This window comes from Juglans regia, chromosome 11, assembly GCF_001411555.2.
Source record: "Juglans regia cultivar Chandler chromosome 11, Walnut 2.0, whole genome shotgun sequence".
Lineage (NCBI taxonomy): Eukaryota > Viridiplantae > Streptophyta > Magnoliopsida > Fagales > Juglandaceae > Juglans > Juglans regia.
Genome location: NC_049911.1, coordinates 15998536 through 16059483, shown reverse-complemented (window position 1 = coordinate 16059483; position 60948 = coordinate 15998536). Strand labels below are relative to the sequence as shown.

Below are 60948 nucleotides of genomic sequence, written 5' to 3'. Positions count from 1 at the left end.
AACAAGAAATCCATCTCATCCTTTATAGCCAGCTTCCACTTGCTAGAATTTTCATCTTGCAAAGTTTCTTTGTAGCTCTGCAGTTCTCAACCATCTATCAATAGAATGTAATTCCAAGTAATTGAGAAACGCTGTGGGGGATGAATAGTCCTAACAGACCTGGAACTGTAGTTGTAGGTGTGGACGACTCTAGATCTAACTACGGAACCATAGGAATGGGTGCATTGGGCCCACTCTCTCCATCACTCACATCTCTGCACTGCACTGAAGCCTCTGGTCGCACAAACTCAGACTCTTGAGGAACTGTTTTAGCAATTGTACTGGACTTGTCCTTGTACATAATCTTCTCATTGAATATCACATTCCTGCTCCTTATAATCTTCTGACCCTGTTCATCCCATAAATGATAGCCAAATGACTCGTCTCCACAGCCAATGAAATAACATTTATTTGACTTAGTCTCAAGTTTTTTACGAGAATCAAAATCAACAAGAACATAAGAACGACAGCCAAAAGTTTTAAGGTGAGAAAATTCGACTCTTTCTCGCTCCAAGATTCCTTAGGCAATTCACAATCTAACAGAACTGATGGCTCTCTATTTAACAGGTAGACAGCAGTGCTGACTGTGTCTACCCAAAAAGTAGGTGGTAATCCATCATGCAACCTCATGCTTCTAGCACGCTCATTAATGGTTCTGTTCATATGTTCAACAACTCCATTTTGCTATGGTGTCCCAGGAATGGTCTGCTCCATTCTGATACCATGAGTTGCACAGTACTTCTTGAACTCTTCATCAATATATTCTCCACCATTATCAGACCTCAAACATTTCAGCTTTAAGTATGTCTCTGTCTCAACCAGGGCCTTCCAATTTATGAACACATTAAATACATTAGATTTATGCTTCAAAAAATAAACCCATACCTTCTTGCTGTGGTAGTCAATGAATATGACGTAGTACCGAGAACCTCCAAGAGATGCCACTGGAGAAGGTCCCCACATGTCTGTGTGCACAAGATCCAGCTTTCCTATTTTCAGTGTTCTGCCACTCTTCAAGAAACTAACATTTTTCTGCTTCCCCAGAACACAACTCTCACACATACTGAGATCAACTGACTTCAATTGTGGTAGCTTGCCTTTAGATAGTAGTTCTTTCATGCCTTTTTGACTCATATGGCCAAGCCTACAGTGCCACAAATCTGTTGTACTCTTTGCAGCTGTAGTAGCAACAGTGTTATTCAAACTAGTAGTCATATATAGAGTACTAGTTTTCTTACCCTGAGCTAGTACCAATGCCCCTTTATTAACCTTCCAGGTGCTATTTGAGAATAGTACTGAATGGCCACAACATCTAGCTGCCCAATAGAGATGAGGTTCTTATTTAACGCAAGAATGTGTCTGACCTTTTGTAAGGTCCACTTGTTCTTGTTAGGGAGTGCAATATCAATGTCTCCCATTCCCACTACGTTCAACACCTCTCAGTCGGCCAGGTAAACCTTCCCAAAATCACTAGCAACATAGTTTTGCATTATCTCTCGATGGGAAGATAGGTGAAAAGAAGCCCCTCAATCCAATATCCAGTCATCAACTGGACTATGAACTGCAAGTAATAGTACATCATGTACTTCTTTAGTTACCATATTAGCACTATCATTTTACATCATTTTTGGATTTCTACAGTTCTTCTTTATGTGACCAGCCTTGCCATAGTTCCAACAAGTTGTCTGCTGCCCAGGCTTTGACTTGCTCTTGCCCCTGTTCTTTGATTTTGATTTGCCTCTGTTTGAGTTCATGTCTTATGATCTCACCTGAGAATCAACATTCAGTGCTAAACTCGAACCTGAGGTCTCACCTGAATCCTTCCTGCGCACCTCCTCAGCCAAAATAAAATTGCATATGTCATCATATTTCAGTTTAGTTTCCCAATAGAATTACTGGCAGCCATTCTCATGGCTTCCCAACTATTTGGCAGTGAGGCCAATAGTATGAATGCAAGTATCTCATTATTAAACTCAATTTCAACAAACGAGAATTGATTTGTGATAGTATTAAAATCATTCAAATGTTGTGCAACAGACGTACCTTCTATCATCTTCAAATTGAATAACTTTTTCATCAAGTGTACCTTGTTATTTGCTTACAGCTTTTCATACATACCCTACAAAGCCGCTGTGAGATCCGCAAGCGTCTTCTCCTAGATGATGTTGTGTGCAATAGATCTCGATAGGGTTAGCCAAATAACCCCCAGAACCTGTCTATCTAACAGGTTTCAATCAACAGCCACCATGTTGTCTGGCTTCTTCCCCAACAATAGAAGATGAAGTCTCTTCTCATAGAGGTAGTCCTCAATCTGCATCCTCCAGTAACCATATTTTGTGTCATCGAACTTCTCAATTCTCGATACTTTCACTTCTTCTCCAACCATCGTTTTTCCTCAGACCTGAACCTTGACTCTTGATACCAATTGTTGTGAAAAAATGATGACAAAAATTGAAAGTAAATGTGAAACGAACAATCAAACAATCACACGACACAAGATTTATGTGGTAAGGAAACTTGTCTACGTCCACGGGAGCTTAAGATGATTTTTATTACTTGAGGAATCACAATATAATAGTTGGGCGACTACTATGCATACATTGTACGACCACAGAACCACAAAACACAAATATAGAGGGGACACGACAGAAACCCTAATATTTCAACAAAAGCAATGTTCGCTCGAGTGGCATGTCGAGCGCGCCTCTAGCGATCCTGTTTCCCGTCTACTGCTCGAGCCATGTGTCGAGCAACTCATGAGCAAACTTTCTGACTTGAACTCTGCTTGAGCGATATGTCAAGTGAGGTTGAGCGAACTCTCTGTCTCCCATCCGTTCGAGCTCACTGTCGATCAGGTCTTGAGCGAAGTCTCTGTGACGCCTCCGCTCGAGCAACTAGAGACTCCACTCGAGCGGTGTGGATCAAACTCCACAGTACTCAACATTGCGAGGTCAAGTGTATTAAAAAATTGCACAAAGAACTTAACCCAAATTTCTCATAGTGTAAGAGAAAAGGATATAAAGATAAAAGATGTATCCATCAACTGAATCCAAAAGCAATCATTCTATACATAAAAGTAGACCACAATCTTCCAAAGACAGCCGAAAGTTCAAAAAAATAATCAAGGCACCGTCTTGCTAGTTATATTTATGATTGGAAAGATGCTACATTGTGAAAAATACTTGTCGCATGTGATGTATGAGGGGAAGTAGTTTTTGCTAACAACTTCTCCATATAAGATCCAGCTGCTCGCATTTCAGCTTCCAATCAAAAGGCATAGAAAGCAGGTAAGCAATTGGTCAACAAAACAGAGGCCTATTAAAGATTATGCATGAGAATTAATTGTTTCTGAACCAAACTGTTACAGCAGAACAGCATGACCAAAAGTAACATTTGAAGGAACCAATAAGCTAGTAAGCAAATCATGACACGATAACAACATTGAACAAGAGAGAAACAAGCTTATGCTAATTAGCATCAGGAATCCTGGTCAATATGGAAGATTGGAAAATTATATATCAAGAATCTGAACTGTATGTGGAATGCACAGTGTGCAGACCATAACTATTTACAGTTTACCCTGATTATACTAGTCAGCAAAAGCTGAACTTTCAGCATGTTAAGCAGGTTGAGGTAACTTTCAACATTCATGGTATGACTTTTAATCCTTAGTTATTTCCCCCTTTGTTCAAGCAAGTAATCAATGTGTGAGATCAGGTTTGAAATTCAACTGAGAAATTTAGATATATACTTCCAATTTAAGATCCATTACATACTCTCTCTACCTCTTTAAAAGCACCTCAGTATATTTGTCACACGTATCGGGTTTAGGGGTCGGGCTAATCATGGGCCAAGGACACAGGAAGTTCGGACCAGATGTAAGGGAAGCATATAGATGGGCTTAAGTCCAGTTATTTACATTTAGGCCTTAAACTGCATACTATGTTGTCATTTACTGTTTTACCATTTTTATGTTTGTTATTCAGACTCTTGTTTGATTGGTTAAAGGCTTTGTCAAAGCCGTTAGCAGTAGTGGGCACTATAAGTTACAGAGGCGTGTAATAGCTGGGTATCGAATATTCTAACAGAAATACATTCTCTGAGATTTCCCTTCCCCTTCGTCTACTTTTCTCTCTCAAGTTTCTGGAGGATTCTCACCCTCTAAGTGAGCTCAAAAAACCATTTACAGTTCTTATTACATTGTGAGTGTTACAATCTGGTATTAGAGATTTCGGTCTCACTGTGCTTACAAGAAATAAATAGCAGATGGTACAAGGTTGAGTCAATTGCAAGAAGGTCTGACGAACCTCAACAAATCCACTGATTTCGAGTTTAAGACAGTAGAAACCAATATGTTGACCTTGAAGCGTCAATATGATGCTATTATGCAGCAACTGGCAGCCATGAACGTTGAGCTACAAAAGTTGTCTCACAACTCTGGTCACCCAGAGTCTTCAAACCATCACCACCACCACCATCGCCATGAGGATCACCAAGAATCTGGAGGAGAAATGATACCAAGGTCAGTACGTATTGATTTTCCAAGTTTCAAGGGGGAGGACCCCACTGGCTGGCTTTATAAGCGCAACCATTTCTTTAATTTTTACAATACATTACCACAACACAAGTTGAGACTGGCCTCTTTTCATATGGAAGGACAAGCCCTCATCTAGTTTCAGGATTTAGAGAAATCGGGTGGTTTGGATCATTGGGAGGGATTCACCCAAGCATTACTACCTAGGTTTAGTCCTAGTTCATATGATGATCCCCTGGAATTATTGACCCGTTTGAAGCAAGTAGGAACTGTTGAGGATTATAAATCCATATTTGAAGCCTTATCTAATAGGTTGGGTGGCCTATCTGAGTCTTACAAACTCAGTTGTTTTTTGAGTGACTTGAGGGATGATATAAGGTTGTCTATGAAAATGTTCAAACCAGATAAACTGCTTATTGCCTATGGCCTAACAAGGATACAGGAGGAACTGTTGGGAGCCATAAGTAAGAATTCTAAAGGATTATTGCCCTTACCCTAACCCATAATCCCCAAATACCCCTATCATAGCCCATCCACAGCACCAAAAGGACCTCCTAAAGCTCTAGTTCTTGTCCAAAAAATAAACCAGACCCAAATGAAGCATCACAGGGATAAAGGACTATGTTATTACTGTGACTCAAAATGGAACCCAAACCACAAATGCTCCAACCCAAAACTATTCCTTATTGAGGAGACAAAGGAGGACTCGGGGGAGGAAATGGGGGAAGAAGAACCCTTAGAGAGCCCAACACCCAACACACAACTAGAAATTTCCCTACATGCCTTGTTAGGATCCCAAAACCCGAAAACAATGAGATTGAGAGGTAGGGTGGGAGATCAGGAGGTGGTCATACTTGTTGACTCAGGGAGTACCCATAGCTTCCTAGACCCCTTAGTAGTAAGAAAAGGGAATTTGGCAGTTAAAGGGGAGGAAAGGGTTAATGTAAAAGTAGCTAATGGTGAGTTGCTCACTAGTGAAGGAAGATGTCCTGAACTAAGGTTTGGAGTGCAGGGAAATAGCTTTTCCACAGAAGTTCAAGTGTTGGTATTGGCGGGTTGCATGGTGTTAGGCGTGCAATGGCTAAGGGAATTGGGGCCAATACTCGAAACTTTGTTGAGCTGACCATGGAATTCCAGCAACATGGTAAGTCCATCAATTTGAAGGGCTTAAGCCCTACCAACAGAATTGTGTTGGGGGGATTAAATAAACATCATAAATTGGAAAAAATGGGCTTATTATTGCAGTTAATGGAAAATGTTTTAGTCTCAAAAGGGGAAAAAGTTCCTGAGCAAATACAAGACTTATTAAATCAATTTAATGATGTGTTTGGGGAACCACAAGGGCTGCCACCTAACAGGACCATGACCACTCTATTACCCTACTACCAAACACCACACATGTTTCAGTCAGACCATATAGATACCCCTATTTTCAAAAAGAGGAGATAGAGAAGATTATTAGGGAATTGCTTAGTAATGGGGTAATTCAACCCTCCCAAAGTCCCTATTCATCCCCTGTTTTACTTGTGGGGAGGGCCAATGGTTCATGGAGGATGTGTGTCGATTATAGGACACTCAATAAGGCCACTGTCAAGGACAAATTTCCCATACCAGTAGTAGAGGAGCTGCTGGATGAGTTGTGTGGGGCCTAGGTTTTCTCAAAGCTGGATTTACGATCTGGTTATCACCAGATCAGAGTAAGAGAAGAAGACATTCCTAAAAATGCCTTTAGAACACATGAGGGCCATTACGAATTTTTAGTTATGCCTTTTGGGTTAACTAATGCCCCATCTACATTCCAAAGTCTCATGAATGACGAATTCAGGCCATACTTAAGGAAATTTATCCTAGTGTTCTTTGATGATATCTTAGTCTATAGTAAGACAGCAAAAGAGCATGTGCAGCACTTAAAGCTGACCCTAGAGACTTTAAAGAGGGCATAGCTTATTTGCTAAACCATCAAAGTGTTATTTTTCTTGTTCTTAAGTGGCTTATTTAGGGCACCTAATTTCGGCAGAAGGGGTGAGGGCAGATCCTGAAAAAATCAGAGCAATGGAAGAGTGGCCTTTTCCCACTACACTCAAGGCCTTGAGGGGCTTCCTTGGCCTTACAGGCTACTATAGAAGATTTATAAAGGGATATGGTGGTATTGCTGGTCCCCTAACTAGTTTGTTGAAGAAAAATCAATTTTGTTGGACAGCAGAAGCGGAGGAGGCTTTTATTAAGCTAAAAACAATAGTGACCAAACCCCCGGTACTGGCCCTACCAGATTTCACACTACCCTTTGTTATTGAGTGTGATGCCTCTGGAAAGGCCATTGGAGCTGTACTGATGCAAAGGAACTGACACATTGCTTATTTTAGTCAAGCCCTTGAAGGAAGAATTTTGGCTTGGTCAACATATGAGAAGGAATTGTATGCCTTGGTGGCTGCTATACAAAAATGGAGACCTTATTTAATTGGACAGATTTTTACGGTAAAAACAGATCACCAAAGTCTCAAATTCCTCCTAGAACAAAAGATAGGGACTCCAATGCAACAACAATGGGTCTAAAAAATTTTGGGGTATGACATAAAAGTGAAGTACAAAAAGGGGACTGAAAATATGGTGGCTGATGCATTGTCTAGAAGGGATGAGGGCATTAAACAGGAGCTAGAAACCAGTATTTCTGCCATGTCAGTACCTATTGCCGAATGGTGGGAAGAAATTAAGGATGGGTACACTAAGGATCCTTTCACTGAAAACTTACTGAGTTTAAACCAGAAAAAGCAATTACCTATGAACTTTACAGCAAGGGAAGGCCTGCTTTATTACAAACAGAGGTTATGTGTGGCAAACCATGGGGATTCTAGACTGAAGATACTGCAAACACTCCATAGTGGGCCCTTGGGGGGACATTCTGGTTATGACAAGACTCTACAGAGGATAAAAGGGGAATTTTATTGGCCCGAGCTCATAACTGATCTTAAGAAGTTTATTAGGGAGTGTGAGGTTTGTCAAGAGGTTAAGGTTGATTAGTCCAAGCCCAGTGGACTATTGCAACCCCTTCCAATTCCCTCAACCATAGGTCCACATAACCATGGATTTTGTGGAGGGACTACCAAGTTCACAGGGTTTCAACAGTGTGTGAGTGGTGGTGGATAGACTCACTAAGTACTCCCATTTTGTTCCTCTGAAACACGCCTTCTCTACCAAGACAATGGCACAATTGTTTGTTAAACATGTCTTTAAACTACATGGGATGCCCCAATCCATTGTCTCGGATAGAGGAAGTATTTTTCAAGTATGTTTTGGCAAGAACTCTTCAAGATCCAAGGCATCCAACTAGCCTTCAGTACCTCATATCACCCTCAAACTGACAGCCAGAGAGGCCGTCAACAAATGCCTAGAAAACTACCTCAGGTGTTTTGTGGGTGACCAACTGAAAACATGGGCACACTGGGTTCCCCTAGCCGAATGGTGGTATAATACCAACCACCACGCCTCTACCCGTACCACTCCTTTTGAGGCCCTCTACGGGTATCCACCACCCAAACTTATCCAATACATCCCTGGAACAACAAAGCTAGAGGCCGTGGACGAAGATCTCAGATCAAGGGAAATTTTTTTACAACTACTCAAGCACAATTTGCACAGAGCACAGAGTCGGATGAAAAAGTACGCAGATTTAAAAAGAAAGGAACGAAATTTCAAAGTAGGAGAATGGGTCTACCTTCGGCTTCAACCTTATCGGCAGATGTCTTTGGTGCAGAGGCAAAGTTTGAAGCTTTCTCCTAGGTTTTGCAGGCCTTATCAGGTAGTGCAGAGGGTCGGCGAGGTAGCCTACAGACTGAATCTTCCACCCTCATCTTCGATTCACCCGGTATTTCACATATCCCAACTCAAAAGGAAGCTAGGGCAACAGGCAATAGCAGTTCCGGTCTTACCTCCTGTGGATGTTGACGGCGTGATTAAACCAGAACCAATCGAGGTGTTGGCCAGAAGGATGCAGAAAGCAAGGAACCAGGCGGTCGTAGACTTGCTGGTCTGTTGGCAGGGGCAGAACCGTGAGGATGAATCGTGGGAGCCCTTCCATGAAGTGAAGCACACCTTGTGGGAAAGGTGTTCTAAGGAAGGGGGCTTTGTCACACGTATCGGGTTTAGGGGCCGGGCTAATTGTGGGCCAAGGACACGGGAAGTTTGTACCAGATGTAAGGGAAGCATGTAGATGGGCTTGAGTCCAATTATTTACATTTAGACCTTAAACGGCATACTATGTTGTCATTTATTGTTTTACCCTTTTTATGTTTGTTATTCAAACTCTTGTTTAATTGGTTAAAGGCTTTGTCAAAGCCGTTAGCAGTAGTGGGCACTATAAGTTACAGAGGCGTGTAATAGCTGGGTATCGAATATTCTAACAGAAATACATTCTTTGAGATTTCCCTTCTCCTTCTTCTACATTTCTCTCTCAAGTTTCTAGAGGATTCTCACCCTCTAAGTGAGCTCCAAAAACCATTTACAGTTCTTATTTCATTGTGAGTGTTACAATATTCTTCACCATCGTATTCTGTGTAATGGGCAATTTCGTATAGCATTAATATGTCGAGTTTCAGGCTCATCTTGGTAAACTTATCTTTTAAATCTCCTTTTTTCTATTCAATAGAAGTTGCTAAGAGTTAAACATAATAAATGGTTACAAATAGCAATTAAACAAGTCTGAAATCATGATTTTCCGCCTAAAAATGACAATATGCCAAAAAAGTATGAATAATCACAAATACATTATGCATGCTAATCAAGTTTGTCTTGAGTAAAACAAGTTACATAAACCAGGAAACTAGAAGCCATAATAATAAACTTACAATTAGTAGTTATCGAAGATATATTACAATCATTAAGACATCAAAAGCTTACCTGGCAGTCCGTTCGATGGATGGCCCAATCTAACTTTTATGGTCGTATTCTCTTTAGTCGTGTCAAGGAACATGGTATGAGCTTTGGTTCATTTTCTAATTTTTTTACTTTTCTTTTCATGCACTTAATTGTTTTTGTGGTGTCTCTTGCCTAAGGGCTTTTGCATTTAGAATACTCCATTACTAATAATATCATTATTATTATTATTTCATCTACTTTTTAATATTATTCACTATTATTCAATATTCTATAATAAATTTTTTTTATTAATTTTTCACTATTATTCACAGAATATCTGTGATTACCTCAGTACTCAAACACAACTTAAGAGAAATGTATTAGTTACAAAAGGATTCTACAAAAATACCCTACCCCCTATTGTATTACTCAATTTAGTTGACTCTACAATTAATATGTAAATAACATGTCCTTAGCAAGTTATTAAAATCCATATGCTCAGGAGGTTTGGAAAAAAATTTGGAAGTTGGACGTCACACCAGGAGACAAAACCTTTCTATGGAGAGCCTGCCAGGAGGCTCTTCCCACTCAGTCCAACCTGTTTAAAAAGAAAGTGGTGAGTGATCCATTATGCCCAATCTGCAATAGGGAAGAGGAAAGTGTGCAACATGTGCTGTGGAGCTGTGAAGCAGCAAAGGATGTGTGGAGTCAGTGCTCCAAAAAACTACAGAAATGCTCCATTTCTAGCTTCTCAATGATAACATTTTTTGAGACATTGACTGAGGCATTGAATCAAGAGGAACTACAAGAGTTTGTGATTACAGCAAGGAGGATCTGGTGGAGAAGGAACTCTTTCATTTTCAAGAAAGGATTTACACATCCAAACCATATTGTTAGAGAGGCAAGAGCTACTCTAAACATGATGGCAGAAAAGAACCCAGACCAGTGCAATACACAAGCCTCTCCCACGGTGAATCATTGGAAAGCTCCTCCAGTGGACTGGTACAAAGTTAACTGGGATGGGGCAATGGACAAAATTAAGGGGCTGATTGGTATAGGAGTGGTGATAAGAGACAGGTCGGGGCAGGTTATTGCAACATTGAGGCAGAAAGAAAAGCTCTACCCTGACCCTCTACTAGCTGAATCATACGGTGCTCTCCAAGCTGTGAAACTGGCTAGGGAGATTGGTCTGCATCAGGTCATACTCGAAGGTGATTCACTGCAAGTCACAAAAGCCTTGGTTGAAGACAGAGAAACATTGAGTAGCTCAAGCATGTTTTGTAGTGAAGCTAGACATTTCCTCAAGCTGTTTGAAAAATGGGAAGTCACTCATGTTAGAAGGAATGGCAATCACATAGCCCATTTACTTGCAAAAAATGCTCTTAGCATTACTGATCAAATTGTAACTATGGAGGATACTCCATCTTGTATTGCTAACTTTATTTAATGGAATGGTTTAAGGTTTTACTCAAAAAAAAAAAAAAAAAATCCATATGCTCATGAAACTTCAAAAAGAATATTAAATAATGTAAGTGAAGTGTAATTCAATCTAATCAGAATAATGATATTTTATCACAGCCAATATGGTCATATGCCTCAATCCTTACACCTAACCTCAAAGGATATATAATAATGATAAGTTTGCACTTGCACAAGTTTAAAATCCCCCATAAGCATTACTAGGGGAAGGAAAAAAAAAGTTCAAAATTAGAAATTGTGGAGCGATAATTCTTTTCCAACTTTTTTTACAATTCTCTTAAATAAATGGCATTTTTCTAAAATAATGATATTTCTAAAATTCTAAAATAATTATACAAATCTTAATTAAGAGGTTAAACAATGCTAACTTTATTTCTTTCAATTGCTCAAGGTATCAAGCACTCGCTGGTATTGTCTACTGAGCTTAGAACAGAGTATTTGGAATTTAGAAACACATTTTTATTTCGACCATAGATTGTCTAGTACTAAAGGTATGGCTTTTGCCCTCCCATATTCTTATTGATAGTCCAATTTGATTGGTTTAGAGGCAGCTGGGGGGACAAAAATACAGATTTGAACTAAGTTCTACTGCACTCAATAATACCAAGCTACCCATGAAACAAGAGACGTGGTGCTTTAATGCAAAACAACCGACATAGCATCTAAGAATAGCGGCGAGGTGAACCTGCAAAAGTGTGGCAATTTCTCGATTTTCACAATTTTACAACACATTAATTGTCACAAATTTCTCAAAATTTTCAACTAATTATTGCATTCTACTCGATTTGTTTATATTCACAAACATTATTGATGAATCAGCTATTATGAATTTAAGGCAATGATGAAAACAGAGTAGGACTGGAAAATGGAATCTCTAGATTTGGATAATGAGATGATAATTTTTGATTTTATATGAAAGTTTAAAATATTATTTTTTAATATTATTATTATTTTAAAATTAAAAAAGTTAAATTGAGATTTGAAAAAATAGAATTGTTTATTATATTTTATGTGAAAATTTAAAAAAATTATAATGATGAGATGAGATGAAAATTTTGTATCTCATCTTGGTTGCCAAACAGTGATCTTGCTAGAATTTTTTGTTGTGACAACATAAGAAACCTTGAGAAGGCTTAGATAGAAGAACTCCTTGCATTTTCATCTCTTGAAATGAACTCCTTTGAAACGGAAGAGCTTGTTGAGATCTCCAATACTTTTCGTGGATTTTTCAGTTGTAGGCTACATGTTTGAATATCTTTAAAATTGTTGGTGAAATATATAATAATATAATAAAAATTACAACGAAATTAACATTTAAATAAAATCAGTTTGGACTGAGGCACTAAAATCTCGCTTTCTTTAAAGAGATTCAAGCCATTTACAATATACAAAGTCTCAAATTTAAGTGATTGAGCACAAAACTCCACTAAAAAAATACCTCGAAAGTCTTTCAAAAATATATACACACCTAACTTTGTCTTTTTTCTTTTTTTTTTCTCTTTTTTTACCCCGCAAAAAATACACTGTTTCGTCTGATAAAGAAAAAATAACATCACACTTCAACAAAACCACACTATGTACGCCAACCTCAATTTAATATAAAAAAAGTAGCCGTTCCACAAGGATTCAAAACTGGGCAATAAAAAGAACAAAAATGCTAGAGTCATGAATGTTGGGTTCTGACAATTTTTTTTTTTTTTTTATTACTTAGTAGTTAAGGGAGTATTTTTTAGTGTTGTAAAATTTTTTTAAAAAAAAGTTTAAGGATATATTAAAAAAATCATGAATGAAAAAAAAAAACAAAAAAACAAATACATTTTTATCCTTATCAGGACAGATCTAGTGCTACATCCACGGACATCTTCGGTGGATGTAGCACTGTTCTAAAACACGCAAATTAATATATAAAAAAGGCTTCCACCAATTAGAAATATTAACACATGTAGTACAGTCTAATGTCAATGCTGTAAGCTCTTGCAAATGAATGACTTTAGACCTATCAGTCTCTGCAATGTGATGTATAAAGTCATTGCAAAGTCTCTTGCTAACAGATTGAAGAGAGTGCTAGGTGAGTTATCTCGAGAAACCAAAGTGCCTTTGTCCCTAAAAGGCTTATTACTGATAACATTATAGCTGCATATGAAGTCTTGTACTCTATGAAAACAAGGCAAAAGGATAAGGTGGGAAGTATGGCCCTAAAGCTAGATATTTCCAAGGCATATGATAAAGTAGAGTGGTCTTTTCTCAGGAAGGTTATGAGGAAGTTGGGTTTCTGTGAGAAATGGGTGACAATGATTATGGATTGTGTGTCTACTGTTTCCTATGCCGTTTTGACAAATGGCAGCCCTGGTGCTTTGATCAAGCCTTCAAGGGGTCTGAGGCAGGGAGATCCTCTCTCTCCCTATCTCTTTTTGTTGTGTGCTGAGGGGTTGAGTGCTATGCTTAATCGGGCAGAGGAACAGAAGGTGTTAAAGGGTGTGGTTGTGGCTAGGGGTGGTACAAGGGTGACTCACCTGTTGTTTGTAGACAACTGCATTATTTTTGGTAAAGCTAGCTAGTCTGAATGGTGAAAGATAATGAGTATCCTGGAGTTATATGAGATGGCCTCAGGTCAAAGTCTGAATAAGTAGAAGACCACTGTTTTTTTCAGTCCAAATGCAAAGTCAGTTGTGCGGGAAGGTGTGTTAAGGGAACTTGGGGCAAAACTGATTACAAATTGTGAAAAGTATTTAGGCTTGCCAATTATAATGGGCAGGTCACGATACAATTCTTTTAGAGGTATAAAGGATAGGGTGTGGCAGAAGGTGAATAACTGGAAGAACAAGTTTTTGTCTCCTGCGGGAAAAGAGGTACTATTGAAAGCAGTCATCCATGCTGTTCCTAATTACTATATGAATGTTTTCAGGTTACCTAGAAAGCTTTGTAAGGAAGTTGCAGCTGTTATGGCAAAATTCTGGTGGGGTTTTAAGGAGAGTGACAAAAAAATTCAATGGAGAAGCTGGTCAAAAATGGGTGTATCAAAGGCTGAGGGGGGGCTGGGGTTTAGAGAGCTAGAAAGCTTTAATACTGCTCTGCTAGCCAAACAATGTTGGAGGTTGTTCACAAATCCTCAGTCATTGGCAGCTTTGGTTCCTAAAGATAAGTATTTCAGACACTCTAAATTATTGCATGCAAAGTTAAGCCACATACCTTCTCTGATCTGGAAGAGTTTATGGAGCTCTTTGGAACTTCTTAATGCAGGTTTGGTATGGAGAGTTGGCACTGGACAAAATATAAAGGTGTGGGGTGATAAATGGATTCCAACCCTTTTAACTAATTGTATTCAATATCCTGTTGCTGTTCTTAGCAGAGAGGCGAGAGTAAGTGAATTTATTGACTCCAGTTGTGGGGAATGGAAGGAAGTACTGATAAGGGAGGTTCTTAATGAGGATGAGGCCATGGTTGTGTGTAGCCTGCCTTTGAGTAAATCGGGTATGCCTGATAAACAGATTTGGGGATCTACAAAAGATGGGTTGTTCAGTGTGAGAAGTGCCTATTATTTAGAGGTGGGAAGGAAGAGGAGGGATAAAAGGGAGCAGTCAAAAGGGGCAAAGTTTGATTGGAAGATGATTTGGAGTTTAAATGTGCCGGGAGTAGTTAAAGTTTTTCTTTGGAAAGCTTTAAATGATTGTCTACCTACTAGAAGGAATTTGTTCAAGAGGAAAGTGGTGGACAACCCTTGCTACCCTGTGTGTGAATCAGAGATGGAATCTGTAACTCATGCTGTTTGGAGTTGTCGTGGGGCTATGGATGTCTGGGCTGAACAGAAGAGTCCCCTGCATAAATGGTCGAGTGAGGAGGTGCAGCTTACTGAGTTGTGGGATATGTGGTTTAAAAAGTTACTAAAAGGGGAGCTGGAGTTGGTGGCAGTTGTAATGAGGGGGGTATGGCTGAGAAGGAATAATTTCATCTTTGAAAAAAAGTTTGCTAGTCCTGGTGCAATTCTTGAGCAAGCTGTAGCAACACTAGGAGAGTTCCAGATGGCTCAGGTATCTGTGAAGGGAATGGACGTGGTTTCTGCAGTAGGAAGAAGAGGTAGAAAATGGAAGGCCCCAAGCTGTGATCAAGTGAAAGTAAACTGGGATGCTGGCTTGAATCAAAAGGAAGGCAAAATGGGGACTGGTATTGTTGCAAGGAATGACAAGGGGGAGGTTATGGTATCCCTCTGCAGCTCGAAGAGAGGTTACTACAGTCCAGTAGTTGCTGAGATTAAAGCTTTATGGAGAGTAATGAAACTATGTGCAGATTTGCATATGGATCAAGTTATTTTTGAGGGAGATGCCTTAAATGTTGTGAAGGCAGTAAATAGTGAAGAGGAAAGTTGGGAATGTTTTGGTCAAATGGTTGAAGATGTGAAGGGAGCGCTAAAGAACAGACCAAGTTGGAAAGTACAGCATACATTTAGGGATTGTAATAAAGTTGCACATAAGCTTGCAAAGATGTCTCTTTCTATAGTTGAGGAAGAAATCTGGATGGAGAGTGTTCCATCAGAAATCCAAAGCATTGTTTCACAGGATAGTTTGTATACAGTTATCTCATAAGTAATACAAAGGAGGTTTAATTTCAAAAAAAAAAAAAATGCTCTTGTAATGAAGTGTCTATTCCTGACTTTAAAAATGTAATGGCTGAGGGCCATAGTGTTGTTTGATGAATGAAATTTGAAGTTTTCAAAAAAAAAAAAATATTAACACATGAATAGGTAAGAACAATTAAAATCCAAACAGCTTGACTGAAAGAAACGGACAAAAAAGGGCAATTAAAATTGAGCAACGTTCAGGCACTTAAAACATATTGAGCAACTGAAATATTAAACTATTAACGGATTCAGAATAAAACCATTAATGACCATTCTCAATTTCAAATAGGCATGGGCAGTGGGGGTCCACATTGCTTAAGTTTGACAATTGTATTGCCTTGACCTCCTATATAATTATTGGCCTACGAAGTTAAAACAATCCACAATACAACTCTAATGAGTTTATTTTTATTTTTTTTTAAATGTATAAATTTCAATTTATAATTTAAATTATATTATAATTTGGGTAAAAAATAAATTTAGACCAAAAATATTTTTTGACCCGACGTGTCATGGAGTTGAGCGGGGGGTGGAGCATGGTGCAGTTTCAACCCCACCCCTGGTACGGGCAGGGGGCCCCGCCCTCACCACTCGAGGGCTGGAGGTAGGGTAGGAAACCCTCTCCCTAGCATGGTGCCCCGCCCCGCACCAAGTGGGTTGCACCCCTAATTTCAAATGCCATCATAATAACATTTAAAAACATTATAAAAATTCTATTTATTAAAAAAATACCAACACTTTCATTAGTAAATAAAAAGATTATTAATTTTATTAAATAAGTTTCCACTTGTTACATTATTTGAATTTGATATAAGTATTTTATTAAGTTGTAAACTATAAGTATTTAATATTTTTTTTTAAACACTTTAAGCCGAATATATGATACAAGTCCTTGATGGTTTTAAATTAGATATGATTAAGAATATTTTATGATTAAGTGAAAATTGGTACAAAGTTAATTGGGATGTAGCTTTTGATGAGATGAAGAGGATAATTGGTACGAAGTTCTCTGTTAACTTGCTGAGATTTGAATTTAAATCTCACTATAATAGTCCCAACTACCATTCTCCCTAGAATGGTAAACCATGTGTCAAGATCAGGAGGCGCACCAGAGGATGACCGACGGGAGACAGTCAATTTGATGACAATGGCACAACACAGAGCTCATAGCCTCTTGCTGTATCAAAACTTATCACGTAATATGCTTCGTTAAAATACATAGTTTGCATTTTAAGTTGTAACACCCCCTTCCCGTAGGCTAGGTGTGTCACGTATTTTTCATGAAAATAAATCCGGCAAGCGATTCTCTAATTTCATAATTGAAAAATAAACTGAAGTAATTTATTATGAAATAAAAGGTCTAATAAAAATGTCTTTCCAAAAACATTAAAGGAATAAACTGAATAAATCCGTCATAAAAGACACATTTTATTTTAGAAAGTCTGAACAAAACAAAAATGTTCCTTCTACTCCTGGCCTGCCTGCTCGTAATCATCATCTTCACCTGGGTAATTAAAAACATGAAATAAACTAAAATGAGTCGATGACTCAGTAAGAAATCTATCATAACGAAAACGTAATAAACATAAAATTTTCATAAGAACTTTCATGCTAAACTTAAAATTTATGACTGTTCATGCTAATGCTTATGCTATGTATGACTGAATTATCTGAACTAACTGACTGATTTATCTTACTTATCTGACTGGCCAACACACTTAACCCTGTGTGCAAGATTGTGCACCAGCCCCACATCCTGCTGCAGCAAGGGGAACTGCTGATAGTATTCTAGCATACTATGGTGGACCACGACTGAGTTCGTGGCTTGCACACCACCCTGAAACTGAACTGCATTGGTACCATGCATCTGAATGGCCATCTTATTAACTGATCTGAACTTATCTTACACTTGAAATTAAGATGGCTTATGTGTCTTATACACATGAGATGCATGACATAATACATACATAACTATAATTTCTGAAACTGAAACATGATGCGGAATGACATGATCATATGCTATGCTGGATGACATGCTTGTACATGAGCGGTTCATAAATAATGGCTATCAAAGAACTGGCTTGAATAATACATACATATAAGCTAACTGTGATGATCCTAATTTATGATCAAATTTACTTACCTCGATGCGTTTCTTCTTGAATAATACTTCGTAACTTGAGACCTATATTCAATAAATAACTATCACTAAATTGTTTGGAACTAAAATAAATGCTAATATCTTACTTAGCTAAATTCAGAATTCTAAAACATAGTCAAACCAATATTTGTTTAACACTAAAATCAATAATTCATAGTATTTAAATTACTTAAAATACTAATTTATAATTTAGTAGAAATACTCGAGCTATTTTTAAATAATTCACAAAAACTTAAATTCTTAAACTAAGTTTCATTTCTCAACATAATTATTAAATCTTATAAGAAACTTAATAAATTCCATTAAATTCTTAACATAGTAATTTTATTAAAATCTTACTAAATTGTCAAGGGAAATATTAACTCAAATATTAGACTTAAAATTATACTTTAAAACATATTTCCAATTCTTTAAACATTTATTAAAAAGAACCTTTAACTAATATATTTATTTAATTAAAAACTAACCTTTAAAATAGTAAGCCCAATAAAATTACTAAAACCGTTGTTAAAAATAAGATTAAATCTAATTTAAAATCCCCTTTCAAATTCTTTAACTATTTATATAAAATGAGCTCATGACTAATAAATTATTTAATAACAAAAATTACTCAACCAAAATATTAAAATCACTAGAACAATTATTGAAGTAAAATGAGATCAAGTCTAACTTAAAATATAAGCTCAAATAAATATCACTATAATCTGTAAAAAGGGTTAAAAACTCTGGCCCATGAAAATAACATTATTACAGGAGCCCAAACCAAATAAATAAACCCATCCCAACCTCATACGGGCCTAAGGCCCAAGGCCCATCAAAAGAAACCCACGGGTTCTTCAAGAACCCGAGTACTCGGCAATCAAAATAACAGAGTAGAGAGAAAGGGTCTGCGATGGTGGAACTCACCGAGAGAGGGTAGAGGGCGACGGCGGCGCTGAGTGGTTGGAGTGACTGGCGACGCGACGGGGTCTCTGGGAAGGGTGGTGCGACGCCGTGACACACACACACAGAGAGAGAGAGAGAGAGAGAGAACCGTTAGTCCGAAAACATCCCGAAAACTACCGAGAAAGTGGCGGCGGTCGTGGGCTTACCGGAAGGGAGTGGGTGCGACGGGACTAGGACGACCGGCAGTTTCTGTGGTGGCTGGTCGGTGGTTCGACGTCCCTCTAGGTGGCTACCGTTGAAGCGAAACAGAGGCTTCGGCCTTCACGTTCGTGGCTGCTGCGGCGTGTCCTCGCGGCTGGGGATGGTCCGGTGTCTTCTAAGGTGGCCGGTGGTGGCGTCGACGTGTTCTGGGCAGCTTGGAGTCGCCGTGGTTGATGGTGGTTCGCGGCACGACACATTGGGTGCTCTGTTTCGTGAGAGAGAAACAGAGTCATTCTTGTTCTGTCATTCCATGCAACGTTGGTTTCCGTTGGGTCTACGGCACTGCAGGTAGCGGGGCTGAGCATGGGCTGGGCAAGGCTCGAAGTGGTTCTTGGTCTGCGGCGTGAGGTTTTCTTTAAGCAGAAGATCCAGCGTATAAACATATATATATAGGTGGTAGAGAACACCCTAAAAATAAAACCCTAAGGAAAGAGACGTGCATGCATAGGAGAGGAGACGTGCGGGGCGGAGAGGAGGGAAAACGTGGAACTTAAAATATGAGAGTAGTTATCCTAATAACAATAAAATCTTAAATAATAAATAATAATAATAATAACCTAATTATCAAACCTAATAAAATATCCGTGTAATTGTCTCTAATGATATAGGATCGGGATGTTACATAAGTGAAACTAAAATGCCGAATCAACATGCCATGTTAGAAAATCTTTAAAAAAAATCAATTAACATAAAATAAAATATAAGTAATATTTGAAATTAAGAAAATCAAACTAAAGTTGAAAAGAAAGCCTAATATTATACAAATGTTTTTAAGTTTTTAACACAAAATACATTGAATGAAAAAAAAAATAGCACAAAAATAACTTGTAAGCTATTTACCAAATAACTTTCTTAACATAAACACGGTCGGATATTTACCAAATATAAATTTTATGCCTATTTCCCAATACGTACATTTTGCAGAAACCTAAATTTAAGTTGAAGAATAAAATCTTCTAATATAATGACGTTTGCCAAACAATAGATCAACTGGAAGTTTGGACTTGTGATCATGCTGTGGAAGGCGTGATTGGAAGTGGAAGACCCGCGGCCAAGACCATTAATGTTCATCAATTGTCCAAGTCAACTGATCTCAAATTTTCTTCCGTCTTGATCTAGGCTGAAATTAACATCAACCCATGATCAAGCTAGCCTGATTCCAACTAATGGAGATGTTTGTTAATTAATTGTTTGATAGTTTGGAAGCAAGGGAGTCTTTCCTAGATATATCTCTAGCTAGCCTGTTAGTACTGCTAGCTCTTCTAATAATTCTCTTCAAGTTATCCCCAAATTACTAACAAACATTTCTTTAAACAAGGTTATTTTTTTTTCAAGTGTCCAATGGTTCCCCTAAGCATTCAAAGAGCCTCATCATTAGCACCACCATCTTCTTCCACTTCTCCAAGACCTCGATGGATACATGATGTTTTCCTCAATTTCCATGGCAAACACACCCGCAAGAGTTTTACAGACCATTTATACACTGCTTTAGAAAAGAAAGGCATTATCGCCTTAAGATGACGAGAAACTTGAATGAGGAAAGTATATTTCTCAAGAGCTCTTGATAGCAATACGTGAATCCATGGGTTACGGGTGCTAGAATGGTCTGAATATCCTTCAAAATCCTTGTCAAATAGCTTTCAAGCAGACAATCTTATTGAACATAGATTTCCATGCAGACACATCAAGCAACTATGGAAGGGAATTAGTGTAAGGTGTTTTCTTCTTGTTCTTCTTTCTACTAACGGTACTAAGCTCGTTAATTTTTATTTTTTTTTGTTCAATATTTATTGTTTTATAAGAGAGTTTTGGGAGCTTGAAATGCTTTGATCTTAGCAGCTCTCAAAACTTGTTGGAGACACCAGACTTCACCAGAGTCCCAAGTCTTGAGACACTAGACCTTGAAGGTTGTACAAGTTTATCTAAGGTCCAGAAATCTATTGGTGTTCTCAAACGGCTTAGACAATTGAATCTACATGCTTGCAAACGCCTTAAATACATGATTGCTAATGCCTTAAAAGCTTTCCAAATGAGATTAGATTGGAGTCTCTCAAACATTTTTATCTTTCTAATTGTTCAATATTTGAGAAGTTCCCAGACATTGTTGGAAACATGACTTCAATGTGGTTACTTTATTTGGATGGTGCTGGCATAAAGGAACTACCCCCATCATTTAAGAGTTTATGCAGCCTTTTCATATTGTCTTTACATAACTGCAAAAAGCTCTTAATTTTTCCGAGTGTTATTTGTAGTTTGTCATCTCTTAAAATTCTGGATGTATCTGATTGCCTAGCACTTGGTGGAATTCAAGACATGAATGGTGAGGGGTATCTAGAACAATTGTATAAAGGTGGAACTGCTACCAAATTCACTAAGTTTCCCGCAGTGCCAGAGCTTGGCTCAAATGATGCTTGCTCTATGCAAGAAATATTTATGACCAATGAAAACTCTATTGGGGCCTTCTATATTGGTTTTTATAAAGTCTACTATATAAGAAGCTTGAATCATGAAGAAAGTAATTTGCAAACAAAAGGCTATGACGTTGTGAGTCTCTTTGATCTCTTCTTTTGTTTATTTATTTATTTATTTATTTTGAAATGAAACTGGATTTCATTGATAACAGAAGACATTACATCAAATCACCAATTACAGTAAATTGAATACATAATGGAATTTCTTCCAATGTATACTTGTCTTCTACAAAATCTAACCCAACTCATGCCAAAATATGTGCTGCCATATTTGTTTGTCTATTTGTATGAATAGCAGATTATGAACTGAGTGCTGTTAGTACTCCTTTGCCATCTGCAATTAGTAGACAAACTAAACTAAAATATGTTTCAACCTTGTTTGCCAACGAAACAACTTGCATAGCATCCCCCTCAAATGTAGCCTTGGAAAGCCCCATCTCTTTGGAGAAAATTGCAGCTAACAGAAAACCATAAACTTCTATAGTAAAAGAATCACAGTTTTTTGATTTGGGAGCTTGTAATGTGCCAATCACCTGCCCTTGGGAATCTCTAGCAATTACTCCAATGCCAATCGTTTCTTCTGAAAATTTTGTAGTAGTATCCCAGTTTACTTTATAAACTCCCTCATTTGGTTTCTGTCATGATCTCTTCTTAAGATGTTTTGTGGGAGTGGTTATTTAATATACTCCAATAACATCTTTCTATTTTTGTTTTTACTTCACGTGCAGGAAAATAATTGTTTTAATCCCAAGTTAATGTGTGGCTCTTCCCTGGGAACTGAAATTCCGGAGTGGTTCAATATGAGAAGTTTTGGTTCTCATGTAACACTTCAAATCCATCCAAACTTAGATAATAATAGTAAGTGGAAGGGATATTTTCATTTTACTTTTTATGAAGTTGATGATGAGGTAGAGAATTCAGATCCAAGGATTTTCAAAGGCAGTCATCCTAATCTAGGCCAGTTTGTTGAGTTTGGTTATCATTTTGAGACTAATGAAGGTCGCCCCCGAAGATCACCCTTTTGTGGGTCCATTTGGGTTTGGGCTGTATCTACCAACCGAGTGGTTTTTGGAGTAGTCAAATAATTTGGATGGATGGAGCTACATTGGAGCATCAGTTAAAACAAGTAGCTCAAACGTGAAGGGTGAAAGAGTGCAGGGTGATCAACATCCTCATTCTGAATTATATAATACCTTTTATTCCTTATATTGGTTTAAAATTAGAAATTATGCGTCATCTTTGTTGTTGTTTGGAAATGGGTAGTAATATTGTTGCACCTTATCGTTTCTAACACATAATAAGGAATTAAAATATGTGTGGGGGGTCAGTACTCCAGGACAAGTTGTGTAAATGGATGCAATTCATGTATATATTGAGGCTTTCATCAATTATTAATGCTAGCTATTGGACAAGACGTTTGAGAATGCAGAAGTGTGAGATTTGCAGTGCTCTATACCAGTTGTACATCAATTATGAGATACAACTCTTCTTTCAGGTTGTACAAAAGAGATCAGCTAAGAAATTCCAAATTTAATTCAGGTAAAATTTCCCTTGGGTTAACATCGACTGACTTTAGCATTGTTCCTTTACATTTTTTCCACAAATTTCTAATATAACGATATCGACCGCTTTCCTTAATATATGTGTGTAAAAGAGTTTATAATATATTTCTAATATTACGTACAGAACCAAAGTTTTAAAATTTTATAAAAATCTATCATATATCATTTACAATTCATTAGGGTTTCCTTTATTTCAACCCCTCTGATCTCAATCTTTTATCTGTAAAAATGGTTTTTATACTCTCCAATCACACATCACCAGTACGTCGTGATTTCATTAATTACTTTACATTAAACTAAATCAATAAATCCAAAAATATGAGCCCTAAACTATTATAAATTCTAATTTTATAATAATTATTCTTATCATTCCATACACCACACACCATATCTCTTTTATTTTATTTTTTTCTCTTTTTGATACAAAGTATGTGATGTATGAATGATGGGAAGAACAACTTAATTAGTTTAGTAAAAATAAAATTAATTAAAATCTAATACATATAAAATGTACTGTGTGAGAAGATTTTTAGCATCTCTCCTAATTTTAATTTTAAGAGGCTTTGCAGTCACTATTCGAACTGCCACTTCGAGAGATCGTCCAAATCTCACGGCCATTTAGGCGTATTAAAAGAAGAGCAGTGATATTCTGCCGCTCAGAGTAACCCGCTGCAACTTACCTCGAGGCCAAAATCACATTTTTATTTTTTTCAATTTTTTTATTCATATTTTCTTATCATTTTAAAATATTTTTAAAAAATATATCAATATACTAATAGTCACTTCCTTAACTATTAAGTAAAGAAAAAAATTTAAAACAAAATAAAATACCTGAGTTGTCAAAATGAGGGGGCAAATTGAGTGGGTAAAGTAACATTTTTCTTAAATGAATGTGCCAACTTTTTCCGCCATTAATATTTAGGAAGTTAGCAATCAGTATATTGGTCCCATCTAGATCAAAGTTGACCAGCCAATCTTATTAAGATATTGTTATTTTATTTTAGGATAATGTTAGGCGACACCAAATGTACTTCTCAAATATTCTCACTAATGTAAATGATTCTTTTAAAGTATTTTTTAAACATCCTTAATCATTTAAAAAAAATACAAATTCACTAATAATCATTTTCTTAATCACATCTCAAGAACATACTTAGATTGAGATAAAACTACACCTAGGAGTTCCAGGTGACTTGAATGCCTAAAAAATAGTGTATGAGAACCAGATCTTTCATAGCAACCTGTTGACTAACAATAGTAGTGAAGGCATTAAAATGTGAGGGGTTTGAACCAGTGAGAAGAATATCATCTACATATAAGAGTAAAAAAATAGTGTCTAGAGGTGAGTGATATATGAAAAGTGAAGAGTTAGCAGAGCTATACTGAAAACCATAGGCAATAAGGAAAGTACTAAACTTATCAAGCCAGATGCGAGAGATATGTTTTAAGCCATATAAGGCCTTGTTTAACTTGCAAACATAAGAAGAAAAAGTGGGATTGATAAAACCTAGAGATTGGCAAATAAACATGTCCTCCTGGAGATCAATATAGAGGAAGACATTCTTGACATCTAGTTGGCGAATATCCCAATGGCGAGCAAGGGCAATACTGAGAATGATCCGGATAGTGCCGAGCTTGATTATAATTGACACCATCAGTTTGGTGGAAGTCCTTGATAACAAGGTGAGCTTTTGACCGATTGACAGTACCGTCGGCATTGATTTTGGTCTTGACGACCCACTTGCAACCAATAACATCCATGTGAGGGGAACGAGGCACGAGTGTCCAAGTGTTGTTGTCTTCGAGAGCTTGGATCTCATCTTGCAGTGCTTTATTCCAGCCAGCATGGTTAAGGGCAGAGCGTATTCTCTTTGGTTCCTTGGGAAAGTCAACAACAGTGTGATAGTGGGCATACTTCAAGTTGGGTTTGCGGATCCCAGCCTGAGTGCAGGTTACCATGTTGTGGCAAGGAGGATTCAAAACGAGTGGATCAATGGGCGGGAAGGGGGCTTGGCAAAGGGGGGAAGGTCATCATGTTGGGCACTTGGAGGCTCGACTCCAAGGTGAAGCCGGAGGAGACAGCTCTACGTGGGGTCCGCTAGTGGAAGAAGTACCTGAACAGAAGAGACACTAGAGACACTTGTTGGGTTAGAAAGTGTAGTGCTTGGTGAATGCCAATCCATAAATGTTGATAAACTTTGGTCAGAAGTGGAAGGGAGGTGGAGATTCCTAGGCTGTTTGTAAAGGAAGGTGGATTCATAAAAAACAACATGTTAGGAGATGAAGGTTCGATGAGGTGGGGTGGTAGCATTTATACTCTTGGTGTTTGTCACTATAGTCCATAAAAATACATGGGAGACTTTTTGGATCAAATTTGTTGTGCTTATTGTCCCAAGTATATGGGTAGCATTTAGACCCCAAAGAATTGAAGAGATGTGTAGTCGGGCTAATGACCATGAAGAAGGGAAAATGGTGAGTTAAGATCTAATGTAGTGGAAGGAAGACAATTTATTAAGAAAACAGTAGTTGAAAAAACTTCGACCCAAAAATGTTTTGGAACACAACTTTCAAAAAGTAAGGTCATACCAAATTCACAAATTGTTTGATGTCGTTGTTCCACCGAGCCATTCTATTTGGGGGTATGAGGACATGATTATTGATGGAGAATACCTTGTTGTTGAAGGTGAAGATTGAGTTGTGTTGGTGAACTCAACACCACCATCGGTTTGAAAGATTTTGATTTTTTTGTTGAATTGACGTTCAAGAAAATTTTCAAATAAAATAAAGACAATAAAAAATAGTTTTTTTTCGTAAAGGAATAAACCACATATATTTAAAAAAAGCATCAACAAGACATGCATAATATTGAAATTTTCCAACATATAAAACTAGGGCGGATCCCCATAAATCACAATAAACTTTATCAAATACATTTAAACTAATAGTAGAAGAGGGTAAAAATGTAAATTTGCTCATTTTGTCTAACTGACAACTCTCACAATGAGATTTTTTTTTTATTTTAGAACAGAAATAAAGCCTTGAGAACGAAGAACACTAAGTGTAGATGCTTGGGGATGTCTCAACCGTTGATGCTACACTTCTTCAGAAACAGTTCGAAATCAAGTGCAGGAGTGTGCTTCAAGTGGTAGGGACAGTACATATAAGTTACCCTTTCGTTGTCCGTTCAACAATGCGCAATTATTCGTCATTTCCTTAATAGAGAAACCAACACCGTAAAATTCACAATTGTAAGGATAATCAATTGTTAATTGGCTAATTGATAAAAAAAAACATTGACAAATAAAGATAAAGTAAAATATCTTTTAATTTAGAGCATCATCATCCGGTTCCCTATAAAATTTCCTAAATTTTAACTAAAATACACCATTCCTTAAATTTTATCCTAAATTTTACCTATCTTTAAAAACCCTCATATATCTCATTCTCTATATTTTCCTTATTCTATTAAAATAATTTTTTCCTATTATTTCTTTATTACTTTTTTTTCTCACTTCCATTTATATTCTTAACTACTAACTTTTTTGTCTTTTTCCTCTTGTTTTCAAAAATACATTCTACTATATTTTGTAAACACTTTATACGATTTTAATTCGAATACAATATTACTTTTAAAATTAATATAGTATTACGAATAATAATTTTTTCTTAAATATGTGCGATTTCCAACACGATGATATTTTTTAATATATTTTTGTCTGCATATATAACAGTGATATTTTATTTGTATTGTGTAACGATAACAACTTTTGTCCTTCATCTAACATTTTATTATTTTCAGCCTTCCGCCAACAGTAATATTTGTTATTCTTTCTCTAACGATAACCTTGTTAGTCTTTTCCCCAACGGTAACATTTTGTTAGTCCTTTCCCCATCAGTAACATTTTTTATCTTCTCTCCAGTGGTAACTAAAGTAAGGCATGAATTTAATATTCATGTTAAATTGCATGAATTTAAGAAAGGCATAACTAAAGTAAGTCATATCCATTTGCATTTGGTGCTGCAAACGTCCTTTTCCCTTATAATTTGGACGAAAGTTTAGGGTTTTCACCCTAAACCATCAATTGCAATTCAGAGCACAGAGCAATGAAACAACATAGAACAATGGAACAACATTGAACAACGGAACAACACAGAGCAATGAAACTGCATGGTCGTAGTGGAACATAACAAATGACAGAGCAAAGAGCAATGAAACAACAAGTTCGCAATGAAACAACATAGAGCAATGGAATAACACAGACCAATGAAACTTCACAGAACAATGAAATAACATGGTCGCAATGGAACAACAAAGACCAATGAAACAATACTAAGCAATGAAATAGCACAGCAATTAAACATCACAGCGCAATGAAACTGCACATAGCAATTCACAGCACAAAACAATGAAACTGCACAGAGCAATGAAATAGCATAGAGCAATGAGACAACACAGAGCAATGGAACTGCACAGAGCAATGAAACAGCATGGTCGCAATCCAACAACGCAAAGCAATGAAACAACACATACCAATCCAACAACGCAAAGCAATGAAACAACACATACCAATCCAACATCAGGCAAAAATATCTAGAATTTTTTTTCATAATGTGCAATAAATAGTTTAGTGGAAAATAACCCCAAATCTAAGTATAGAAAATGGAAATCTCAGTACACGGAGAAAACAATTGCTCAAAAAAATTTAGGATTTCTTTCCCTAAATTGTAATTCACAAATCAGTGAAAAATAGCCTCAAATCTAAGCATAAAAAATGATTATCACAATAATGATGGAAATACATTGCAACAAAAATCTAAGAAAAGCATTTATTCGAAGGAGATCTGAAAATCCAAAGGAAATCTAGAGTTTTTTGTCAAAATGTTGGATCTGAAAATCCAGCAATGGACGAACCTTATTCTCAGTGAAATGAGATAGAGAAGCTTGGTGCAAACAACTATGGAGGATCTCGAATAGATGAAATTTCAAAACCGCATGAGGCTGAATTGTCATTGTGTGCAAATGAGAATGGGGGAACCCAGCAATGGAGGAAAGTGAAAGGGCATAGGGATACGTACAATGATGAACCGATGGAGAGGCTGGCATCAATGGTGGCTGCGGTGCGAGTGAGGAGCAAAAATGACGAAGACACCCAACGGTTGAAAGGAGGGATGTACAGTGGATCCACTGTAGCATCCAAATTCTACCAACCTATTTTAGGGATTAGGATGGAGGAGAGTTTGGGGTGAAAACCCTAAACTTTCCTCCAAATTATAAGGGAAAAGGATATTTAGGGCACTGAATGCAAATGTTCTTAGTCATAGAGTCTCCATTACGACTACTCATCCCTATGGAGTCTCCCCACTCATCCCTCTGGAGTAACAACAACACCATCAATTGCCATCATTCTCACCTTTCCACACAGAAACAAGCCACTCACCAACAAACTTCAACATGGATATGGACTTTTTAATCCAACAAACAGAAGAACTTTCTTGGGAGGATCTAAATCTGGAGCCAGCTCATGACTATGCAAAGGTAACCACAGAACTTGCACTAGTGGGAAGAATAGTAGCAACACGTCCATTAAACAAAACACTGCATGCAAGCTTCAAGGCAGCTTCAAACTTCATCAAAAACTTTCACATTGAAGACTTAGAGGTCAACCTCTTCCTTTTCACTTTTTAAACTCCCCAAGACAAGCAGAGGATACTCAACCAAGCTCCTTGGAACTTCAAAGGCCATTTGCTCACACTAAAATCGTGGCTGTGACGCCTGCAAATTCCGCTTGGGATCGGACGGACATTTGAAGCGTCGAGACATGCAACACAAGGTTACCTGCCCCCGTTCATGACATATAAGATGCAATATTCCTAACATGCATCTAGCATTATGCAATATTCGCAGCGGATAATTTTTCTTTTTAGCAATACTATGCACCAAACCGAAATATCCCAAATACTTAAAACATACTTCATACATAATGACGTACTAAACAACTGAGATCACAATATAGTCCATATGGTTGTGATCAAAAGAGTGATGGAGATTGAACTCACAAATACAAGTAGTAATCTGAGGTAACTACTGTATTAACACCTACATCGCATCGTCGCTTAGTCGATCATTTCCAGTTGGTCGATTCTCGATTCTCCTTCAGATCCTGTAACAAAATCTACCATTCGGGGGGAATGGTAGTTGGGACTACCACAGTAAGATTTGATTACAAATCTCAGCAAGTTAACAGGAAACTTCCACACAGGTTAATGATGCATGCATGGCAGTAAAAGTATGAATGCAAAATCAAATCATAAGTAATCATAGCATATCTTGACATACAACATAACATAACTGGCATAACTTAAACTGAAACTGAAGCTTAGCATGAACGTAACTTGAAACATAACATGGACTTGAAACGTAGCATGAACGTGAACTTGAAACATAACATGGACTTGAAACATGACTTGAACGTGAAATGCATGAATTTGGAATCTTATTCAATAGACTTAATCATTAAAGTAACCATATGGGTGCTACACAGGTCTCCTTGAGCCGTGTGTCCCTGCCGATTATCGCATCACATCACATGTTTCTATACCAGCTGTGAGTACGTTAATACGTACTCCACAATTGTTGTGGCCCCATACTTCATGCTCCACAGTTGTTGTGGCCCCATGACTTATTTGTTTGTGCCACACTTGCTGTGGACACACATAACATAATGTGTGGCACCATCGACGTTAGTGTCTGGTACGCTCTAGTGACCAGCTAATTAGGCTCCATTCCCAACCTGTTGAATGTACTTCGTCAACCCAGGGAATTTCACACTTCTTTAGACACTCCAGTGTGAACAAAGGAGTTCCACTAGGATATTACTCCATCCTAGTGCTTAGGGTCGTGATTAACATGAATAACTTAACTAGCATACATGATATTTCGTAACGTGACATAACATGAACGTGAAATAAAAGACATAATTCTTGATGTAGCATAACATGACATGAACCAAGACGTCAGACATGACATACTTCGAGACGTAAATGTAACAAAGAACATTTCATAATATGGCATACATGTAACATGCAACATTTCGTAACATGACATACCATATAACAGACAACATTTCTTAACATGGCGTAATATGTGACAATGAATATTACGTGACATGAAATACATGTAACAGATGACATACTTAACTTAACATGACATACTTGCAATGTATAGCAATACGTGACAGAATATCTTGTATAACAGATGAATAATTCATGACAGAATAAATTATGTGTAACAAATAAATATGTAATGACTTGGCATGGAACATATGATAACATGCATACATACAATTTAGTTCTCTTACTGATCACTCATACACATTAAACTGATAGTAAGTTAAAAGCTAACTTACCTCGATCTTCGCACTTCGAGACAAAACTCAAGTGCGATCACGAGAAACTGAAAGTAGTGATTTCTAAAAATTAGAACTTAATCACTAACAATTAGGAATATGGAAAAATATCAACTTAGAGTATAATTACCATTTTACCCTCTACATGTGGAAAAATGACGATTTTACCCCTAACTTAAGGATTTTGCATCCTAACTTCAAAAATTACCAAAATTTACATACCTTATGTAAATTTTGTCCTAAACTCAAATATTAATTCAGAAAAATTTAAAACTAAATACAACCATTAAAACTCTATAGGGCCGAAACTTACAAAGGCTATTTCCTTTGATTTTTGTTGTAATTCTTTCAAATTTCAAAACTCATGATTAAACCAAAATTTTTCTTCTACTATACTCATAACATATTCTTAAGAATAATCATGTTTTGAATCATGAACAAAAGTCATCAAAATCACTAAAACCATACTTGAACTTTTTGGTTTCTCTTCTAAGTTCAAAACAGAATTTTGTTTCTAACTTGTTTTGATCAACCTCTTGATCCATGACTTATAAAGAAGTGATCTTCAAACCAAAACATCACATGGTTCAAAAAGGTGTCCTAAAACAGATCCAAGCTTCAAACTCAAGATCACATGGGTAAACATCAACCAAAACATAAATTTAGCCAAGAACATCATCACTTTGGCCTAACCGAATATCTCCTTCCATAAAATTTCATATGTTCGAAACTAACATCAAATATCTTCAAAATAACATTCTAACATGTATATAAGATGCTTAGGATCTTCCAATAAAAATATCAAAGCCATTGGAATAAGATTAAACCATAAAAGATTTAAACTTTCTCAAAACAGAAACTGTTTTTCCTCTTCCAGTTTCTAAGTTTCTAGACCTAAGAAAATATTTCACCAAAACTTTTAATCATGCAACAAATCCTCAACCAATAATCATATACACATGTTAACAGTACTCCATAAAAATTTCGGACCAAGATCTATTCATTAGCTTGGTCAAAAACTCCAAAATATAACACACTCTCCAGTTTATCGCCCAGAATGACCTTTCTGGGGTCTAAACAACTTTTTACCAATCAAATGATCTCCAAATGGAACAAATAAGATATCCACGTAAACTAGACTCCAAAAGAAACAACTTTCATGAAGGAAACGTTGCGAGGAAACACTTACAAAAGCTTCGAAACAGGCATTCAAAAGAGGTACGAAAAACTGTCCGAGAGTGTCTTTTGTGTTCTATGAAGGAAAAGTGTAAAGGAGAGTTGCTTTTCGTGGGAAGTGGACTGAAGAGCTTCTTACACAAGCTATGTAAAGTGATAGGACTGAAGGAATGGTTGAGTGTTGGCCTTTTCTTCTCATAAAAATCAGACCAAGATCTTTTCTTAAGGTGGAGTGTAAGAGTGAAAGAGTGAGGTGGCCCTTTAGCTATGTCTTTCAAGAACCTTCTAGGCTCTTCTTGTACAGATCTGGCCAGCCAAGTGGGGGTACAAAACTTAGCCATGAAGCAATCCTATGGTGACCAAATTCGTGGGCCTTAAAGGGCCTAAACCGAATGGGCCTAAAATTTGGGGTTTAAAGAGGGTTTGGGTTGCTATCAAGCCCAAATCCAATATCACTTGGTCCAATCAATTTTTCAAGGTTAACAAGGTTGGATAATGATATTCTAACACAAATTTGAAGGATTAATAGCATGTGGAAGTGATTTAATCAAGTGATTAAACACAATGCTAGAAATCGGATTAGAAAATGTTTAGAGGCCAACTTTAGGGTTTTGGGGAAACCGTTTAGGGTTTCGATTTCAACCATGCTTTTGGGCTTTCGATTGGATTCCCACCATTTAGAATTTCACTAGGATTGAAAACCTCTTTGATCTGGCACAATTTGGTTGAGCAGATGAAACAAAGTTTTGCTTAAGCGACATGATCTCACACCTTGATTCCTTCAAATCCAACAAACATTCCTTATGGTGCCAAGTGTCTAAAATTATTCACTAAGTGTGGCTAAGATCTTGCCAAGTGTCCAAATAAAACTTCTCTAATCCAATTTGGACATTCCACACTGTGATTTCGAAACACTGCAATTGGTGCGCTTATCGAGGTTACTATTCACTTCGAAAAAGTGAATCATAAAATTAGTACTAAAAATTCCTAAATATTCATATTAACCTTTAGTGAAAATCTTTTACCGAAATTTAACCTCGAAGTGCCCCTAAAAATAATTTCACAATTTCCAACAGACGTTTCGTCCGGAATTATGAAAATAGGATATTGTGCCATAAAATCCTAAATAATCCACTGAGTGTAATGGCGTAGACCATAATGCATTCTGACACTTCTAACCACCTCAAATAAATAAAACTCATATTTCTAGCAGCATAGTGAGTGATAACACTGACTATGTTGACAGACTAAAACCTATGCAATAGGTCGATTCGTAAAAACTTATGGGATTTTCACGAGATTCCTAAAGTCAAAAGAAATTCAGCCAATGAATTTCCAGCGGTCTGTTACAGTGGCCACCAGGTTCCACTTGGTAAGAGATAAGTCTAAATTCTTCTATGTTTCATGTGCAAATTCATGATCTTACTTTAGATCACATGACAGTAGAAAATGCAACAAAAATAGGTAATGTTATTGGGAAATTAGTGGAAGTGGATGGAGACCCACAATTTGGGATAGCCTGTAAAACATTTATAAGAATGAAGGTTGAAATAGACACAACCAAGCCTCTCAAGCAAGGCTTTTGCCTTTCTAGAGATTTTTTTTTTTTTTTTTAAAAAAGAGTGCCTCATTCTTTCATTCAATCATAGAACATTGTCTACAAAACTTTCCATGTCTTTCAGCAAACAGGAAGAAGTACAAGTTGGTGCCTTTTCTATCCATACTTGCTCTACATTTGATCTTATAGCTAACTTAGCCAAACTGTGTGCTACTGTGTTTGTATTTCTGTGTGTATATTGAACTTCCCAAGTGGACCACTCAGATAAAAAAGACTTTGAATCTTCAATGATACTGCCATAGCAAGATAAATCTTCATCTGGGTTGTAAACAGCTTTAACAATGCTTTGAGCATCTCCTTCAAATGTCACTTTGTTGAGTCCCAAGTCTTACAAAGTTCCATGGCTTTTCTAAGAGCAATCCCTTCTGCAATTACTGGTTGATCCACATTACCTCTGAGTCCACAATATGCTACTGTGACTGCCCCATTTTCATCTCTAATAATAACTCCTAACCCCATTTTCCTTTGTTTGACATTACAAGCTACATCCCAATTGGCTTTAAAGCTATTTGCTCCTGGTGGTGACCAATTCTGTATGACTTATACTCTACTGTCACTCCTTTACTTGAAGTTGTTATCCCCTCCTCTACTGAGTGGTATTCTTTCAGAGAATCTCTGGCAGATTTGATAATACTACTCAAATTAAGAAATTTGTTCTAAAAAATAAAATTGTTCCTTCTCATCAACAATCCCCTCTTTATGACTGCAACTTCATCTAATTCTTTTTTGTTGAACTTCCCTTCTAGATCTTCCCAAATCTTAAGCAGGTCAGTCTCCATAGCACCCCATTTTTGAGTTGCTCTGTGAGACTTAACCCACACATCACTAGCTGCTGGGCAATTCCAAAGAACATGTATGATAGTCTCCTCTCCTTTCAAACAGATGGGGCATAAAGGGTTTTCAATAACTTTTTTGTAAAGAGGTTAGCTCTAGTAGCAAGAAGATGTTTCCTGCCTTCCACATAAGGAGCTTCACCTGACTAGGAACTTTCATTTCCCAAATGGACTTCCACTTGCTATCCATCTAAGCCTCCTTTGAAGTCTCTCCCACCACTAACTTCTTTCTATTTTCTTCCAAAAAGTATGCACTTTTGATTGAAAAAAAACACCTTTTCTCAAGGGACCCCATATCAATTTGTCCTCTAAACCCCTAGTACTCATGGGAATACTACGTATATGCTCAGCTTCTTCTTTATTGAAAATTGACCTGATTAGACCTTCATTCTAATCCTTCGAAACATCATCAATAAGTTCTTTAACTTTTGAGTTTGCTTCCAGAATCGAAATGGGGGATTGAACACAAAAGGTCAAAAGGGATAGCAACCATTTTTGACCCCATATGTTGAGTTTTGCTCCATCCCTAACTTTCCACCTCAGCCCCTCCTTCAGTAACCCCAATGAACTCCAAACACTCCTCCATATTGAAGAAGGGGCATTCCCCGATTTTGCTTCTGTGATAGAGGTGTTCTTAAAGTATTTCTCTTTGAATATCTTAGCAGCCAAAGAGTGAGTGCTTTGAAACAATCTCCAAGCCTGTTTAGCAAGTAGAGCTAAGTTGAAGCTAGTCAACTCTCTAAACCCCAAGCCTCCCTTGCCCTTTGCTATCCCCATTTTTTCCCAACTCCTCAAATGGATCCAATTACTTTTCTGTTGATTACACCACCAGAATTTGGACAACATGATATTGATCTCCTTACAAAGCTTTTTGGGAAGCTTAAACACACTCATTGTGTAAGAGGGAATTGCTTGAACTACTTCCTTGATCAACACCTCCTTCCCTGCTCCTAACAGAAAACAATTCTTCCAGTTGTTGATCTTCTACCACACCCTCTTTTTGAGACATCTAAAAGTGTTATACTTCGATTTACCAACCATGGTTGGTAAACCAAGGTATTTTTCATAGTTGCCTTGAACCATGGATCCCCCCTCACATAGGATTAAATTCCTGTCTGCCACAGGAGTATTTGAATTGAAAAAAATTGTTGTCTTCTCTTTATTCAAGAATTGGCCAGAAGCTCTTTCATACTTTAACAACAACTCTTGCAATCTCTTCCATTCCTCAACACAAGCCCTCCCAAATAAAATACAGTTATCTGCAAACAACAGATGATTTACTCTGCTCCCTCCTCTCACAACTGTGACCCCTTTAGTATTCCCAATCAGATCTGAATGATTAAGCAAAGAGCTTAACCCTTCTGCACACATTATGAATAAATAAGGGGATAGGGGATCCCCTTGTCTCAAGCTCTTCGAAAGAACAATTTTTGAACTTGGCCTACCAATGACTAGCACAGAGTAAGAAACTAAGGTTATACAACTCATAACTTGCTCTATCCAAGCATCACAGAAGCCAAGTTTTTTCATTACTGCTTTCACAAATGGCCACTCTATCCTATCATAAGCATTTGACATGTCTAGCTTAATGGCCATGTTCCCTTTCTTTTCCTTCTTCCTCACCTTCATGATATTGTTAGTAATAATTCTGCCAGGAATAAAGGTACTTTGATTGCCTAAGATGATCTCTGTTAAAACTCCTTTGAATCTGTTAACTAGCACTTTGGAAATAATTTTGTAAAAAACATTGCAAAGGCTGATGGGCCTATACTCAGTTACTACTTTAGGGTCCTTCTTTTTGGGAATTAGAGCAATAAAGGTAAAATTGACAGGTTGGAAAGGGATGTTACCATTGAGATGGTCAAGCACAGCTGCACACACATCATCTCCAATTGTTTCCCAATGGTTTTGGTAGAAACAAGCTCCAAAACCATCAGGACCTGGCGACCTTAGAGGAGCCATGCTTTTAATTGCTTCTTCAATCTCCCCCTTGCTAAATGGTCTGAGCAGTTTTTCAATTGCCTCCCTTGTAACTCGAGGTTCTAAGTATTTTAAGCAGTCTTCCATCTCTTCTAAACTAGGCTGAGTTGAACTGAACAAGCTCTCAAAGTATCCCTTGAAAGCTCCCTCAATATCCTCTTGGTCTTTACAGATTCTCCCTTGCCCATCTTCAATCTGTTTATTTTTGTTCTTTTGCCTCCTTTGGTTTGCACATGCATGGAAATACTTGGTGTTTTTGTCCCCCAGTGCATACCGATTTCTTTTAGCCCTTTGTTTCCACTTAATGTCCTCCTTCTCAAGCAAAGTTCCAACTTCTTTCTGTAACTTCTTTATTTCAGCTGCATTAAGGCAACTCTCTTCATGTTGTAATCTCTTCAGTTCCTTAGATTTTAGCTTTATTTCTTGATTCCTGTCCAATTTGACGTGCTTACTCCATCCCAGAAGTGCCCCTCTACACCTTTCCAGTTGTTCTGTTATTGGGGTTTGTTAAGCTCTCCTTCCTTCATTAGTCCTCCATGCCTCTTGGATTACTTTCTCACATCCCTACTCCTTATCCCAGCTTGCTTCATATCTAAATATTCTATAATCCTTCCTTGTGAATCTGTCCCTTTTGTTCATGGTCAGCAAGATTGGCCTATGATCTGAACTCCTGCTTGTTAACACTTCCACCTAGCATTCCTTAAACAACTGGACCCAGGATGGGTTGGCTACTACCCTATCAAGTCTTTCTTTCTTGAATGAAGCATCCTCATGTCTGTTGCTCCATGTGAACTTGTTGCCCACCCACTTTAAGTCTTATAGGTTCCCCTTCTCCAATACCCTTCTAAAATTCTTCATGCGTTTCTCTTCTCTAGGTCTGCCCCATATCTTCTCATCATGAGTTAAGATTTCATTGAAATCTCCTAGCACACACCAGTCTTGAAAACCTGTTGGCTTCAAGGATGACAGTAGCTCCCAAGCTTAAGCCCTTTTGTGAGTTACAGGATGTCCATAATAAGAAGCCAGCAACCACCTGAAGCAATTCACCTCATTTGATATCCATGCATTTATGTGCCTGTGTGTAATTCAATACTTCTAAAAGGACCCTACTACTCCATAAAAGTGCTAAACCTCTTTTTTGATCCACTGGTTCTACCACAAAACACCCTTCAAACTTAAGTCTCTTCTTTAAACCTTCATACTTGACTGCTTTTAATCTAGTTTCCATTAAGAAAACTATATCGGGTTTCTTCTACTCCACCAATAGGTAGAGATCTTGAACTATCCGAGGGTTCCCAAGCCCTCGGTAGTTCCAACTTAAGATTTTCATTGGGAGTGGCGGGGCTGGTGACCAGGCTTCACCAATAATTGTTGAGAATTATCCTTTGAACCTTCACTGTCCAACTCCCCTAACTTGATCTTTTTTTGCACTTTTTCACCCCCATCACCTTTTCTTTTTTCCTTTTTCTAGTAGCATACCCTCCACCCTGCTTGGTGTCCTTCTTCTCTCTAGCTCTCCTTTTTCCCCTCCTTTCGTCTTCATATTAAACATTCCTTGACCCTTGTCAATTGTGGCTGTTTTCACAGTCTCCTCTACCTCCAGACACCTATCTTCCCCACTTGCTTTTACTAGCCATCCATCTACCCCTTCCATTTGTTTTTTAGGTGTACCTTTAGTACAACTACTCTTTACTTCATTGCACTCTTCCCCTCCCTTAATCCTAGGCTCAGTATTCTCCCCCTCAGCACCCCCTTCCTCAGTGTATAGCTCATCCTCACCCCTTTTGGTTTTCTCTCCCTCTGCCTTATTTTGATCTACCCTTTCCCCCTTTTCCCTCACTCTCATCTCTCCACTCGCTATCAAAGCCATCTACTCTTATTTTCAACTTGGACCCCATTTTTGTGTCAGCCCTTAACCACACTCCAGCAACTTCTCACCCACCCTCCCAATACATTCCTGGAAACCATGGATTAAGCAATCACATTAAAAGCAGAACTTGGGCAACTTTTCATATTTGACTGGGATCCAAAACTTGTCACCTTTCATTGTGATTGTTCTACCTCTGGCCAAGTGTTTCATGAGCTCGATGTTGATGCGGACCCTTAGGAACTTACCCCACCCAACCCCATCTTCTTTTGCATCCAACTCTTCTACTTTACCTATTGTTTTCCCTATCTGTTTGCCATGTTCTTCATTCATGCATGCGAGAGGCATATCATGCATTTGGACCCAGAAACTTTCCTTTTCAAACCTCAATCTTTGCAGGGGTGTATATTCATCAAATAGCTTCAAGGCTAACAGATGTGAGTCAAAAAGCCAAGGTCTCCCACTCCATATGTGCTGCTTGTCTACTTGGTTAGCAAAGGTTATGGTAAACATGTTGCCTCCTAGTTCAGTGAACTTAGCAGGCTTGCTAACTCTCCAGACTTTCTTCATTGTATCCTCAAGAACCATTCTGCCAATGTTCCTATCCAGACAAATCTTTCCTACCAAACTACATTCTCCTTTGAACCATATTTCCTCATTAACAGCATCCTCAATGGCTATAGCTTCCTCTTCCTCCTCCATCAAACAAAGCCTCCTCCATTTTTACTCCAAATCATTCATTGCTGAAAACTTTTTCTCCTCTACACACCTGCAACTACCTCTACTTTCCTCCTTAACCACCAGCTCAATGCGAATTGCTACTCTGTACTCCACCGTGCGTTACCTTCTCGTAGCTATGTAACCATTAACCTTGTGCGTAAGTAAACCCTTTCCCACCACCCTTCCGTTATGAAAAGGTGTGGTCCCCCCCACTTCACCTCAGCCTCCCAATAGGAAGGGCAGAGAGAAGAATTTCCTACAGAGAATTCGTCCTGGTTAGCCCCAATGTTAATCCTTCAAAGAGCCAACGTTAATCCTTCGAAGAGTCTCCCTAGAGATTATAGCATAGACACTTGGGCATCATTCAAATATGAAAGACTATTGAATTTTTGTTATACTTGTGGGAGGCTAGGACACTCACAGATTTTCTATAGATTTCTACAAACCTTCCCCTTAGAGTTACCCTTTGGTTCTTGGCTCAGAGGTAATACGTACAATACAGGATCAAACCCACCACCGCAGCAAAATCAAGCACATTTTCAAGCAACAATGCAACTTAACAAAAGCATGGAAGGAAAATCGAGAAATACACAATTAATTTGCTTGAATGAACAAAAGGGGAACACAAGCAGCAACAAAACAAAAGACGCTGAAAAACTGATGGGAGTAAAAAAAAGAAAATGAAAAATTGATGAACTCCCTGAAGCTTCTTCACAAGGAACAACCCAATTAGAAGCACCCTCGGATTTATTGTTGAGCTCACATGCAGTAGAATCACTCCAAGCCTTCTATCAGACACAAGTAGTAGAAACATTTTCGGTCAAAACCCATGGAATGCAATCTTACATTTTGGACCAAGCTCAAATTGCCACTTCACTGAATCAACAAAAGGTGGTGAGAGTTTCTTCTCAAAAAGACGTTGGTTTGGATTCAGAGATAAGATGGTTTTAGATAAAAGATGAAATTTGAAATAAATATTGTTAGAATATTATTTTTTAATATTATTATTATTTTAGAATTTGAAAAAGTTCGAATTGGGATTTGAAAAAGTTCAATTGTTTATTACATTTTGTGTGAAAATTTGAAAAAATTATAATGATGAGATGAGATGAAACACTTTCCAAATTTAAACGAGGCGTTATTCTCCAGCAATGATTTCAACCAAAAAGCAAAAGCGGTGGAACAAATCCAAACCGACCAACTTCTGGCATTATTTGTGCAGATGCACAAAACATTGCATGGCAGATGACTCAAAAAGAACATTGAACCAACAAGCAGACCTCTTCACGACGGAATGACCAATTCATGGCAGGGCACTCCCTACACTCGTGCCAAGCCCAACTGCTTCGGCTTCCTCAAATGAAGTACCATTCAAAGAAATAAATTCATCCACTGTTGGCAATAAGCCTTTACCAACAGCCGCTAGGTCTCTCAATAAGGTAATACAGTTAAGCTCACTGAACCCTCTCCAATCAAATATAGTGAAAGGAACTTCTGAAGTAATGGAGGACCTGCAGGGAAGGAGAGAAGACAAATCGGCTTTAATTCTGTCAGGGACAAGTGAGCCGTGGGTTCATTCATCTGCAAAACTTATCAATCAAGAGTTCAATCTCTACACTGTTAATACATTTTCATCAACAAAAGAGACAAAACCTGTGACGCCCCCAAATTCCGCTTGGGATCGGACGGACATTTGAAGTGTCGAGACATGCAACACAAGGTTACCTGCCCCCGTTCATGACATATAAGATGCAATATTCCTAACATGCATCTAGCATTATGTAATATTCGCAGCGGATAATTTTTTTCTTTAGCAATACTATGCACCAAACGAAAATATCCCAAATACTTAAAACATACTTCATACTTAACGACATACTAAACAACTAAGATCACAATAATAGTCCATAAGGTTGTGATCAAAAGAGTGCTGGAGATTGAACTCCACCAATACAAGTAGTAATCTGAGGTAACTATTGAAATACCATCTACGTCGCACCGTCACTTAGTCGGCCGTTTCCAGTTGGTCGATTCCCGGTTCTCCTTCAGATCCTATAACAAAATCTACCATTCGGGGGGAATGGTAGTTGAGACTACCATAGTGAGATTTGATTACAAATCTCAGCAAGTTAACGGAAAACTTCCACACAGGTTAATGATGCATGCATGGCAGTAAAAGCATGAATGCAAAATCAAATCATAAGTAATCATAGCATAACTTGACATACAACATAACATAACTGGCATAACTTAAACTGAAACTGAAGCTTAGCATGAACATGACTTGAAACATAGCATGAACGTGAACTTGAAATATAACATGGACTTAAAACATAACATGCACGTGAACATGCATAATTTGAACATGAACTTGAGCATGACATAACATAAATGTGAACTTGGAACATAATGTAAATGTGAACATAACATAACATGAACTTGAAACATATTCTTGTCTCATGCGATTACCATGATTGCGTGAACGTAAACTTGAACGTAACATAACGTGAACTTGAAACATGACTTGAACGTGAAATACATGAACTTGAAATCTTATTCAATAGACTTAATCATTAAAGTGACCATATGGGTGCTACACAGGTCCCCTTGAGCCGTGTGTCCCTGCCGATTACCGCATCACATCACAGGTTTCTAAACCAGCTGTGAGTGCGTTAATACGTACTCCACAGTTGTTGTGGCCCCACGTATTCTACGTGTCACAATTTCTGTGTCTCACGTAGTGTATGCTCCACAGTTGTTGTGGCCCAATACTTCATGCTCCACAGTTGTTGTGGCCCCATGACTTATTTGTTTGTGCCACACTTGCTGTGGACACACGTAACGTAATGTGTGGCACCATCGGCGTTAGTGCCTGGCGCGCTCCGGTGACCAGCTAATTAGGCCTCATTCTCAACTTGTTGACTGTACTTTGTCAACCCAGGGAATTTCACACCTATTTAGACATTCCAGCGTGAACAAAGGAGTTCCACTAGGATATTACCCCATCCTAGCGCTTAGGGTCGTGATTGACATGAATAACTTAACTGGCATACATGACATTTCGTAACGTGACGTAACATGATCGTGACATAAAAGACAAAAGTCCTGACGTAGCATAACATGACATGAATATAAGATGACAGACATGACATACTTCAAGACATAAATGTAACAGAATACATTTCATAACATGGCATACATGTGACATACAACATTTCGTAACATGGCATACCATATAACAGATAACATTTCATAGCATGGTGTAACATGTGACAGTGAATCTTACATGACAAGAAATACATGTAACAGATGGCATACTTAACTTAACATGACATGTTTGCAATGTATAGGAATACGTGACAGAATATCTTTTGTAACAGATGAATAATTCATGACAGAATAAATTCTGTGTAACAGATAAATATGTAATGACTTGGCATGGCACATATGATAACATGCATACATACAATTTAGTTCCCTTACTTATCACTCATACACATTAAACTGATAGTAAGCTAAAAGCTAACTTACCTCGATCGTTGCGTTCTACTAGAATAAAGCGCGAAACACGAGGAACTGTAAAAGGTTATTCTAAAAGTTAGAAATTAATTACTAACAATTAGAAATGTGAAAAGAGACAACTTAGAGTAAAATTACCATTTTACCCCCTAACTTAAGGATTTGATATCCTAATTCCAAAAAAATTACCAAAATTTACATTCCTCATGTAAATTTTGTCCCAAACTCAAATCTCAACTCAGAAAAATTTAAAACCAATCACAACTATGAAAAACTCACTATGGCCGAAACCTACATAGGCCATTTGTCTTATTTTGGTTGCAATTCTTTCAAGTTCCAAAACTCATGAATAAACCAAAATCTTGTAACAAAGATCTTCCTATCCTAAGTTTAAAAACACCCTTAAAACTATCCATTAAGAAAAAGCTAATTATCAATACCAAACTTTTTGTAAAAAGACCCAAACTTTTTAACAAAAAGTAAACCTTAAATCACAAGTTTTGACCTTAATAAAAACATCTCCAAGAATTCCAAAAAATCAAATCTTACTTCTAACATATTCATAACATCATCCTAAGATCAAACATGCTTTAAAACATCAAACAAAACTCACTAAAAAACACAAAACAACACTTGGAGTTTTTGGTTTTAAACTTAGTCCAAAACAGAAACTGATTTTCCCAACTAACTATGATCAATCTCTTGATCCATGGCTTAAAGACATATGATCTTCAAACTAACACATCACATGGTTTAAAAATGTGTCCTAAAGAAGATCCAACCATCAAACTTAAAATCACATGGCTAAAATTTAATAAAACATGGATCTAACTCAAAAACATCAAAGTTTAGGCCTAACCGAAATCCTCTTGCATAGAAAATCATATCATTAAAAATAATACTAAATACCTTCGAAATAACATCCTAACATGTATATAAGAGGCTTAGGATCCTCATATAAAAATATCAAAGCCTTTGGAATAAGATTAAACCACGAAATATTCAAACTTTCACCAAACAGAAACTGTTTTTCCACTTCCAGTTTTCAAGTTTCTAACTCTAAGCAAATCTATCATCAAAAGCTTTATTCATGCAACAAAACCTCAATGAATATTCATAAACACATGTTAACAACACTCCATAAAATTTTCGGACCAAGATAAGTCCATTAGCTTGGTCAAAACTTCCAAAACATAACATACTCTCCAGTTTCACGCCCAGAATGACCTTTCCATGGTTAAAAATACTTTTGACCGACCAAATGAGAATGGAATGAGACTAATAATATATCCACGGAAACTAGACTCAAAGAAGAACAACTTATGTGAAGGAATCATCGTGCGAAAATACTTACAAAGGGTCGTAAATGGCCACGCAAAAAGTCCCAGAAATCTGCCCGAGAGAGCTCTTTTGGGTTTCTCTCTAAGAACGGGAGAAAGAAGTGATAAAATGGAGAGAAGTATGTCTTGCACGACTTTAGACTTCTGGAGGGAGAAGTTATGGGCTTGAATGACCCTTGATTGGAGGTGGATATGTGACATAAAGTGGAGAATAGAGAGGGGCAGAGACTGCTTGCAGCAGCTGTGAAAGATGGAGGTTGATGGAGTGAATTTCTCCTTCACATCAAGGCACTATTGGGTGCAGCCAATGGCAGTGGATGGTCTGCCATGTGTGGGAGGAAACTTCTCCAAGAAACTTTGCCAAGGTGGCCAATTTCGTGGGCCTTGGTGGGCCCCACCAAGTGGGCTTCAATTTGGGGTTTAAAGGGGGTTTGGTTAGGGTTTGAGATGCAATCAAGCCCAAAATCAATTTTTCTTAGCCCAATCAAATTCCCAAGGTTTAAAAGGTTGAATAATGATGTCATAACAAGTATTTGATTAATTAATAGCATGTGGAAGTGATTTAATCAAGTGATTAAACACAATGCTAGAAATCGGATTAAAAAGGGTTTGGAGGCCAACTTTAGGGTTTGGGAAAACCATTTAGGGTTTTGGTTTCAACCAAGCTTTTGAGGTTTCAATTGGATTCCAATCATTTAGGGTTTTGCTAGGGTTGAAACCCTCTTTGGTCTGGCACAATTTGGTTGAACAGATGAAACACAACTTTGCTTAGGTGGCATGATCTCACACCTTGATTCCTTCACAAATCTATCTAATGGTTCTTCTTTGTGTCAAGTGTCTAATACCATTCACTAAGTGTGGCTAAAATCTTGCCAAGTGTCCAAATAAAACTTCTCTAACCTAATTTGGACATTCCACACTGTGATTTTGAAAACACTGCAATGGGTGCGCTTATCGAGGTTACTATTCACTCCAAAAAAAATACATAATAAACTTAGTACTAAAAATTTCTAAATATTCATATTAACTTATAGTGAAAATCGTTTAACGAAATTCAACCCCGAAGTGCCCCTAAAAATAATTTCACAATTTTCAACAGACGTTTCGTCCGGAATTATGAAAATAAGTTATTGCGCCATAAAATCTTAAATAATCCTCTGAGTCTAATGGCGTAGACCATAACGCATTCTGACACTTCTAACTACCTCAAATAATTAAACTCATATTACTAGTACTATAGTGAGTGATAACACTGACTATGTTGACAGACTAAAACCTATGCGATTGGTCGATTCGTAAAAACTTATGGGGTTTTCACGAGATTCCTAAAGTCAATAGAAATTCCACCAATGAATTTCTAGCGGGCTGTTACAAAACCATCTTTTCCTAAAAGAGGAGATTTCTCTTTAAAAGCCATGACAGAGGCGATAAATATGGGAGATATTTTTTCTACAACTAGGAGCCACAAACTGACGGTCAACTTGCATGATTCTCAAACGAGGAGATCTACATCAGCAAAGAAAGTCAAAGCTCCAAGTGAACAACATCAGCCAAGTCAAGACCAAAATGCAAATCAAGATTTGGATATTCAATGTAAGCCCATCTCTCCACTCTCAACTTTTACTTAGCATAGCCCATCAACTAAAGTACAAGCACATATAGCCCAGAAAAAAAAGCCCCTGCAAAATTGAAGTCTCCCATATGGAAAAATATTTCCATTCACACCCTCTATTATTTCTAAAGACCACCAGTGAGTAAAGAAAAAACAGAAAAGTCCAAAGAGAGATGGAAAACAAGAGAACCCAGTACGCTTTTCAGATGATGTAGATTTGGCTTGCATGTTACTGAAATTGAAATCTAAAACAGTTGGGAAAATTAAGAAAAATATAAGCATCAAGGTCCATTCCATATTTCAGATTAGTTTTACTAGACTCCAAGAAATCCAAAAAAAAACTGAAGAGGCAAGCTCCAACATGCCTCTCCCATCCAAATGAAGACACTGATTTAGAATTGGAGGGGTTTGGCCTGCCCCAAGGCAATCAGATCATTATGGGCCAATATTAGGAATTATAATCCGGATATAATCTTTTTGTCGGAAACCTTGGTGTTGTCTGATCGCATCGTATCTATTGTAAATAGTTTGGGTTTCCATAATTTTGTGAATTACCCAGCCTCAAGCAATAAAGGAGGCCTCCTACTTGTATGGAAAACGGGTGTAGATATTGAACTGGTCAATATTAATATGAATGCAATATCTATTTTAGTCTACTTTGATCCTCATTATAATCCATGGCTTATCACTTTTGTTCATGCACCGGCACATTGGCAATTCAAAGAAAATTTTTGGAAACACATGGAATCTATACCCAGATCTTTTCCAGGTCCATGGTGTTGTATTGGTGGTTTTAATGAATTAATCAATCAGAAAAAAGAGGGGGATGCCAGTGGCAAGATCTAAGGGGAGGGTTAAAAAATCTAATGGATTGCCATGGATTGATTGATATTGGATATTCAGGCCCATCTTTCACTTGGACTAATAATAGACATGTGGGAGTAAACATTAGAAAAAGGTTAGATCGGGGGATTGTCAATCAAGAATGGAGAATACTCTGTCTAGATGCCTTCTTTCAAAATCTGATTTCTATGGCATCAGATCATAGTCCACTTCTACAAAGCACAACTGCACATCAGAGTAGGCCACACTAATTTAAATTTGAATAATTTTGGATACACGAACCCCTCAGTCTGATAGTTATCCAAGAAGCGTGGAACAAGCAATTCAGAGGAATTCCAGCCTACATTTTGTGCAAAAAAATTAAGGCAACCGAAGCAAAATTAAAACTCTAGAGTAAAGTTCACTTTGGCAAAATTCAGCATCACATTCACAAAATTGAAAGAGATCTTCTTAAAGATTAACTCCAAATCCACAAAATCAAATGAGAGAACAAAAACTCCAATTTGATCTTCAAAAGTAGTTGAAGAATGAAGAAACTCTGTGGAGGCAAAAATCCCGAATCTCTTGGCTGACAACAACAGATTTAAACACCAAATTCTAGGAGCTTTAAAAATTTCTAGTGGGTTTCCAAAAAGGGAGAAATTATAACCTGACAACAAATGCATGAAAATCAATATGTCAACCGAAATATCTAGGAGGATTGGGTCTCAGACTAATGGAAACAATGAATCTATAATTATTAGCAAAAACAGGGTGGAAACTGAGTCAGAGAAATAATGGACTATGACACAAGCTTCTAACAAAAAAACACCTCAACTTAACCACGTTCAAAAAATGCAAATTCAAAAAGTTTGGACTCGTGGGTATGGAAGGGACTCCTAAAGATAAGGGATGTATTAACAAAAGGCTCACGCTTCCAAATTTTTTATATCAGTATACGTATGGACAAAACCATGGATACCAGACATGGAAAACTTCAAGCCAAAGCCTATCCAAAATATGGAAGAGATATATCCTCAGTTGAAAGTTTCGGGCATCATCAGCAACCACCCACGTGCATGGAATATTGAGAAGATGAGTACACTTTTTGAACAAGAAATCATAGAATGCATTAAAAAGATTCCTCGTCCAAAACAACCAAAGAAGTGACACATTGATACAACTCCCAAACCACAATGGTAAATTCTCAATCAAGACAGCATATCACTTGGCGGCAAGATTTACAGGCTCCATCTTGCATCAAGATTTTCTAGAGCCCAGCTAAAAAAGTTTATGGAGATTGAAAATACATGACCATCACAAGCTCTTACTTTGAAAAACTGTATGGGAAATTCTTTCGACCAGGGAAAAGCTAAGCAGAATGATTCGAAATTTACTTCAAGAATTTTGTCCAATGTGCAACTAGGCAATAGAAACATTGCTCCACCTATTTATGAAATGTCCTGTGGTTCGAATATTGTGGAAATATAGCAGATGACCCCTAAATCTGGCATCACTTCCAATTACATCCATGCGAGATTGGATATATCTAATAATAAATCCAGCTCCTAAACTTGGTTTAACATAATCAGAAAAACATCCCTTTCAGATCTTTACAGTAATCACTATGGACTTCATTTGGAGGAAAAAGAATGATATTATCCACAATCATACATCCTCAACTTTTGAAAATGATTCTCTCCAGCTAGACACCATATATCAAGCTTATAAACATGCATGGGAACAAAAGGCAAAGAAGAAACTCAAGGAAAGTTGGATAAAGCCTCCAACAAACCACTTCAGCTATTCATTTGATGCAGCAATTAGGGAATCTTTCTCAACCACTTCTGCCATCTATCAAGACTCAGAAGGAAGAATCTAGAGGTTTGGACCTCTAAGATCCAAAGTATCAACCCCACATTTGTAGAAGCCTCAGCAGCTCTCCTTTCGACATAAATTGCAAATTATTTGGAAAAAAAGACCATCAATTCTGGAAGGAGATGTCCAAACAGTAATTGATGCTATAATAGATGAAGTGCTTTCACCATAGTGGCAAATACTACCGATCCTAGAAGACATCAACAAAAATCTTCATCCCCGGATAAACTACAGGATCAGGAAAATACACCAATCACAGTATCAATGTGTGCACTTAGTGGCGCAATGGGCAGCGACTGAAGTGATTTTTGGTCGAATACCCCTCATTAGTATTCCTAATTGTATTATTCATATAGATAGTGGCAAGAACCCACCTTAAACTTAATGTAATTCATCTATATACATATACATATATATATATATATATATATATATATATATAACGCATGCTTGTTGAGAAGGGGAAAAAAAAAAGTCTTCACTACAAATAAAGGTGTCACCAATGTGTATGATTTCGTGAAGACTCTCATCACCAATTTGAAAAGCGTCATTACCAAGATATTGACCAAGATTAAAAAGCATACATAAATTATTTGTTAGAAGCACTAGTGTCTGCAGTGCATTCTACATCATGAATGCCATTTTTAAGAGGAAAAATACTACTTTGTTCATTCTATTTGCTCCCTCATTTTGACATATCATATATTTTAATTTTAATTTTAATTTTTTCTTTGTTTAATAGTTAAGGAAATAATTATTAGTATATTGATATATTTTTATATTTTTTTAAAAAATTTTAAAATGATAAAAAAAATAAAATGAAAATTTTAAACTAACAGTAAGTTGAACGGTGCACTTTCAAGAGTCATAAAAGTCAATGCTTGTAAAATATCATCGGATTGGAGATCATCATGAAACGGTGTTAATTGGTTTACTTTTAAAATTAAAATTTAAAACTTTGAAAATCTTTCATCTTATTATTATAATTTTTTCAAATTCTTAAATAAAATAAAATAAATAATTTAACTTTCTTAAATTATAAAATAAAAATAATATTAAAAAATATGTTTTAATAATATTTTATTTAATTTTTTAATTTTAATGTCAAATCATTCGTAAAAAAACAAATGAGAACAGATTCTCTTAGGGAGAGATTAAGGCTGCGTTTGGATCATAAAATACTTTCAACTCATCTTAATTCATCATTACAATTTTTTTAAATCCTAACATAAAATATAATAAATAATTTAATTTTTTTAAATCTCAAAATAATAACAATATTAAAAAATAATATTCTAATAATATTTTATCATCTCAACTCAATTTAACTTAACTCACTTCAACATTCAAACTCACCCTAAATGTGACTTGCCACGAGTTATGGTGTTGCACTGTTGGTGACAGCAGAATTGTGGGTCCCGCTAGGAGAGACATTAAGGGTACGTTTGGGTGTTGAAAAGTGTTGAGAAGTGTTGAGAATGTTTGTGAATAGTTATGAGTAGACATTAGAGTGAGTTTGTGGGTCCCATTGAGAGTATTTTGAGTTGTTTGGATGTGTGAAGTATGTTGAGTTGTTGACTTTTGAGTAGGTAGTTGAAAAATGTGTGGGTCCCATAAATATTATAGTGATTTGATTTTTAATAATAAATATTATAATGATTTTATTATAGTAATTTTTTAATATTAATAAATATTGTAGTGATTTTATTTTACTTTTATATATAATAATGATAAATATTATAATGATTTTATTTTTAATTTATATATAATAATGATAAATATTATTATGGTTTTATTTTTAATTTATATATAATAGTGATAAATATTATAATGATTTTATTTTTAATTTATATATAATAGTGATAAATATTATAGTATTTTATTTTTTATTTATATATAATAGTGATTTTATTTTTATTTATATATTTTAGTGATTTTATTTTTTATTTATATATAATAGAGATAAATATTATAGTGATTTTATTTTTTATTTATATATTATAGTGATTTTATTTTTTATTTATATATTATAGCGATTTTATTTTTTATTTATATATAATAGTGATAAATATTTTTTATTTATATATTATAATTTTATTTTTTAATATATTATAGTGATTTTATTTTTTATTTATATATTATAGTGATTTTATTTTTTATTTATATATTATAATGATTTTATTTTTTATTTATATATTATAATGATTTTATTTTTTATTTATATTTAATAGTGATAAATATTATAGATAAATATTATAATTTTATTTTTTATTTATATATTATAGCGATTTTATTTTTTATTTATATATAATAGTGATAAATATTTTTATTTATATATTATAATTTTATTTTTTATTTATATATTATAGTGATAAATATTTTTTATTTATATATTATAGTGATTTTATTTTTTATTTATATATTATAGTGATTTTATTTTTTATTTATATATTATAATGATTTTATTTTTTATTTATATTTAATAGTGATAAATATTATAGTGATTTTATTTTTTATTTATATATTATAGTGATTTTATTTTTTTATTTATATATTATAGTGATTTTATTTTTTATTTATATATTATAATGATTTTATTTTTTATTTATATTTAATAGTAATAAATATTATAGTGATTTTATTTTTTATTTATATATTATAACGATTTTATTTTTTATTTATATATAATGGTGATAAATATTTTTTATTTATATATTATAGTGATTTATTTTTTATTTATATATTATAGTGATTTTATTTTTTATTTATATATTATAATGATTTTATTTTTATTTGTATATTATAATGATGTTATTTTTTATTTATATATTATAGCGATTTTATTTTTTATTTATATATTATAGTGATTTATTTTTTATTTATATATTATAATGATTTTATTTTTTATTTATATATTATAGCGATTTTATTTTTTATTTATATATTATAGCGATTTTATTTTTTATTTATATATTATAATGATTTTATTTTTTATTTATATATTATAGTGATTTTATTTTTGATTTATATATAATAGTGATAAATATTTTTTATTTATATATTATAGTGATTTATTTATTTATTTATATATTATAATGATTTTTTTTATATATTTAATTGTAATAAATATTATAGTGATTTTATTTTTTATTTATATATAATGGTGATAAGTATTATAGAATATTTGTGAATAGTTATGAGTAGAGATTGAAGTGAGTTTGTGGTTCCCATTGAGAGTATTTGAAGTTGTTTGGTATGTGAAATATTTTTAAAAGTACGAAAATACTTGAAAATTATTGAGGATACTTGGTTACCCAAACACAGCCTAAGACGAGACTTGTGAGTGGCTTGGGAGAAGCCACGTCCTCTGGAGGAGGGGCGTTGTTTGCCCTTTTCCCATGTCCAGTTTTGTTCCCATAAAAGGCGTACGCCTGTGTGTTGGAAGGATTTATGAAGTTGAGTCCGCATCTCGTATCCTTGCAGCAGCGGCACAAGCTCGGCGTAGGAGGGCATCGGTGGCTTGAGCAGGGAGGTGGTGAAGGGTTCGTATATCGGACCCAAGCTGTTGAGGAGGGAAAAACACCTTCATATTGTGACTCAGGGGACGTCCGATTGCAGCTAGGTGGCCGCACAGAGTCTTGAAGCTTTGGAGGTGATCTTGCAGCGATGTCGCGGCTTCCTTCCTCATGTATGTCAATTGTTGAGTAAGCTGGAAATACCTTTCTTGGGATTCTTGGGCATAGGCTTCTTGAAGGGCATGCCAGACTTGATATGAACTCTCAAGTCCGACCAGCAAGCTAACCGACTCCTCAGAGAGGGTACCGATAATCCATCCACGGAGGAGTCGGTCAGACTTCCTCCATCTCAGGTATGTAGAACTCAGTTCTTTGTGACTGGTTGTTGTGGCTTCATCGGGGATGAGATCATACGGTGGATGGGAGGCAGCGTCTGTGAGGTCTCGCATTAGGTGTCCCATGAGGTCTTGGCTCTCAGCCAAGGCCACGACCTGCTCCCTCCATAAGGGGTAATTCCCCTAGTTCAACCGTATGGTCACGATATTGTTGACCAAAAGTGAGATTGACGCCATGGGAGTAAGGCTCTCTTGCTCGCACAAGGGATTTCCATAAAGACAATTGAACAGCAGGTGTTTGTGAAAAAAAGTAAATTAAGAGGATTCAGTGGATGTGATTTCCATTCTAGTGCATGTAGCCGTTGGGTGTAGCGTTTCCTCGTGTGGAATTGTATCCGTTGTAGGAGTGTCTGAGAATTTTCCTTTATTTTATGCTGTCTGGTGGCCTACCTACTAAAATCTTGAGATAGTTTTCGAAGATTAATTTTACTTTTCATCTTAGATCTTTTCATTCCCAATCACTCGTAAATATAGCACATTTACGCGGGTTCATATACCAAGCACTTAAAATATGTCATATAGTATTAACTAATCAGGAATGCATTGCAGGAAAAGCACACAACACTCGATGGAACTGCAGTATTTTAATGGAGCTAATCAGGAGTTAATCTTCCTGCAATTCTTTCTAATCTCTCCCCTTGAGCCTGTCAATGGAGAAATATTTCCCATCTTAATCATGGACTGGGCAAACTGCTCGAAGAACAGCTCGTTGTTTTCTGAAAATGTCTTCACCAATTCCATGGATGCTTCGTTCTTTGTGAGAAGAACTTGATCAGAGCTTAAAAGGCCTTTAGAATACAACAAGTTCTTGAAATAGCTGTTGTCAAATTTTGTTGGGCTGACAAAGTCCAAGAAAAATAGGTTCTGATCACCACCTGATCTCGGGCATTTGGTTCTCAATTGGGCAGCATACGATTGATCAAATGTGCTGTCGGGTTGCCCATTGTCTGACTCGTTGTAGAGTCTCTGCCTGAAGCTGGTGCAACGGGCATTTCCTATCGTGTGGCTCCCTGCATAACAATTATTCAAACTTCAATAATCTTCTTGCCATACTGAATTAAACCAGGTTAATTTAGATGGTGACTTTGTTTTGAAGTTAAACCAGGTTAATCACGTGTGTTCTGGGTAATTTAGATTCCTCCACACCCATTCCATCAGTCATTTATCCTTAAATTAAGGACCCAGATTATGGTTTGGCACAATGGTAGGTTCAAGCTAGCTCTTTAAATATTACCGGATAGTGCAACAAGATCGACGACATTAAGTCCTTGTTGCTTGAACTTGGTGAGGATAGTCTGGAATGTGTTGTTTGGAGCAGGGATGTTGTTGTTTGAGCCACTCAAGCTTGCACTTCTGGAGTCCCTTCTTCCTAATGGAACCTCCCAGCTGGGTCCACCGCTCTGCATATTCAAAACATGGTCAAGTTCTGATTATACACACACACATGTTGGCTAGCCAAAAGTTGTTTTTAGGTAAAAGTATATTTTCTTCCAACAACAAATTATAAAGCTGACAAAATTCACACATTGCACGTTCAATCTTAAGTATCAAAAATCTCAATGGACTGAGCAAAAAACTCATTTGCTTTTATATAGCTTAGGGATGGAAAATATATTTTGGCTTATTTCTGTCATGCAGCAAAATTATGACAAGACTATAAAAATATGTCACTTTACTAGAACAGTGGAGTCTCTAGCAGCTAGAGCCACAATATCAGCACAAGATACTGTATGTGGGCACTCTTCCTCCAAAGCAGATTTTATCTCGTCCAGAACTTCAAACCCTCGAGCAGAGTTCCTGTTTGGGTTCGACCTCTTCTCACTGACTATGCTTCCGCTGTTTTCCAACAATAGGGATGCGTCGCAGCCCTGCAAAATATGAAGAGTTTTTTGTATATAAGTTGACATGCGTGCATGGATAATGCAGTGTAGTCTTTACAACCTGTTAAATGAGATGAGTTTTGGGAAGTTGGAAGACCTGGACAAAACAGTCGTGGAAATGGAGCCTAAGCAATGAAGCCGCCATGCGAGCTTCTTTGGCCACAGCCTTGACCACTATGGACTTCACAATCTGTTGAGCTTTTGGGCACGAGAGATCATAAAACTGTGGGTAGAGGTAGCCCCCATGGGTCTTGCTAGAGAAGCAGCAAAGGGGAGCAAAGGCAAAAAGAGAAAGAACTAAGAAAAGGTTCGTAAACTGAGACATTATTAGTATTGACTCTCTTTCTGTCCCAATCCTTTCAAGATCAAGATCCCTCTCTGTATAAAACACTCGCATAGAAATGGTCAGGACCTGCTATGATGAAAGCTGATGAATGGCATTAGGGGGGATTTATAGTGGAAACTTTTTGTAGACATTTAACAATGTCCTACGTAATTAAGAGAGAGAGAGAGAGAGAGAGAGAGAGAGCGCAAAAAACTGGGAAGGGAACAAAAAAGTTGGAGTTGGTATCTATCTTAGCTTTACATTAATGCCCAAGAAAAAGGAACCCAAAAAGTAACAAGAGACTTGGAATGGGTAAGTAGCTTTTCCAAGCATGGGCTTGCTTGTTCATCATGATAATGCATCAGCTATACGCTCCCTTATTTTAACAGAAAACAGCAATCCATTGGGTCGTACATCGTTCTCATAAAAACCGGTGGAATGAAAGCTCTAAATCAAGAGCTCTGCTTCTTAATTAGCATTATATTAATTTTACGATACTCATTGTTTAAAATCACTAAAAACGTGTCCTCTACTCATGAGCTTTAATTCTTGCTTGTTATAAAGATTAATCTAGAAGTGTACAAGTTGGTCAACCTGCTGTACTACATCTATTCCTTGTTGTTTCTGGGTCAGGAGCTGAAAGACATTGTCATGAAATAGAGAATTCAGGATGGTGCCAATAGTGGTTCGATGTTGACTCACCTGCTCTGTTGACAACACGAATGAACTCAAAAATTTTTGGTGCCATCCAAGTGCGACTATGTAGGAAAGTAAACCCGAAGCGAACTAAAAAAAAAAGCCTTTACAGCAAGCTGTTTCCTAAGATCATCTTGTACAACTAGTGCATGTGGGCTATATGTTCGTCTATGCCTTCCTTTTTGTTGAAATAGAGAGGGTTTTGGAGAAAATAATACATGTATATTTTCTGTGAATAAAGCTGTACAAAATATGTCTATATATAGTTGAATATGACCAAAGTAAATAAGGAAATATAATGATGGAGGAAATATTCTAACCTGAAGTAATTACAGAAAATTAAGAATATTATCATAATATTCTAAGAATATTAGATATGATCTAAGATATATATGTATCACCCAGCTCGTTCATCAGATTTGTTGGGGATATCAATGTCTTGCATTTAACTTAGGAATGTTGAAATGAAATGAGATAAAAAAAAAAGAAAAAAAAGAAAGAAATCAGTAATAGTAGTGAAATGGTTTGTAAATAGTAATGAAATAGTTTGAATTAAAATGTTTTATGGGATTTTATGAAATGAGAGAGAAAAAGTCGAATAAAAATGTTATAAAATTAAAATATTTAAATTTTGTTTTAAGATTTAAAAAAATAATTTATTTTTGTATTTTGTTTAGAAGTTTAGAAAAATTATAATAATTAGGTAAAGAAAGAGAAATATTGAAGATTTACAATTGAAAGTATGTATAGAATAGTGTTTGAATGTTAAAAGGGAGATGGATTGAGATGAAACTACCTCAACATCCAAACCGGACCAGATAATTTAAGTTCTCATTTTCCCAAACATCCTTATCTTTAGTGGCTTAGTCAACCTCCATTTACAATGTCGGTTGTCGAGTTCATAGCGAGATTGTAGAGATTGTATTAATAAAAAATGATTGGATAATATATGAAACAAGTTTTTCAATGTAGTAAATGGACAATCAAATTACTTCTATAGCTTTCCTTTTCTTTTCTTTTCTTTTTTTGTAGTGAATCAGTGTTTGTGTCAGTAGCACTACTCTAAATTAATATAACGTGCTATGATCACTTTTATTTTTCTTTTTTTGGTTATAAATTGCAAATTAGTATTTAGGATTTCTTGTTTAACAATTCAAGACATGAGTTTTAAATTTTCGTAAAATTAATACCTAAATTTAAAAAAAAAAAATGAAATTATGTATTTATGTCAATCTCTCCTTAAAAAAAAATTAATGTGTGGATTGCCACGTGACATTAATGTATCAGTCAACCACCTTTGATTGGTTGGCGCAGATATTATATAATGACACTCGTCATCCAATAAAAATTTAAAATTTATTAGTTTGAATATTCTTGAGAATACCTTATTACTATTCATTATTTTATTATTATTTTTTTATATTTTTTTTATTATTTATTACTATTTAACATTCAATTATTTTTTTTTTTATTATTTATAAAGTATTTAAGAATACCTTGCTATCCAAATTTTATTGTTACTTTGCAAGTTATAACTTCAATTTTATTTAATAAAGATGTGCAATAACTTTCCCCATTTGTTTTCTAGAAGATGAGTTGTTAGTTGCCCATGCAGCTTTCGAGATGTTGCGTGCATGGGTCTTCTAGCTCTTTTACATATATATTTTTGTAGAGCTATTTAAATTTTTGTTTTCTTCTGCATTATGCATGCATGTTGACATTTCATACAACCTGACAATCCTATTTCGTAATTATAGGTGTTTGCCTGCTTTGAAGGTTCGGACATATATAGATAAAGCTAATGCTTAGTCTGAAAACAAAGATAACGGGAATATTAGGTTAATCCCATCCATCCACTAATATAATAAAATTAAATTAAATAAAGATATTATAGGTAGGGTTGGAGAACCAATCCAGAGCACTAAAAGCATTTCATTTCTTTTATTTTTTTTTATTTCTTAATTAATTAGCATTTGATTCATTGATCTCAAGAAATATTATTTATAGAGAAATGATAGTTGTAATCTTGAGTGCGCAAGTGCTGCACAATTTCTTTAAAAAAGTGAATAAATATGAGACCCACGTGAAAAAAAAAATTAACTTTTTAATAGTAGACTCTACTCTTTTTCAAATCGACCGCACGATGCTTACGCACTCCATAACTATATGTAGCATTGCTCTTACATATATATATATACACATGATCTTAATTTAAATGTGACCTTTTAATAGGTTTAAAAGAATGATCTCGATCAAAATGTGGCACACCTCCTATATAGTGGAATACCATTTCCTTTAAAATTTATCTTCAATTATGATTTCGTGTAATAAGTTAAGATCTTTCACTCTTCAACCAAAATCTGGCACATCAATTTTTCATCAATAAATGAGAAAATGTCCCGCCTATAGTTGAAATTAAAAACAAATTCAAAATTTAGAATAAGAATACAAGGCTGGTTGTCCGCCACTCCAAAATGATGATCAGATTGTTTGAAGAGGCCTAACCCTATTTTCAAGATATGGTCGGCTATTATTCTAATTTAATTTGTTGCAGCTATCTCAGCATGAGGTGGCCATAAGACCATCCCAAACAAGATGGTCTATGACCACCTCAAACTGTGGTGGTAACATCCACTTAGGACGGTTTGCAACCACCTCTACATTGCGATGGTCATGCTATCCATCCTCATTACGATGGATATCTAGAGAGGAGATCTAGTTGATCACTATCCTGTAAATTTTTTATCTTTTTAAAATTTTGACAAATTATTATAATATTATAGGTTTTATGTAACTTTTTGTCTTTTTAGCCATTGTCATGAGTTCACTTTTTTATCGCTTCTCGTGAAAAACGTCTATCATCACGATCATTCCCCCTTTTTGTGGTGACGGCGGGATACGACATTTAATGCTACTATCAGTAACATGCATCGGGCCTGACCTCGGTGGAGGTCACTTAGAGATGCATTTAATGTGGCTGATTTTCTAGGGGACCAAATCCTAAGTGGTCTTAATTCCTTTAGTGCACCAGGATGAGGAGAGGGGACGAACCGCTAACCAAATCCCCCTCTCATCGTGGATGCCGTCTGGATCCAATTTCTTCAGATTCTTTCGATTTACTCTTTTCACAATTTGTGGGCCTCGTAGGATAGTATAGGCTTGGCCCAACGCATTAAGATCTCCCTTCCAATATCAATACACAATATTTACAGCGAAGGGTCACTAAAATATACATGTACTTCAAAATACATTTGATTCTTCGATCTCAAGCGATTATTTTCTTATACATATAATTTAAATGTAACCTTTTAACAAGGTGATATGACAATGGTTATTAGGACTATTCATTTAGGTTCTGGACCGAAAATCTGGGTATATCCGGACCGAAACCCAAATTTTAAATCTGAGTCGGAATCGAGACCAAGTTAGCCTGGGTCAGATTTGGGCCAAAACCTTGAACTCAGATTTACAACCCGATACCCAGATTTTATTTTTTATTTTTAACTAAAGGTTCATATTTAATTAACTTTAAAAGCATAATTATTTTTTTTAGTAAAATCCTATATTTTATTAATTTGTTTTCAAGAAAAATCCGTTTGAAAGCATAATTACTTTTATGCAAAAACCTATATTTATTTAAAAAATTTCTAACCATAATTATTTTTTATATAAAAGCCTTTATTTTATTAAAACAAATTCTAAGAAGTCATGTTGGAACGCATAATATTTGTGTTCTAAATACTGTATGCATAAATTCATTGATGCATGCATCCCAATGCAATCTACTACATATTACATTATTTGTTATTTATGTATTACATTACAAATACAAAATTACAATATATGAATTACAAAATTAGTAGCATGTCCATCAATGATTTAATCTCCACACCAAATAGCAACTTCAAGTAATTGGACTGAAAGAAATCCTACAAAAAATAAAAAGTTTTGAACAAGGATTATATACAAGGATTAGGACAAATTCCACTTACTAAATTAAAGATTAAGATGAGAACAAAATCAGTTTTGCTCGATGCTTCTATACAAAGATAAAACTTGTGAGTTAATGACGTCATACCCTTAAAATGAAAGCTTAATTATGAGAAATCATTGGAAATTTCTTTATTGAAAGCAACAAGACCTGACTGAAGAGCTAATAGTAAAATCTAGGCATTACCTAATTTACCAAATCAATGAAAAGATCAATCTTCATCATGTGATCTAGAATCTCACAAAATACAATGAAAATATGACAAATCTGAAAATGTGGCTACAAATATATTTATTTCTTGTTGTGCTACCACTATGACTTTTAAAACATATATATTAATATATATATATATATATTTATATATATATATATATATTACTCCATGCTTAAGAAATTTGTTAATAAACTTTATATATTAAAACGAAAAGTCAAAGAAATATGTAGATAATCAAATTTTATATAACAAATATTTTGTAGGATTTTCATTCAAATAGATATCCCTAGACAGCCACTTCTCTTAGCAAAATTAATAAGCAAGAATATAAAATAGAGTTTAGATATCCCACCACAATAGATCATGTTCGGTCATTATGTAATAAAGTAAGTTGTATACATGGGAGCCACCTTGAATAGAAATTTTTTATATCTCTATTTTGGAAGTTTACCATTATCTTTATTCAAAACTATACATGTTTTACACTGGCCAAAAACCATACTTCTGAAACATATTCAACATGTTTCTGAAGCCAACCAACCTCTCAATGGCCTTAAAACTTCTTCAATTCGATACCCACGGCTCTAGCATTTCGTAGCTAAACTAATCTAAGTAGAATTAAACAGATCTAAATAGATATGTTATTTATTTTTCCTTTTATGTACATGGCAACAAACCCAATCTTCAAGTGCTTCGAAAAATATTTATTTATTTTATCTTTGTTCAACTAAACAGATCTAAACCATTAAAATACTTCTCAAACATTCAAACATTCTCATAAAAAACAAACCAAAATCAACAAAGAGAGGAGAAAACATATCCAAGGATGAAGTCGATGGCACGAGGATGGAGACGACTATAACACCCCATATTTTTAGTGTATTTTTACTGAAGAATTATTTTTATTTATTTAAAAATTTATTCTCTTATTTTAAAGTTGTGGGATATTTAGTTGGTTTATTTTTATGATTTTAATTTCGTAGAAATTATTTTGATGTGCTTTCTTGATATTAATTATTGATAGGCATTTAAATTGTTCTTCATTTTTAAATTAATTTATTGTTGGATTTAATTAATTAATTTTCATTTTATCAATACGTTTAAATTATTTTATTTAATTTGCTGTTTTGAATCTTTTTCGTTGGATCATTTTTATGACCCAAGATGTGAGGATTGAACCTCATTTCTTTCTCTCACTTTTTCTTTTCCTCTTTTTCTTTTCTTTTCTTCCTCTTTTTCTTTTCTCCTCATTTTTTTCTTCTCTCCTCTCTCCCGCGCGTGTGACATCGTCTCTTTCTCTCTCACCATGCGAATTCTTATCCTCCACCCAGCCACCACCGCACGCCGCCGTGAGCCTCACCGCCCAGCCCACCTCCTTCCCCACCCTCCGACAACCACCACCCTCCAATCTCAGGTCCTCTCACGTCGCCGTTAGTCCCCAAGCTAGACGCAAAGTCGCGGCGTTTCTTGTGCTTGCGTGCCGCCGTCGCGCCACCTCCGGCCACCATTTCTTCACCACTTCATCATTGACCTTATAGCAACCCAATGCACCCAACCCCAGCTCCAATTTGCCATCAGTGAAGTACATTCAACTCCATTTTCGTTTTGAACTTTTTGGTCTTCAACCGCCTCCCACGCCGCCACCCACAGCCAACCACCACCACCACTAACTTCACTGACATCCCTAAGCCCTACCCTATCAATCTCGAGTCTTGGTTTGTCCCCGTTCAAAAGTGAGTTTTTGAGACCCACAGCTATAGTGCATTTTACACTGTTACATTGTTGAGCCGCCACTTCTTGCACCTTCGTGATCCTCCGAAAATTAATATATAGCGCTGTAAATATTTTTCCAAAGAACTTTCGTGATTTAAATGTATTTTTGCACTAAGTCATTTTACTGTATACTGGTTGGTTATGCCAGACTGAGTCTGAGGAGTATGAAAGTCGGATGGATTGGAGGATAGAGTTGTTTGTGTGATTGATTTATATTGGAATTTGTTGGTTGTTGGATATTGATGCCATGTCTTGTACATTGCATGTTTGCAAGCATGTTCATGGTTTGTAAAGGAAATTGAGTTTTCGTGTAATTGCATCCATGTTTATGTGTTTATTGAAAATTAAATTTTCATGTGAAAAGAAAGAGACTGTAGGGATGGTGGTAGAGTCTCGCCTGTGATTCCCTCGCCTACGGTGCACGTGGTAGGGATAGTGGTAAGCAGGGATGGTGGTTGTGTCCTGCCTGTGATTCTCACCTGCGGTGCATGTGGTACGGATGGTGATAAGCAAAGATGGTGGTATAGTCC

At 36.2% G+C, this 60948-nt stretch overlaps 2 protein-coding genes across 2 annotated transcripts; both read right to left on the bottom strand.

The window, feature by feature from the left end:
• Positions 1-24400: 24400 nt before the first annotated feature.
• On the bottom strand, positions 24401-24817 carry LOC108995770 (uncharacterized mitochondrial protein AtMg00820-like). Its single transcript, XM_018971393.1, has one exon. The coding sequence runs from the start codon at positions 24815-24817 to the stop codon at positions 24401-24403; it is 417 nt and encodes a 138-aa protein (XP_018826938.1).
• A 27214-nt stretch (positions 24818-52031) lies between these two features.
• Positions 52032-54200, bottom strand: LOC108995760 (peroxidase 72-like). The gene is made up of 4 exons (XM_035683096.1): positions 53517-54200; positions 53216-53407; positions 52774-52939; positions 52032-52549 (listed from the first exon to the last, which is right to left on the bottom strand). Exons 1-4 carry the CDS (start codon positions 53814-53816, stop codon positions 52137-52139), a joined length of 1071 nt encoding a protein of 356 aa, XP_035538989.1. The 5' UTR covers positions 53817-54200; the 3' UTR covers positions 52032-52136.
• Positions 54201-60948: the final 6748 nt, after the last annotated feature.

Coding starts and splice junctions, on each gene's coding strand:
- LOC108995770 (XM_018971393.1), bottom strand. CDS start 24,817: ATGGTAACCTGCACTCAGGCTGGGATCCGCAAACCCAACTTGAAGTAT.
- LOC108995760 (XM_035683096.1), bottom strand. CDS start 53,816: ATGCGAGTGTTTTATACAGAGAGGGATCTTGATCTTGAAAGGATTGGG. Junction 52,940..53,215: donor CTAGAGACTCCACTGTTCTA/GTAAAGTGACAT, acceptor TTGAATATGCAG/AGCGGTGGACCCAGCTGGGA. Junction 52,550..52,773: donor CGATCTTGTTGCACTATCCG/GTAATATTTAAA, acceptor ATTGTTATGCAG/GGAGCCACACGATAGGAAAT.